Genomic DNA, 68,007 nt, shown 5'->3' with positions numbered 1-68,007 from the left:
CGCACGGGGGCACTGATGGATTTTGAGAAGCAGTTCTAGGGAAATACTTTTTTTTTTTTCACCAGTAAGCAAGCAAACCCCACTTTTTCCTTGCTTTCCGCAGTGCCCCCCCCTAACCGGCACAAATGAAAACATGCAAGCTGACATCGATACCCAGGGTGGAAAACACTGGCCCAGACTGTTCAGTGTCTGCCTGTGCAGCAGATTGATGCAGTGCCGGGTACGGCCAACGTAACCAAACTGACTTAGTTTAATCGATGCTCAGACCGAGCAGAATGTAGCTTTCAGTTTTTACGTGGACTGGTTGAGGCTTTGCAACCCTGTGGTGCCCCGGCGTGAGTGAGAGGGGTAGAGGTGTGACCTGACCTTTGCAGAAGTGCTGGGATATGCCCCTCCAGCCCTCACAGCACCCCTCCCCCCACCCCCCACCCCTCCCAGTCCTTAGAGTTACAGAAACAGCCCCACGACAGCAGGATAGCAGGCAAATCCAGGGTCTCCCTCTGTGATTCAGGAAAATGCAGTCAGGAGAGGCCAATTGCACTGGCACCCAGGGCCTGGTGCTGCAGGCAGGCACATTGTACAGCTGCATTCATAAACCTATTAAGCTCCATTTAAAAACCAATTAGAGCTTCTCCAGCTTCCTTCAGCTCTGCTGGCTGCTCTCAGGGGTAGGCGGTGATGGAACTACAAGGGAGCGGAGCCTAAGCAGTGTGTCTGCTGGGAACACAGGCACAGAAATAGCACGCCTGACATGCCTACCATCACACGACAGCTTCAAACATGAGTGAGGAGCTCCCTTCTGAGCACACCTCCTCTCCATGCTGTGCCACGCATGGTGCCTTGCTGGAGGAAAACCAGGTAGATGCAGCAGTTTTCCCCCTCTCAGTGCTATCCTGAAGATTACATTGGGGAGCTGCCTTGCTCATTCATTATCCCCACCGAGGGCTCAGGTGACAGCTGGGTTGTACCTGCTGCCTTCTTCCATTGCCCTCAGCGGTACCTCTGTGATCCCAGTGCAGTCCAGCTGTGCCCTCAGCACCACCTGCTGTAACAGAGGGTGTTTCCTGGAAAACAATGGGACAATTGGTACAAAACCACCTGTAACTGAAGACAGGCACTAGGGAAGATGGCTGTAGTAGTGCTAGCTAGAGAGAATAGCAGATTACTCCCCAATTAACCAGGAATCTGGCTTCTTACTCTGATACGCTGCTCAATCTATACAAGCAGATGGTATTAGTGGATTTCATATAAATGGTCAAGGTCTAGGGTTTGCAGCATTTGTTTTCCTTCTAGAAAATGTTATTTTGAACAAATTTCATTTTGAGCAAACTTGCACAGTTTTAGCTTGGCAGCTGTGGTTATGAAAAGGCTGCTGTTGTTCCCAGGTATCTTTAGAGCAACAATTGTTTATGGCTTTTCCTTCCCAAAGAACTTCTGTCCTCAGTTTAGCAAGACACAGCTATATCAGAGGTACATGGATACTCTCTGACGGCTTCCCTTCCTGATAGAGAAGGCGGTGTTCACCTTTTGCAGGACCAAACTTCTCCTGGGGTGCCCATAAACCTACCACCCAGTCACTGACCCCTGTTTCATCCATTACACGTGAAATGCCAGAATGAGAAACGCCAGTTCCTGGCACACAGTCTGCCTGTTCCCATTTTCTGCATTTTCTCCCCTGAACTCCTCAGAGCAGGCATCTACTCTTCACGTCCCTGCAAGATGTCAGAGCTTTGTGAATAACATAGTATTGTTAGTAGCTGCTTCTACCCATCCTCTCCATTGCACCGTACTGGTTTTAGGGCATGTATCCCTTGCTGGCATGAAAATGAGCATCCAGCCCTTACCACGCTATGAGTAAGCTGCACCTTCACACTCCCGCTCCAGTTTGTCCTTTGCAGCGCAACCCTCCTGACCAACGCTTTGCACACACATCCCGCAGTGCCTGGCAGACTGGCAGCAGCTAGGCTTGGAAAATAACTGTAAAATAATACTTTATGTTAAAAGACCTGTAACAGAAGCATGCAAAGGCACCCAGCAATGCTGATATTGAAAATCACACATTACCTAAGGGTGATGCAAGCAGCAGCAGTGGCTGTCGGGCATGTTCCCCACAGCCTGCCACGACCAGTCTTCAGGCTTACAGTGCAGCAACCAGCAGGCAACAGGGCCCAGTGTCCCTCTGGGCCAGCTGCCACCCCAGACCAGCTCCAGAGACATGTGGCAGCTCTGGGGGAGGATGCTGAGACTGTTCTGGGCAAAGGACAACTCCTCCCGCACCGCTCCAGCTAGAGCCAAGCAGCTCCGTATGTGCCAGACAAGAACCATTCCCTATCCTCAACACAGCAGCTCTGGATGTTCTCAGCATAGCTGTATAAATATTATTATTTTTTTAATCCTAATGAGTTTTGGCTTTGATACCTCATGGCGGAGACTTCCACGGGCTGAGAGTAGCCGGTTATTAAACAAATCCTGAATGAGGAACTACAATATTTACAAGGCTGATACTAGCAGTAGAATTTCCTCCCTTGCATATTTTGCTGGGATTTTCCCTCCATTATTAAAAAAAACAAAACAAAGATGCCATTCAAACCATAACACTGACATTCTAAACATGCTTTTTCCTTTTAAAGCACTTTTCCCCTGAGGAACTTACTTATGCCTCTTAATCCTTACTATTGCTTTCCTACAGGTAGCAAACAAAGTGGCCACGTAGGTCGAGAGTTTCAAACCAGATCCATGCCAGAAGACTGATCAATGCCAAATGCCAGGAGTTCTGATTTCCTCTGCCACCTCTGTTCAGATGGGAGCACCAGAGCTTCTCGCTAGGGAGGAGAGCAGCCTGGCCCGAGAAACAGTCTTATTTCTGTCTGAAATAACCACAGCAAAGTCAACATGAGAGAGAGAACCTGATTTTAATGCAAAAAGTAGCAGGTAATGAAAAACGAGCACAGATGTTATTTTGCAGAGCGTGGTCACAGAAAGACCCAGGGTAATTGCATGGATAGTTTACACACAGCTTTGACAGTTTTTTGCCATTGCACTTCTCTGTGGCTCTGGGCAATAAGGGGGGATAGCATACAGTTTGTAAGTAGCAGGCATGGAAAAATTACATGTCAACACATCTTTCAGATCAGCAGACTGGCTTCCAGCTGAAGCAGGAGCTGTCATGATCTGAAATTGGGCTGCTCAGCTATTGCTTGGGTAAAGTCTGGAGGAGAGAGAAAATAGGGAAAAGACATAAGCTGTTTCTCATAGAGAACCATATTTTTAAAGTATTTAACAGCATAAAACACAAACCAGCAAAAATATTTTACCAGGCAGGGAAAAAACACAGGCTTCCTAGATCTGTGAACTCTGCCTTCACCTAGGTCAGTGAAACTCTGCCAAATACTAGGGGTGCCTGTCCCAACCACTTCACAAAACAAGCCACCGCGCTGTTAATAGAAGCCTGGTTAATCCCATAGGTGCGGGCTCTTTGGTTTCACGGGCTATTATCCCTTTTAGGTCTGCACCAGCTGCCCACAGGGTAACACTGTCATGAAAGAAGGATCAGAAGAGCCAGTTCAAATGCTCTGTGGGGCAGGTTAGCCAGCGGTAGCGTGCTTGGCTGCAGAAGTCCTCCAGAACTGCCTGATACTATTATCCAGAGCTCTGGGAAATTTGGTTGTGGCCAGCACGGGCTGTAACCTGCCAAGGAAGCCCCGTAACCCCTCTGCGAGCAGCTCTGAGCACAAATCCTGTTACTTGTGCAAACCAAACATTTTTCTTGGAGCAACTTGAAGCTTTTTAGTATTACAGCTCTGAGTGGCTGTGCCTCCAAGCACCCACCGCAGCATAGTCTACAGCAACATCAGCAGCTCCTCTGAGCCTTATCGAAGGTCCACCCTTGCCATCCACCTTTCTAAAAGATGGAAAGAGAGATGTAGCTCCTCGGGCTGTGTGCTGCAGGTTTGGGCCCAGGAGCAGGGAGAGACACCTGCTGCTGAGTGCCTTCTGGCTGCTGCAGCTCTGAGTCCTGCACTGGGCACCCAGCAAGGCTGGTGCTTCACCACGTGGTGCAAACACAGCTCAGCTCCCAGCTTAAAAACTGTTACCATAGGCAAAGAACAAGGTCCTTACTGGTGTCTGTCCTTTACTCCCCTTTCTTTTCTTCCTGGCTTCCACTCCTTAAGGTTGCGCAGCATTGCTGACAGGTCAAGGGGGTCCTAAGCAAGGGAACAGATCTTAAACCCAGCACTAGCAGGGTGCTTGTCAAGGCATTGCTCACTGCAGCACATTTGCAAGCTGTCTACTCAGTCTAAGAAAAATCCGAGTTTACATGCCAGCCAAGACAGAGGCAGGAGAATTGGAAGAGATTCCCTGCCTGCTTTCTTTTTATCTCCGGCTTGAGCAGCTCTAGCGACCAGCAGCCGGCTGACAAGCCTGGGTTGCTGCCTGGCTGCCACCCATCCCATAGCTGAGGTGAGGAACCAGCTCTCAGCTGTGCAGCAATCCATGGGCAGTGCAGGGGACTCCGCTCTCTGCTGCACACTTGAGCGTTTTCCATGATGGAGGTGAGCATGGCCCCTTATGAGCAGCAAAGCATGGGCACTGGTGGAGGTGGCTGTGTGCTGGCAGCAGTGCTCACCCCGCACTGCCCCACCACAACCCTTCTTCCCAAGTGGCCAGTGAGTGGGGTGTAAATCGAGATTTCAGCTGCTCCCTGAAAATCCACATGTATTTGCTTGCCATCTCCAACCTAGGGCTCTTCTAAAGGCTTGGGGCCACCGCAGGAGCCTGCAGCCACCTCTCCTTCTCCATGCTCAAAGGGGATAGTTCAAAGAAACCCAGTCTGGAAATGTCTGGGCTCTGAATGTCTGTCAGAACTAACTTGTGTTATTTCTGAAGTTCCCCTGAAAGAAAGGATAAGCAGGGATCAAGGCAGTTCTGCATGCGGAGGGATCTCACTTCGATAAAAATAGTCATCGAGGCAGAACTGGATCATGCTCCAAGTGGCAGATCCCAACATGTTCACTTGCAACGTGCAAGACATTAAGTTTGTGGTCTCATCCACCTGTAGGATGCCACCTCCATGAGCCAAGGCAGGAGGCAGTCTGTGTGCACCCATCTGGGGAGAGGCAGACAGTGGAGAAGCATCTGAGCCCACATACTTTCCTCCAACCTTACCTCAAGCTCATAATGCTGCACAAAGCTGTTCTCCCCTTACACTCCCTTCCCTCTGGAGCTCCGGGACAGCAATCCAGCCACTGGTCAGGTTTACTTTTGCTGTTGTTCCTGTTCATATTCCTTTTTCAATCCCAGGCACATCTTCCTCTCTTCTTGCCCCTGGACCACAGCACAGCACCCACAAGAGGCTGGTACAGCATTTGCCACAGGCACGGGGTTATAAATCTCCTGCATGGGCTGGCCACCGCCGAGTGCCAGTATGACACTGGGAGAACACAATTCTTTTTCTGAGAAATGGAGGTGCCTGTGCTGTAACCTGCTCCCCATCTCACAGCAGTAAGGGAGCGCTGCTGAAATGATGAGCTCCGAAAGATCAGTGCTTCAGACGATCGCAGCGTCAACCTCTAGATGATGGGGACAGAATCTGTTCCTACAGCTTCGGGCTGTTTTTTTTCAGCAAGCCTCACTGTCCCCCACGTACAAACCTGGCACCTGCCTGTCATGTGGCCCAGTGCTGGTCCTGAATCTAACACCAGCCCATACAGTGGCAGGTCTCAGTTTCCTGAGCAGTAAACTGATGGGCAATAATAAATGCATTGGGGAAATTAATTTAATGCTTGAAAAAACTTCACAGAATTTGCAATGAGAGGGCTAAGGAACAAGCGCAGCTCATATGCATATTCCTGAATCTGATTTTAAACGCCAGAAATTAGTGACAGCTCAGTGTTGACTCCTGGCTGATTTCACTGTTAGTCTGTGAAATCTTTGTAGCCTCATCTCTTTGTTCCTTTCCCCAGAAACAGGGGGTCTTCAACACAGAATAAACATCATCCCAATGTAAGCTCCATTTACAGACCTCAGTGGCATGGCTGTGTGCTTTGAGATCATCCGCTGAAGATTGCCACAGCCATCTACCTTTTCTCCAAAGTAGCTCCAGCACCAGTTCAGAAAAGCCTGGGTATTAAAAGCTCTTCCCCCGCACACCTAGAAAAGCATCCCCAAAGGACTTCCCGGCTCCAGCTGAGGATGAGATGTAGAGGAGGAGGATGCAATGGGGGGGGGGAGGGGTGCAGGAGGAAGGCTCTGCAGGGAGCTCCCCAAGAGGGGTTTCCTTGCCCTCAGTGGTACCCAGCAGTGTGCAAGAGTCCCGGCCTCTCGACGGGGCAGTGCCGTGCCCTGCCAAGGTTCAGTCCCAAATAAAGCCAGTTGCATCAGGAGCTTGGCTCTGAACAGGGACAGGTTCAGCTGCTGAGCCGAGCTTCTAAATTGCTTCCAAAATTGCACACAGGCAGCAGAAAGAAACTGGGAAACGGTGTTTGGGAAGGGGAAGGCAGGCTTAGGAACCACCAGCAGTAGGCTGCGGTTGCTTCCCTCTCTGCTGGCACCTTGGCTTGTCCTCACTTTTACCGGTCCAGGAAGAGCACTGGCTTGGAGGATGAGCAGCCGGGCCCCATCCTCCCTGCCTCTCACCCAGAAGCCACAGCCTTCACTGCCTCTTTAAGTCAGGGTAGGGGGGACCTCGTGGGGAGCCTTCCTATGGGGAATGTGATGGGAGCATGCAGTCCAGACTCAGGGAACAGCATCCCTAATATGGTCTCAGCTGCGCTGACTGGCTGGGGGCTCCCAGGGGAGGAATAGAGCCCCCTATAAAAGCACCCAGGTCCTCCCACAAAGGCAAACCTCCCCGGGCTTTAGGAGAGCTAGAGAGAGGCTTGCTTGATATGGGAATTCTGTCTGCCTTTTGGAGATTATCCAAGCTTTCTTGGGTTTCACACAGTGCAAGGTGGTGGCCTGGGCTGTGCGTGACCCGGTGGATGCCAACAGAGAAAGCCCCTTTTCAAGTAGCACGTGGCTCCTGCCAGCATCACTCTGCAGAAGAAACCTGCTGGCACTCCCCTGCCATGGGTACCTCCCTGCCATGGGCACCCTGCCTTGCTCCCTGCTCCTGGCCACTGCAGCGGCAGCACACACCTCCAAGGGTGCAGACCAGTGCCACCACAGCAGCCCCCACCTTGTTGCTCCCCTCCGTGGCAGGACCCGCAGCAGCTCTGCTTTGGTTTTCCTTCTTCTATATCTGCCCAAGTGCCCATTCGTCTGCTACACCGATCACCTCATGCCATCCGCATCCTAAACAGCCTCCTTGGCTCCCAGAGCTGCATGTGGGAACCCCCACCCTGCAGTGCCAGCTACGGCTGGACCCTGCCCGTGCCAGTGCCGCAGTGTGCCCAGCACACACCGTTTCTCCCCTGCCTTACCGGTGGCAGGGAGGTAGCAGCCCCGGGGAACCAACCCTGGCAGCTCTGATGAGTCTGGGGAAGGCACCAGGCCCAGGATGGATCACCTGTGAGCTGGGGTGACTGGTGCACCCAGGTTCAGCCCCAGCTTTTCCCTATAGCGTGCACATGGCAGACGCTTGGAGGAATGCATGTGCTAGGTACCTGCTGGGATGTCGATCCCAAAAGTAGCACCAGTACCCCCCACATGGCCAACATGAACAAGTGGCAGAAAGGATGGTGCTCTTCTAACAAGTCTTCCCTGCTCCGGCTCATTAAAAAAAAAAAAAAAAAAAAAAAAAAAAGGAAGAAAAAAGAAAGAAGGAAAACACTGCTCCTTCAGAGAGCACCACAAACGTGTGGGCAGTCATGCTGTGGTGCCCGCTTAGAACAGGGCGGTGGGGGCTGAATGCAGCCCCGTGGAAACAGCGCCCGGGAGGGGGGCTAGCGCAGGCAGCCACCGCTGTGACAAACACAGAAAAGGGCCTTGAACAGAATGTCACTGTCATGAAGGCATTCTCTCAGGTCTCACAGAAGAGCTAGGATGGAAATGCATTAAAAGCATCTGCGGCAGGGGGGTGGGGTGGGAGGAGAGAGAGGTCTATTTTTAACCCCTTGGAAGTCTGCAGATGTGCGAAGCCCATGTGTGTGGGTCTCTGCAGCTAGCGAGAGGCGTGCGCTCAGCCGTTCTGCTATCCGACTGGGAAAGCCAGTGTAGTCAGGGTTCATTTAGCCCCCCGTGAGGAGGAAGATTAAAGTCTTACCGTGCCCCTTCGGCTCGGTAGCAACCCCAGCCAGCAGCCTGCGCACACGCCTACATGCTGAGCACAACCAAGTGGAAACCAGCTTCGCAGTTTTCTTTTTGGAAAAAGCCACATGGGGTCTGGGTTTGTAACCTCGGCATCACCAGGCTCTGCCGGTGGGAGGGATGTGGCAGCAGTGCTGCTGCAAGGCCAGGCATCCTGGGGAGGGTGAGACACGTGCCAGTGACCCACCGGTAGCCGTGACCAGCAGGACAGCACTGTGGCAGAGGCTCAGCCCATCTGCCAGCACCACTGCGAAGCTGGCGGGCTGGACACCAGCCATCCTGGACTGTGATCTGCCATTGCCCTGCGCCCCACCGCCCCTTCTGCATGGGCGGCAGGCAACATGCACCTGCCAACCCAGGCCTCCTCCGTTTCTGTAATTAAACCACCAGCCTACCTTGGTGGTGGGGTAGGGGGTTTCCGCAGCCCCTCATGCTGTCCAGCACTTTGTAGAATCTCCCATCATGCCTTAAGGGCTTCCTCGTTGCTTCCTGGGAGAAAAGCTAGCTGTTCATCAAAACACAGTACTGATTTACAGTGCAGAACAGCAAACACTGCGGCCATTTCCCCAGGTCTCTCCGGATTAAAATTTTAATACATTTGTCTCCAGGCACCTCTTTGTCTGCTCTAGTGCTCTCCATCCTAAAATACCCCAGCAAAGCAAGCCTCCTCACAAGGACAGTCACCAAAATGGCCAGCCGCTCTCCAACAGCAGCTACAGACCTTGTGCTGTCCTTAGAAAAAGGATACCTCAAATCTGCCGTCACATGGCTTGGCCCTGGGATTTTGGTTCTCAGAGGACAGGGAGCAAAGCGCAACCCATGCCCAGCAGAAGAAGCCCCAACTTGAAACACTGCATCTCCCCCAGGCACCAGAATTTATCACGAGAATGGTTTTGACAAATGGATACCCTTGAAAAAAACCTGTGCACCACTTGTGACAGCTTCCCTAGAGAGTGCTGACATCTGTGTATATTGTTTATAATGAATTATCTACTCGGCACAGGAAACCTGCTGGCTCTGGAGAGCGGTGTTAGGTGACTTTCATCTCCCCAGCTTGCTCGTGTGAATCCAGCCTGAGCCGCCAGTGAACCAGACCTCTCCCTGCACAGCCCACCGTGGTGCCCTGAGCCCTCAGTGGCACCAAGGCAGCTGGGGCTGGGACCCCCTTCTCCCCGCCACCCCACGCAAAATGAGCCATTGGTCTCCAGAAACACTGCTGTACGTGTCAGCTAGGCTGCAGGTGGAGCGTTGCGTGCCGGTTTCCCCTCTGAGGGGGCCAAGGGCGCTGTGGGGTGCTGGTTTCAGGACAGCAAAGGAGCTGGCTGTGCAGCTTGCAGACTCCTGCCCCAGCACTGACACTCACTCGCTGCCCCGACAAGAAAGAAATGATTCCTGCTGCACCCGCTGCTCACCCTGGATCAGGGGTGATGGACAACGTGAGGGAATTTGAGGGATACGGAACTAAAAAAGCTGTGCTGAGCCGAGCTCATCAGAAAAGCTCAGTACCAGTTTGTGCCTGCTGAGAGGCAACAGGAGAGTTATCGACGAGCAAACCTGAGCTCTGCATTTTGGTAGCAGTGACTGATGAGGCAGATGGCTTTACTCCTGAGGGAGAGGAGACTGGGAGGTTGGGATGCTGGGTTGTGCTCCTGGCACTCCCACAACGTTGTGGGCATCCCTGCTGTCCCCACGCTCCGGCTTGCCCACCCGTGCAAAGGCAGAGCAGCATCTTCCTGTGGCTGTGAAATGCCAACTAATTTATTGCTGTACCACTGTCCGAACAGCCCTGCGTGACAGCTTTGGTACACTGTCCCCATGCTGCTCAGGCTGACCGCCTGCCCCGAGACCTCTGCGGAGGGAGGGGCTCAGCAAAGTCAAATAAATGCTATGGCATCCCAGCCTTGCGGAGCTGGGCAGGAAAGAAATTGCTTGCCTATGCCGTCCTTCAGAGTCAGACAATTTCCACCAGAAAGCGGTTAGGAGGCACACAGAAAGAGGCAAGCAGGAGCAAAACCAGTACCTTCAGTCACTGAAGTCTCAGAAATGGGCACCTCTGCAACCCCACCGATTAGCTTTCCAAGGAATATTATGAACGTGCTGGACATGCCTACCTCGATATTCATAATTTTACAGCTATCCCCTAAGGCTCCAAGGAAGACAGAGAAGTAGATCTCCTGTAGAAATAGCCCTCCATCCCTCCTCTATCAAACTTCATCGAGAGGAGCAAGGCCACATGAACCGGAGATTCTCCCTGGACGTTGCTCAGGGGACAAGCCTGGCCAAGAGATACAAGTAGAAAGAGGCTTCATTAAATACAGTAAATAATGAGCAATCTAACTTCCCAAGATACAGCAGCTGTGCCGGCACAGGGCTCCATGGCCAGCAGAGGCAGAAGGACACCGTGCCTGGCTACTTCAGCGTCACCAGACAGTGAAATAGAAAGGCCTCAGCCGATCTGGTTTCTTGAAGCGGACTTCTGATTACCTGGGGGTTTGCACAGTCATTCTAGACACCTTTGCCTGTCCCATTGAGCCTGAATACTGATTTACATGTAAGGAACTTTGTGTATGTCTGTGTATGCCACCAAACTGTGTTTTATGAAAGATCTTTGGGGCTACGGGCTGCTCCTGAAGCACCACCGACTGCACCACCCCGCCTTTGGTGAAGGCAGACATGACCCTTCGGCCCCAAGGTAGCTCCAAAGATGAGGATGAACGCGTGTCCCAGTCATTTGCAGACGACCACCACAGAAAAACGGCTGACAGGGAAAAAGATGATCATGCATTCACCCAAACCACCCTTTAAAACCACTTTACATGTCTTTGTCCCTCTTTGCCTGTTGTCTGTGGGGAGGAGATGGGCAAAACAGGTCAGGACTCTTCCTTCTGCCTTTGGTGGCACTGCTGCTGGGCTCCCCAGTACAATTTCCACCGTGTACCCCATGTCCCTTTGCCTCCTCACCCCTGCCCTCCGCCTGCTCGATGGGGAGCTGTGCACCGCTCTGCACGAGTCACAGATCTGGGCATTTGAAGGAAACACCAAGCAGGACTCCCTGCGTGACCCAGCAGCTGTGCACGAGGGGTCTGGCTGGGTCCTTGTTGAGGTGGGGGGGGCCCATCTCTGCCCCACTCAAGGCAGTAGCAGCGGGGGCACAAGGAGCTTTTTCCTCCTTGTTGCAGGGAGCAACACAAGGGCAGAGACCATGTGCCGGAGGTGGAAACCGATGCAGTGTCCGGGAGGGCTTCGGCAGCCCAGCATCTGGTAACACCCCCTTTTCCCTGGCTTCAGCTGGAGCCCGGGGAAGGAGGACGCAGCTCTAGAGATGTGTCTGCTTGCCCTCCTGCGTGTCTAATCCCTGTCAGCACCGAGGCACCCCATGGCGGGCAGCCGGTCGGTGGGCAGCGACCCGGAAAGAGCTCTCGTGTGTGGCGTGGCCCTGGGCAGATGCCAGCGGGGACCCCCACTGAGACTCTGCTCCTCACCACCAGCAGGGGTATGGACCGGCTCCAGCAGCTCCACGGCCTCCCTCCAGGCACTGTGCGTGGGGAGCGAACCGCCAGCGTGACTGCAGGTGGGTTGGTGGGCATGCTTCCCTGGGGAAACCTCACCCTGCTCCTCCACGCGGCCCAAAACACAGCTCGGCTCAGGCAAGCCCTCGCTCTGCTCACCGTTCCCCACCCTGTGCCCAGCAGACTGAAGTTGACCGCTGCCTCCCGGACTTTTTCACGGTGAAAAAGCCAAATGGCACATTAGCTCTGCTCTTCAGAAGGCGGCAGGCATGCGGAGATTTGCTGTGCCCTTTCTGACTTCCCTTACTCTTCTAAATTATTCCCTGCGTCCCATAATACGCCATCAGAATCCCCTCCGCAATTTGGAAGGCTTATTTAGCAAGTCAGATATAGCAAGGCATGACTTTATAAATAGAGTGGGGCATGGTTGGGGACTGTGCAACGTGACTCACAAGTCAAACTGGCAGTGAAGAACTTATCAGACATTTGCTTTAAATATTCATTTAGCAATACCAAACCCTGCTCACAGTTACACTTACCATATAAAAATATTGTTCCCATATGCAGTTAGTATATTTATGGTAATTTCTCCAAAATGACTCAGAAGCCACTTACCGCCTTGCTGGTCAGAGATAAACCAGGGTTGGAAAGGAAAATACCTCCTCGGAGCTTAAGCCTGCCCTCACTTCCAGCTCTGCAGCTCAGCACTCTTTCCCAGCACAAAGCTGATGGGAAGACGGTTATATCATAAAACATTTTCTCCGTAAATGCTTCTTTTTCCACCCATGTATCTTATTTGTCAAAGCCACTACTCCTACAGAATACCCGTGGTCTAGACTTGGGACTTACTGCTTTTCAGTTTTCTTCTAAACCCTCATTTTCTCAACTGGTCCTTAATTCAGACTGATTCTTCCATAGAAAATGGAGAAAATAGATAGGAATTATGAAATCAGCAGTAAAATCTGTACAGAACAGGCAATAAAGGCATACATCTTACGCGTTTCAGGAAAATAATTTTTTTTTTTAATCTTTTTCTTCCAGCTGATCATTTCATGGCCTTAAGCCATGCCAGGTTCTGGATATACAACAATAAAATTAATGATTTCCTCTTCCTACCTTCGGCTTCCTCATCTGATTGCTTTTATTGCTGTGGCTTTGTTTCTTAATCTGGGACCTGATCATGCAAGCACTTAAACACTAACCAAATCCGTTGTCCTCTCAGCGGCAAGAGGATTACTAGCATGAATCAAGTCCAGCACGTTTGCAAATCATTAAATCAAGGGTTGGTCTAACCCAGCAGAGGGCATCTGAGACTGGTTAAATGGGCTGAAACTTTGCTGCAGTGCTGAAACAGGCCAAATCTGACCTGCAGAAATAATAGAAATTAATACTCAGTGTAATGTCAGTACAAGACCCCTGGGAGCCTCCTCCACCATTCCTGCGCTGCAGATCATCCCAGATGCCTTCTCCTTACGTGGTCGCAGCTCCACGTCCACAGCTCCCATCCTGTCCTTGCCCAGACCCCCCTGCCCAGGCATGAGCCCTCCCCATGCCGTCTGCTGACCTTGCAATATTTTCCGTGTTATTCTTTGCTCTCCCCTTTTTATTTTTAAACAATGATGCACGTGCAGCAGGTGTGCTCCCCGGGCTGCCCGGAGTCCTGCTGCAGCCTTTGCCACGGGAAGCTGCAGCTGATGGAGACACCAAGCACCTCCAGTCCGGGCAGAGCTACACCTGGTTTCTGGATCCCAGTCAAGATGTGACAGGAGTTACGTCAGTTAATTCTCCACACAGGAACATAGGCAGCAGACACTAAGAAAAAATAAAGCAAAGTGTCAGCAGAGGTTAAGCACCTCAAGCATTAAATGACACCCTTTTTAACTTGGACTGTGGATTTTAGCACCAAGTTCCACTTAATGCCATATTTTCCTGCCTAAGCAGGTCAATCTTTATCAACCTGTTTGGCATTTAACCCCTCACACGTGAACGAGGGCGTTGTAACTCCTTGACCACGCAGCCCGGGGTGGGCTGGCTTCAGCGGGCTAACAAAAATAAAGGGAAGAGGGAGTAAATCTCAGAGTAGTAGGTCTGAAATCAATTGCCATGTTTTTTCCTAAAACATTTATCCCAAGAGAGATTTCTCATATTCTCTCCAAGTTGACCCGATTGAATACTGCAGTCGTCCTAAATTTGCCACTTTTGTTAGGTCTGAAGAACAATCTCATCCCACAGGGCTCTTGCAGGCCAAGCACGGAGGCATCACACCTAAAGCAGGGACAGAAGCTGCTGGTGTTTTGGGTTCTGGTGTGGACAGTTTGGGGGGAAAGCTGCAGGTCCGGGCTGCCAGCAAGTCAATGGACTCTCCAGAGGCACCACCGGAGATCTCTGGCATCGCTGGCAGCTACTGCAGCCTCCGGCTTGTGGCCACAGCTGGAAAAGGTTCAGATTTCAAGACTTTCTCTGGTATTTGTACCAGGAAACTGGGCTGCATGACTTTCAGAGCTAATTTTAGGATTGCAAGTATTTCACATTCCCCAAACACCTTCTATGACAACATCTCAAACCCCTTCATGAACATTAGCTATTCCTCCTTATCTTCCTTCGAGACAGAAAACAGAAAAGCTGCTTTGCTGGCAACAAACAGAACCACAAGTGTTGACTTGCTCATGATCGCAGAGGAAAGCCATGATGAGGTTGGTATGGGAAAGGAGAAAAGGGAAAGAAAACCAACCTCCCAATGTAAACTGCTCAGTTCCTGCAGTCACAGAGACACGGCATACCACCTGCAGCAGTGCTGCTGGGATCATGTAGGAGCACCACCATCACTGCTTCAAAATGGTTGTGGTTAGGGAGCTTTGGTAGCTCTCTGTTGGGTTTTTTTGGGGGGGGGATAAAGGTTTCCAGGACAAAAAAAAAAAAACTTTTGGAGGAAATATCCTGTTCTACAGCCTTTTGAAAATTGCCTCAATCCTCACACAACCACTCTGAATAACTCATGGCAAGAAAGCGGATGGCCTCAGCACCTGGACCACACTTCATTTTCAGCATGGGATGCTGTGCAGAGCACGCAGAGCTCCCTGCTGCACCCTTTGGCTGCACCCCACAAGCGATAGCCCAGTGACAGCGTTGTCCATCACCAGCACACTCAAACCAGTTTAGACCCTCATGTCTCTGTTATTGTAACCATTCTTTGTGATTATGGTTGCTAAAGGGAGTAAAAAAATTTTCTTACAGAAGCAGGTACAGCTGCTCTGGGAAATCTTGTTGCCTTCTTTTGGGTTGATCTGCTTCAGACCTCCCCCGACTTGTGTGGCCTCCCACCCCATCCCTCCCCTCCCTCTGCAGACAGGCATCTCCCTGCAGCCACAGGGAGGTTTGGGAAGGGCAGGACTGTCCTGTCATTGCCTGCTCCCCCAGCACGGCTGGCAGCGCTGTGGGTCCTGCACCGTGCCAGTGACCAGCCCTTCCTGCGCTCTCTGGGCATCCCCTTCCCAGTGCTGACCTGGCCAACGCAACACCAGCAGCCTCAGCTCAGCACCGGCCACCGCTACTGGCAATGTAAACTCATTTTAGTTCGCACTCAGATAGATCAGGTCTGTGTCTGAGGGACCAGTAGGTGTGAGATGGAAGGGCCACTGTCTCCCGTAACCAGAGCAGAGGTGCCTGTGGGAGCACCCTTGTCCCTGCCTGCGTGTGCCAGGCACCGGGGCAGCTCTTCCCCTGGGAAAAGGAAAGACCTGCATCCATAGGGAGGTCCATTACACCCCTGGACCTGAACCCCTACTCACAGCGCTCCTGCTTTGGTGAAAGAGGACAACCTAACGAGCAGAGCTATGAGGCACAACCTCCTTGGCAAACAAGGCAGGTCCACACACCTGGGTGAGCTGGGGTCAAGGCCTGATGCCTGTAGCCAGTGGCTTGAGGCTGCTCATCTCTGAGCACATTTGGGAGCCCCTCTATAAGGTAGTCCTCCCCCTTTTCCCTCCAGCAGTGAGGTTTCTCAGCTTTAAAGCCTTGTTTTCCCTGGAAGGGAGAGAAGCTGCTGGAAGCCAAGTAGCGAGGGCACGGAGGGGCAGGGAGAGCATGTTTAGAGGGTATTGCGGATGGGAGGGATGTGCCAAGGAAGAGCGCTGCTTCCAGGGATCTATATATATGCAGGTCCCCGAGGTGGGGTTACCGAGAGGCTCATTCCCAGGCTGCCTGCGGCACTCCCTGAACAGCGGCGGCCAGAGCTGCCTCTGCACCACACGCTTTATTTTCAGAGCATGGCCTTGGGCGGCTGATTCCAGATGGGGTTCGGCTGTGGTCCCTGCAGGCACAAGAGGACAAGTTGCCCAGGGTGGCTGCAGCGCTGGAGGTTTGCACGCTGCTGGCCCCAGTTCTGCACTGGGCACTGTAGCTTCAAGGCTGACAGGATGCCCTGGGGGAGGGGGAAGAGGAGACCCCCTGGGCAGTAAAAGGTTTCTCCATCATCTGCTCATCTCCGTAACACATAGCGCATGTCCCCAGCGGGAGCCAGCAGCGCTCCCGCTCCCGGCTTTCCTGGCTGCACAGCAATCATCAGAAGCTGCTTTATTTTTCAGGCCCTAAGCAACTGAAAAACAGAGCCTTTGCCAGCTGCAATTGCAATCGGTTCCCCAGGCTTCAAGCTGGACCCTTTTGGTCCCCTCAAAGGCTGTTCTCCCCCTGAGGGACTGAAGAGGATCCCCAAAGCTGCCAGCAGTTCCCAGGAAAGAGCGTGAGGCCGGGGGATGCTCCGAAGGGCCCTGTCGCTAAAGCTGGCCACCTTGCCCGGCGTCTGTCCACGTGGGAGCCCTCCACACCAGCACTGCCTGCAGTTACCCATCAGCTGATCAACAGGCTACAGTCACCCTCATGTGCTCCTTTCTACAGCCCCCAAAGGTGCACCATGGAAATCTATACATCTGAGCAGCTCTTTTAACCATTTTTTAAGGAAAAATACCTGTTCGGTTCAAAAAGAAAGAAAGAAACCCTAACAGGTAATGTCCCACTTGATTAATTTTTTTCTGTGGATTAATGAAAGAGAAACAGCAAAATTTATTTCTATAAAATAAAAGCACTGAAGTTTTGAAGGGCTGTGCTTTGAATGGCTTTGTTTTCCTGATTCACTTCCAAAAATAAAGGTTGCCACAGAATTTGTTGTTTAGGAGTTTCCTGTGAAAACTAATGGTAATTGTCAAGTGGCCTCTATTTTGTCATTTTACTAAATCACATTGAACAAATATTACTGGCCAAATGTCCATGGGAGATTCCCAGTCAGCCAGGTACACAGTGGTGCTGCACTGGTGTCGGCACGGAGGGGGTGTTCGGGGCCTCTCAGCAAAGCCAAACCCAGTCAAAGTGCTTTTTGTTTCTGTGGTTTTGGAGCCCAAGGGGAGAAATGTGTCAGGGTGCCAGCTCCCTTTCCCAAACGGGGAGCAGAGCCATGACATTCTGTGGGAGGTAGCCCATGCTGGACCACATTCTGCTCCCTGTGCAATGCAGATTATCACGTTAGCAAAATCTCTATTAAAATGAAATTATGAAGTACCTTTGGTGCCCTCATCTGTAGTAGCATAGGGATGTGGCGATGCAGAAGATCACGTGTTGTGACGGAAACGTAGGAACTAAGTAGAAAACCACCCACGAAGGGCTGGCTCTGCTACTAGCATCTAAGTGCCTGTGTCTTTCAATAAACTGCCATTTTGCCTTCCTCTCCATGAGAACCTGAGTGCTGATGGTCCCTCAGGTGCTGCGCTGAGGTTTGGACACGTCGTAAGCTGCTACACTCATCTTCTCCAGGATTCCCTTTGCTCTGCTCAGAGGCTCCCTCAAACCCGTCCCTCAGAATACAGGTTTTCCCTGTTACTTGGCTTCTTCAATAGTTTTGCTGACGGCACCTGCAGACCCTGAAGAAGCTGACACCAAAATCCAGTCATGACTGTGCCTCCCGAGCTCATTTAAGCAGCCCCACATATTTTTTGTCCCCTCGAGGATGCTTTCTTTCTCCATTTTTTCTATCCCTTGGTGATATTTGCATCCAGGGCAGCTCCTTGAGTTGCCTACTGGGTGTAGCTGTGGAGCCAGGCTTCGGTGGGCTGTCCTGCGCTGGTCCAGCCCCAGAGGATGCAGGCTGCGGAGCAAGCAGTGAGCTACAGCCCCAAAGGATGCTGCGGTGCAAGCCGGAGCCATTCTGCCATCGCTCTCCCTGCCACAGCACATGGGTGTCCTGCATCCCTATGTCTATTCTCTTTACTCCTCTGTGGTCATATTTATTCCTTTGCCTCTCTCAAAACAAAGGATGCTGGTCCTGGCAGTCCTTGCCTGCCACCAACAGCGCTGTTACAGGCACAGGGAGGATAACTACATTGTACAATGAAGACCAAACCCAGACTGCTATGCACAAGTGAAATATCCTGGAACAGCTTCCCAATGCTGGAGCTTGTGAGCCATGTGGAAATCCAGCTCGCCTGTTTCTAAAAAATATGCGTCTTCGATTGCTGAAAATCCTAAACTCAAATAAAAGGCTGGTTTCAGATTAAAAAACAGGTTTTGGTTTAAAATTAAACCCTGAATAGGTTTGATTTCGTAGGCTTAAAAATTTGTTGCACCTCAGTTCATCGCACAACAAAACCAACAAAGCAGTCATTTTTTTCAGCTGTAAAAATGCACTTTTTCACACTTAACAGGATGAAATCGGCACTAAGACTACCGAGAATACCTGATGCTGTAGAGCAGGACGAGACAAAATGCTGCTGTTAGCAGACAACGAGATGCCAGTGGCAGCACCAGCCTCCTTGTGCGAGGCAGTGTCCATGTAACGCCCGGGCTGCTGGAGGACTGCCCTCTGCCCACAGCTGCACTCAGGAGTGGTCCTGAACCCAAGTCTGGCACTGCAAAACCTAGGTCTTCATTCAGAGGGAGCAAGCATCCCCTGCTCCCACTGATTTTGATCAGGCTGGAGAGTGGGGGTGTCTGGCTTAACATCACTTTCCCCAAAAATCAGCCCCTTCTGTTGTGGGTTCAGACCCTAACTTTAATCACGCAGGTGGAAAAGCTGAATCTGTGCTGGTACCCACAGTGAGTGTTGTCTGATCCACGAGGCTGCTTTTCTATCTTTACTTTTATCTGTGCTTTTTAATTAAATAACAGAAGCAGGTCCTAAAATCCATCTCATAACACCACTTAAGCCACAATTGAACCTGAGATCAGGGGTCAAGTACTGAGGGCTTAACGTTATGAAGCCTCATTCAGATGAAACACGTGCCACTACCCAACAACTTGCACAAACAGCAAGTAAAAGCTCGTGTTTTGTTTTTAAGAAGCAACAGTGTTCCTGCTTTCTGGTCCAACCCCAGTCACTCAAAGAGGGATCTTGGCTCAGGAGCTCCTTCCTAGGGCTGCCTCAAGGCCTCCCTGCCCCCAGATACCAGGGAAGGATCAGGCCAGCTCTTCCCGAAGGCTCTTCCTTTGGGATGGGGCTAAAAAAAATTGTACTCACTTACAGGTCTCGCTTTAATGCAGGTAAACCCAGCCAAAATGTGAAGCAAGTGCACCCTCAGCATAGTCACAGCAGAGCAAAAAAGCTTCCTGGGCTGGAAGTTTAGCTGAAAATCGTCATCTTTTTTACCCAGCACTGCTCCCACAGCAAAGGGACACCCCAAAACTCAAGCGCTGCTTTCCTGCCAGCACCCTTTGCTCCAGGAGTCCTCCTCCAAAGGCTGCCGGCTCCTGCATGTGTGCCCTCCCCCAGGGAGATGTGCCAAGGCTAGCAAGGCTTTAGGGTGGCTCCTCAAGGGACCTAAGTACCTGGTGGGGGTGGGGGGACAGTAGAAGCAAAGGGGGGGCCCCAGAGCCCCCTGCCCCAGTAAGAGAGAAATGAGACAGGCAGGCAGGGGCAGCTTCCCCACTGCCCGCCCTGCTCTGCCTCCTCGTAGGCAACCGTGCAGGGGGAAGCCCCTGGGGTTTTCCTTCGGGTTCCCAGGGAGTCCCTCTGTGAAGGATCTGGCCCTGGGAGGGTGGAGAAGAGGGTTGTCCCTTTGCAGGCAGCCCCTCGTGTGTGACCACTGCAAAGGGCAAACGTGTCAGGCAGGGTGAGGAAGTGGCCCCGGCTGCCCTCAGCACACCAGGGACAGCATGGTGGCAGGAGGGTTTCCCATAAGCGGAGTGGAAAGCTCTTTATTTAACCTGCACATGCCACCTGCCCTCAGCCCCAGCCATGCCTCCATCCATCATGCCTTGGAGCTGCACAAGCATGCCAGGGCTACTTTTTTGGCAAGTGGAACCAAATAAAATCTTTTGCAAGCCAAGACTCCAGGTAACCCTTTCCCACCCTGGGTCTAGGGGGAAGCATGTTGCAGAGCAGCGGGCACCCACCTTGTAGCAGCATGATGCAAGGCACAGCCACCACCAGGCTGCTCTCAGCCCCGCTGGGCTCTCTGCAACCCAAGCAAGTCCCACAGAGCTGGCTCCTGTAGCTGGGGTCCCCTCCCCTCCACAGCCCTCCTCCCGCCTGGGGAGGTCCAGCCCCACCACCCCCTGCCCTCACCATTAGACGACACGCTACGTCAGCGAGTGATGGAAGAACCCCCACAAATGAAGACATGAACCACATGAGGGGTGTGACAGAATGACTGATGATTTAATGCTTCTTGAAGTTTTTTGTTTCCTTCCACAGGGCGTTGGTTTTAAAAACAAACAAAACGAGGTAAAATAAATTAATTTATGTACACTTTACATACACTGTGTCACGTGGAGCTTTGCAGCAACAGTAACCAGAAATCGTTACAAAATAGAAAGTTACATGGCTGTTGCAGGTCCTCGGCAACCTGCAACCTAGAAGGTTGTCATCCTGAGCGTGGCTGGCAAAGTGATCATGTAAACATGTTTAGAAGCATTTACGGTGGACAATGGATGGGCCAGCCTCATCGTATTCCTGCTTTGTGATCCACATCTGCTGGAAGGTGGACAGGGAGGCCAGGATAGAGCCACCGATCCAGACAGAGTACTTACGCTCAGGTGGGGCGATGATCTAGAAAAAGCCAAGAATACAGAGATCAGGAAACAAGCAACCGCTGTGGGTGGCCCGCACGGGGGCACGCACAGGTAACCCGCATGCTGTTTGCGGGAGGGCAAGAGAAGGCTGCTCCTGCGCCTGGGTCCTTCGTGGTCCAGCCTTACCTTGATCTTCATTGTGCTGGGGGCCAGGGCCGTGATCTCCTTTTGCATGCGGTCAGCAATACCTGGGTACATGGTGGTACCCCCAGACATGACATTGTTGGCGTACAGGTCCTTCCTGATGTCAATGTCGCACTTCATGATGCTGTTGTAGGTGGTCTCATGGATCCCTGCAGACTCCATACCTGGGGGCAGAGAAGGAGAGAAACGCAGGCACAAGTTCAGCGCAAAGCGAGAGCTCTACAGGAGGACTCTGGAGAAAAGGGAGAGCTGGTAGGGGAGGAGAGAGGGAGAGGGGGCACACGCACCAATGAAGGAAGGCTGGAAGAGTGTTTCTGGGCAGCGGAAACGTTCATTGCCGATGGTGATGACCTGCCCATCAGGCAGCTCGTAGCTCTTTTCAAGGGAGGAGGAAGAGGCAGCGGTGGCCATCTCGTTCTCAAAGTCCAGCGCCACGTAGCACAGCTTCTCCTTGATGTCACGGACAATCTCACGCTCAGCTGTTGGGGGGAAGCAAAGGCATCAGTGCTTGCAAAGGAGGAACAGTGAACGCTTGCATCTCCTCCACAGGTCCGCCAGGACTCTGTACCCCCAAGCACAGACAAGCTCCCGACAGGGAGGGAGCGCTCACAGGACTTGCAACGGGACATGAGGCTATGGCATCCCTGGAGCTGCAAGGGCTAGAAGCAACGGGGGATGTTTTACAGGAGGGAATAGTGCTTACCTGTGGTGACGAAGGAATAGCCACGCTCAGTCAAGATCTTCATCAGGTAGTCGGTGAGGTCCCGGCCGGCCAGATCCAAGCGCATGATGGCATGGGGCAGGGCGTACCCTTCATAGATGGGGACATTGTGTGTCACACCATCACCGGAGTCCAGCACGATACCTGAGGGAACAAAAAGCAGCCACCTGAGATGTAGCCCACAGAGGGTCCTGCCCTGGGGGGGCTGAGCACTTGCCAGCTGTAGGGGACCAGTGCCGGGCACCCTCGCTCGGGGAAGGGGGGCCGGCGGGACACTCGCACTCACCAGTGGTACGGCCAGAGGCGTACAGGGACAGCACAGCCTGGATGGCCACATACATGGCAGGGACGTTGAAGGTCTCAAACATGATCTGGGTCATCTTTTCACGGTTGGCTTTGGGGTTAAGGGGGGCCTCAGTGAGCAGGGTGGGGTGCTCCTCAGGGGCGACGCGCAGCTCGTTGTAGAAGGTGTGGTGCCAGATCTTCTCCATGTCGTCCCAGTTTGTGATGATGCCGTGTTCAATGGGGTACTTCAGGGTCAGGATGCCTCTCTTGCTCTGGGCTTCATCTCCTACGTAGGAGTCTTTCTGACCCATACCCACCATGACGCCCTGTGGGGGAGGAAAGGGGGGGGCTCGGCGACCTGTCCACGGGCGGCAGCGCGGGGCTCCCTGGCGGGCCGGGCGTCCTCCCTGCAGGCCGAGGGCTGGGAGGCGGTGGCGGGGCCCGGCGGGGGGCTCGGAGGGGGACGTCGCCATACCTGGTGGCGGGGGCGGCCCACGATGGAGGGGAACACGGCCCTGGGGGCATCATCCCCGGCGAAGCCGGCCTTCACCAGGCCGGAGCCGTTGTCGCACACGAGCGCGGTGGTCTCGTCCTCGTCGCACATGGCGTCGGCTGTCTGCGGGGCACAGGGTGCGGGCTGAGCCTGGCGGCCGGCGGCGGCCGCACACGGGGGCGGCGGGGCCGGGGCTTACCTGGGCTGGCTGCGGGCTCCGCGCGTCGGGCCGCTGGCAGAGAGGCCTCCCGCTCCTCGCCGGGCAGCTCGTGGGCCGCGCCGGCCGCCGGCCTTTTATCGCGGCGGGCGGCGGCCCCGGCCGGCCCCCAGGAATGCGGCCCCGGCCGTCGCCATATTTGGGCGTCGGGCCCGGCGCGGCCCCGGCCCGGCGCTGCCCAAAGAAGGCGCTGCTGGCGGCGGCCCAGGTGAGCCGGGCCCGGCCGTATAAGGCGCGTCTGCCGGGCCCCCCCGCCGCGGCCGAAATAATCCCGCGGCACCGCCGGGCCCGCTAAGGGCAGAGCAGGTGGGGGCCGGCGCGGCGGCGCCGCCGGGGCAGGGCGGGGGAGCGGGCCCGGGCCCGCCGGGGCGTGAGGGCGGAGCGGGCCGCGGCCCTGCCCGCGGCGGCGGGGGCCGGGGGAGGCCGGGGCAGGCCGGGCCTTCGGGGGCCGCGGAGGGGCCTTCCCCGCCGGTGAGGTGGGGACGGGGAGCTGCGGGGGCCGGCGAAGCGACGAGGCAGAGCCGGGTCTGCACATCGTGCCACGGTGGGTGCAAAAGCCACGGCGTTACGCGCCGAGCTAAGCCGCGCCATTCTTCCTTTGCGGTGGTTTACAAATGGAAAATAAATGCGTGGGGTAGCATCTGTCAGACAAACGCCTGCAGCGAAGCCTGGCGAAGCGTTAATCCTGGTGACCAGCTGATCCCAGAGCTCTGCCTGACGCGGCCGTGAATGCTGGTGCCGTCACCGAGTGGCGGCTGCGAGGCAGGAGCCCACCAGCCATCGCTGCGGCTCACCCTCTCCGACCAGAGTGTGGGCTCATGGGCAAGGCATCTCTGACGAGCTGAGGGTGCTATGCAAGGAGGAGGAACAGCTCATCTCCTTCAGCTATGGATACCAAAGCAGAGGGTCCACCTGGGACGCTTGGAAGACAGACGTTAGACATTCTGGTTACCGATAAAAAGAAGACGCAGTCACACGAGCAGCCCTGCCAATGAGCCGACGCAAATCAACCTTCAAGACCTGTGAGGGCACAACTGGCCCAAGGGTAAATCCTTTTAAAACTTAGGGAGTCGGGAGAGGAGGAAGAAGAAACAGTAAGCCAGAAGTACTCAAGCTGCAAGGAGTCTCCCGCAAGTGAAGGCATTTCTGCAGCTGATTTCCTCTGCTGCAAGGCAGAGCAGACGGGTCAACAGAGAAGCAGGCTTTTCTCCTCCTTCATTTGATTTCTGCATCTTCCAGCTTGGCAGCATTTCTCTTTACCTCTGGCAGCGCTCTATTTCATTCTCCTATAGATTTTCAGTTCTTGTCAAGTTATTGTATTGAAGTACGCGAGGGATAAAACATGCTATTCTCTCATACTGCTCTGCAACTTGTCATGTTATTCTTCAGTTCTGTCATCGACAACTGGTAGTACAAAAATCGGAAGCCTGAAAGCACTTAAAGGCATCACGGCCATTGAATCTATTTACAGAACTGTAATGCTCCATCACAGTTTCCAAAATACAGTCAGTTGTGTTGAATCAGAAATCAAGTAACGGAAAGCCCAACGTCACTGAAAGATAAACATTCTTAATCCTACAATGAAACCCGATGCAAGCATAAACCCCACTTCATCCCTTCTGTTTCCCTTAATTTTCTCTCCACCCCAATCTAGTTTACAACAAAATGCCCAATGGCAGTGTTAACATTCTTACAGTTCTGCATAAAAGATCATTTTCCATGGGTAGGTCAGATACTTAACTGGACTCTAAGTAAATTTGGCTTTGGTGCCAAGTCAGAAAACGTTTGAAGTTAGTTTCCAGAACAGAGCTGGGCACAAAGAAGATCACTATCCACAATGTGTAGCTTCTGAAATTGATCACAAATGACAACAGACAAGCTTTCCTGCTGCTCTGGTGACAACAGAAGATAGAAGCGTGGACATTCTGTACCGTGTATTTTCTGTTTCTGAGAAAACTATTTAAGAAGCAACATATACTTCCTTACTCAAAAGGAGTTACCCATACTCCTTAAGCCATTTTAACCAAAACAGGAATCTCTCTGTCCCAAGTTTGTATTTATTATGCTTGGAAACAACCTAGAGCTCTGGCATGACCTTTGATGTGCAGTGGTAAACGAAGGCATCTTCCCCATACAGTAATCTGAGACAGGAGTTCTGCACCAGAACAGCTTATTACATAATGAAATGGAGGGCAGAGAAGAGAAAGAGCCCCAGATCCCAGCCTCTTGAAGCTTTCCAACAGAATAGCGAACCAGCTCAACGTTCCTTATACAAGACCATTAAACTTCAGTTTAGACGTGGAAGTTATTTTAACGAGGCTTTATTTAACTGATCTCCTTGCCCATAGCCTTCTGTTTTGGCAATAGTCAAATGGAAAGCTGTTGCACAAATGCCAAACACCTCTCAACCCAGCAGCGGAATAAACATTAGTTGCGAAGCCTACATGGCTAATAAGTTTCCCGAGACCCTGGAGAACGCTTTTGCACCAACTGGACTAAACCCATCCCAGTGGGGAAGCCAGGCGCCTTGGAACAGATGGATAGCGAAAGATGAACAGGAACGCCTGCTTCTGGAGCAAGCTTTCTGGGGCTCACCCTGCTGCTCCTGACAGAATACAGTAGACAGTCTGGGAAGATATGAGATATCCCTGCAGTGTTTTATGGTGGATGACAGTCAATTAAAAGAGATTTCAAGCAAGATTTAACAGTCCAGTAAAAGTTCAGGTAGAACACATTTCAGCAGGGGGTGGCAATCATTTGTTTGATTATTCCCTTCCTCCTAAAACACCGAGTTTATCAATGATGTGAAATCACCTTTAAAGTGACATTTAAGCAAGCACGGGGAATTCTTCTAAGGCATTAAATGACCCACTCCTTTGAAGCTGCAGCTGGGAGTCATACCCGCTCCTTTGTCTCTCAGCCATGCAAGGCTGCAGAAGAGCAAAGTTCGCTTCTTCAAACAATCTTAGAAGATGACTGCTAGTGCATTTCTTTTCCATATTAGTTAGAACCTCTCTAGATAAATCTATTCTTCCAAACATGTTCAGACTCTCAGCCCAGCTTACTGTATTAGTACAGAGAGGAGGGGAAGCCACGGAAGGGGAGTTGTGCTTTTAAAACTAGAAACTGGATTCTCTTCAACCAATTTAACTTCTGACCTTCTCAGCTGTTGGATCAAGTTGTAGCAGCAGGCATGGAGCCAGACAAGTAAAACATAAGGGCATGCAAGTTGCTCTGCATTCACTCTGGCTGCCGAGCTACTTGCAAAAGAAAGGTGAAACACATCAGATTGAAGTAACTTTTATTTAAAGATGAAAATCTGCTGCCAGTCAGAATAATTAAAATTGAAAAGTTAAATGGATTTTTTTTATTCCTGTGTCAGAGGCAACTAACTGGGGCAGTTTTTTTTTTAAAAAAAAAAAAGAAGAAAATTTAGCATCAACCAGTAGAGAACAAGTCAACGCATAAGGAAGATCATGCTGGACCTCCCACACTTTCATAACTGCTTTCTAGGTTTCTTCTGAGCCTAGGTTCAAGCAGTTGCTGTGAATGACGGCATGGTGAGCTGTTAATCTCATTTTTACATGTATTCTAGAAATCAGGATATAGCTTAAATGAAAGTTAGATAAAATATTAACACGTTTTTAAAAAGTTTAATCTTACAGACATAAACTGAAAGAATGGTATATTTACTGGACCAGAAGACTCTGAGAACTGTGCTTTATTCCTTTCTGTCACAGAAATGCTAAGTGACGACTGAGAAGCCAGTTTGTGCCAGTAATCTTTAAAGCAAAAATTGAAATTACCTAGTTTCTACAGCAAAAAGTGTTGTACAAAGAGAGAGTAGGGTTATCTTACAGAATAATTATTTGTTTCTTGGGTAAGCTACATAGTCTCCCAGCATTAATGTTTTCACTATGTTTCTGAATTGAAGTCACATCCCCAACAAAGTGAGAACAAAAGTTTCCCCACCTTCTGCAGTGGGTCCCACATTTCACCCTGTGTGTCTGTGTATCTTTGAGCCTCAGGCAGGACTCATACTGATGAAGATATAAAATGAAACCACAAGTTTATGAAAGGCACAGAAAATGAAAACTTTATTCTTCTTTTGCCCGAAAACACAACTCTGCCTCTCCTGACTAAAGCGCCAATGTCTATAAATTTAAAACCAAGTATATTACTCATATTGATTTTATTACAAAGTTTTAGCAAAAAAACAAACAGAACATAAAAAAGTATCCATTAATTTAACAGGTCTTTAGAAAAAATATTTAAAAAAAATAGAGAGAATCATACTTGTCCCTGAACGTAGAGTTCATAGTTTGCCTTTAACACAAATTCGAAGTAAGCACTAGTTCTCAAGTTGCCAAGTTCATCTGCTTGCAGCAAGTCCTTCACCTCTGGTAAATATTCACTTAATTGAACTCCTGCAACACAAAACCTTTTATTACAGCACTGATAAAAGTACTTTGCATTAGCAGTTAAGATAATTTTTAAGTAAACATCTGTACCTGCCTCAGAGTTAAATTACTCTTTTGAATTGAGAAGATCTAATATTACTATATACATCAAGACATGCAATAACGCTTAAGTAGCCTGTAAAACTGAGTTAAAAAAAATAGTCCTACCCAAACAGGGCTTCTTCTTGAATTCATGATTAAACATAAAATCCTTAAGCCTAAAATTCAAGTATTTACTTTTTCTTTTTTCTTGGTGAAATGTTAAATGTAAGATCAGTCATCTGATAAATACGTCTATGATCAGTCACAACATTTCAGTCTCCGGTGTGAGAGTCTTACAAAAGGAAAGAAATTGACAGGACTGAACACAGAAAACCAGAACTGTTCTGAAGAACATAACTTCTGTATTTTTGACATGGAGCCTTCTCTGTTCTGGAAAACGTGCAGATGCAGTAATATTTAAAATGGACTTTGACTCTAAATTGTTTCCCTCCTCTCCCTCCCCCCTCCAGCTGTAACTTCGATGGCCATAACTTCCCATAGTCAGTTTTAACCCTGTGTGTGTGTGATTGTATTTTTGCTTTTGGAGTGGGAAGACAAAAGCAAAAAACAGTTTAAGCTAAAATAGATTAAGCTCCTCTGAGTGACAGTCAATTAGTTATTAATCCTGAATCTTACAGAAGATGTAAGTATTTAACTCCACAAGACATACTTTGCAGTAAGAAACTGCTAAAAATCTGATGGCTGCCCTACTGAGCAAGTAATCTGAGGGTACTAAGATTATAACCAAGAAATCTGCTCATCTCACCCCCCCTACATTTTACAGAGATAGAATTAGCTCCATATGATTATAATTATCTAGTGGAATGCATATGGAAGTTTTTATTACTCTGAGAATTTATGAACACTACTTCTTACATGTTAGTGTTCATCTTAAGCAAGTTTTGAAACAACTAAACATTTCAAGAAGTTCAATAATATTTAAGTTCACTTTACCTTCTTTCAATAGTTTTTGTAGTATTTTCACAAATATACTGTCTTTAGATGCTTCAATTGGATCATCTTTACCCTCTGAACCGGACCATCTGCAAACGAAAGAATAATTTGTGGAAAGAATTGCACAGATGAAATGAAAATTAACAAGAAACAATAAGCAGAATAATTTCATAAGTTATCAAAAGTGGCTAATACATGTTCACACAGAAGTGTTATCTGATCGGCTATAGCTCAAAGCAAACGGATTTTTTTCTATCTTCTGTTAGTTATTATTTATGCCGAGTAAAACTGTAATAAATTACACTACTGTAACGTAGTCTACTTAGAAGGACAACAGAAATGCTTCCTGTCTTCTAAACTGTAAAAGAAAAATTATGTCTTTGATAAAATAAAAAATATTATTTATCAAGACAAGACCTACCTATTCTCAGTAATTATATTTTACAATTGAGATGATGAAACTATAGATTTATTTTTTGGTAGAATGAAGCAAGAGCAGTGATTTTCTAACATATGAAAAAAATGAAACAAAACAAAAAAGCAAACACCAAGAAACAGAAGAAGGAGGAAGAAACTGTAGAATTTAAGTTGCTGGCCTGTAACAGCACACACAGGTACAAAACAAATACACGTTTCATCACAAATGAGACAACCTGAAGGCGAAGACTCGTGAATGCAAGTCTCATCTGCGATAAAAAAAATCCAAACAGGTTTTTCTTAGAGAAAGATTATTTAAAATGACAATTTATCATCTTTGCAGGGCTTTATATGTAGCAGTTTTAAGTCAACACCAACCTAATTTGTTTTGCTGTGGTTCTAACCTTTCAGTTGTTAAAATTTCCTGTTCTGTATGTTAAATGGCCAGACAAAAACCAGTTCTCCTACCACTCCCTAAACTAACGTGCACCTCCTCGGGCCAATGCAACAGATCTGGACCAGGCTCCCAGAAGATAGTACTGACAAATCCTCTGTACTTCACTGAAGCCCTGGATGTCACACAAACGCCCAAACGTCTAGGATTTCATCTTTAATTCTACTGGGAAGAATGTGAAGGAAGGGGGTAGAGGGATTTCCTCCTCTTGAGCACAGAGGAAGACAGTGAGAACCCTACCAGAACATCAGGAGCACGCCCAGCAAGGCTCTCCATTCTACCCGAAAACCTTTCCACCATCTGTAGCTATTGAGCCAGAAAACAGTCACCTTCCTTAAAAGTAGGTACTGTAACACATCAAATGCATATTTTTGCACACAGATGAAAGTTAACACTACCTCTTTTTGAAATAGTAATCAACCTCTTTGTGAGCCTTGCTGGACTGGAAACTCAACAGGGACATCAGGTTTTCTAAACGCACTATTCAGTAAAGTGATCTCAAATGGCATCTGGTTAGCTAGCAGGAGTGGGCAAAATCTTGTCAGCATTACATACGAATTGAATGGTTTAAGTATTATGTCCAGAACTCTGTTCTTGGCCCAGGGTAGGCAGGTCATAAACCAATCACTGGACTAGTCCTATGTAGGAATTGTGGATTCTTCCGTCTTGAAAATAATAGGCAGGGAAGAAAACACTTGGAATAGTGTGAACCTGTTTCTGCATATTATTTGCATCATATGTGACAATAACTTATTAGTCATGCAACTAGGAATTTATTTTCTGCAGACCACTGCCCTTTGGAATCTATCCTATGCATAAGCATGAATCCAAACGCTGCCTACTTCCTTTTTAAATCACAAACGGCACAGTGCATTTGGAATGTATTCTTTCCTCTTTTCTTCCTTAGGTCCTCTTGGAACATACATGGGAGCTAGAAAAGCTGGATAACTTCTGAAAATTAGAAAGGAAAAGGAGTATATGCCATTTGAGTTATGTGACCTGGGAGAGAAAAGTAGTACTGTTTAATGAGAAGATTCTTCAGATCAACTGGATTCAGATTGTATTTGGTGTTGCAATTCTGTAAAAGTGGCTCTCTTAAGCAGTATTTAAGGATTTGATCTCTTGCAGTCAAGAATGCAGCTTTAACTCAAAAAGGTCATGAACTTGTCAATGTGGTTCAGTGGCCAAAAATAAGTGAAATAAAAGTTGGCTGGAGTGACCTCTGCATGCATTGCTCTTAAAAAGCTTCTATTTGAAACGCTTCAAAGGAAAGAAAAAAAAAGTTTTGGCATCAGTCATTTCTTTTACCTTAGCAAAGAGTTCAAGAATGAGAGCCGCATGGGTACATTTCTGTCTCAGGTGCTGAGAATGCACAGTAGGTGGCCAGTGAGCTAAGCCAACAAAGTAATACCGATTTTTTTGGCTGGAGTTTCACTTTATAAATAAAAAGGCATATTCTGGACAGATACTTTATACTTTACTAACCTTATACTGCGAAATTCAACCTTTTCAGTGAGCTAGAGAATAGTATACTAAAATGTAATACTGGAAAAGCTATGTCACAAATACTCTCAGTAATTTATATTCATATTGGACTTACCCATCTCTCTGGAGAGCCTTACAGAGAATTTTAAGTTTAAGATCATTTACATCCACTTCCTCTTCCTTCAATTCACATAAGGAGAAAAGACAGGTAGGTTAAAATTTTAATTTATTTTTTTAAATTAAAAAAATAACACCTGCTGAAACACCAAAGACTATTAATTTCCATTTGAAAACATGGCTCAGACTTTCTACATCACCACACGACTGCTGAAGACCAACTACATCAATTTGAAAAAGGGTGTTTTAAAGGAAATTGAACAAATACGAATTTATAAAACACTGTATTCTAAGCAAGTTTTATTTTAACACACTAAATGGTGACTAAAGTCAAGGCTCTTTTTTCAGCGTGGCCAAGCTAACTAGCATGCATTAGGGTCCACATCAGGCTGTATGTTTTATGAATATATTAGTAAATCTCTTCAAAGAAACACATTTGCCTTGGAAAGGGCAATCTCTTCGCTGCACAGAAACGCTGAGGTAATTGGTGTCAGAGCCCCTTTTAAAATGTAATGTCAGAAAAAAGACCATATATTTTTTTCCACCTCTCAATATCCTGAAGCATCACACCTACTTTAAATTCCCCTCGTATGAGATAACAGAAACCATGAATACTTGAATTTAGAAGCCTGAAAGCAAGATGATGTGTCTTGACTTTACACTGCTTCTGCAAGAGAAAATCAGGGAAAACTAGGGAACAGCTAGTTTTTAAACTCTGGTCTTGACCACCATCTCTAATTTGTGCTGAATGTTCTACGTAAGTTGTTAGAGACTCAAATATCTGAGAAAAAAATAATTTTGAAATCTCATGGGTTTAGTGTGGTATTTATTTTATTTAGATGTAAAGGAATAATAAAGTTGTCTCAGTGTTCATGAATTGTCTTGACAAAATTTAAGAGGAAAACTAACTTGAGAGAACCAAATGAGTTTGCTCATTTATTTTACTGCAAAATATTGTAATTTGGACTATGTTGTAAAAACGAAGGGGGCGAGTTAGAAAAAAAGGCACTGAATTTTCTTTTTAAGCTACAGAGAAATAACTCAGAGTAACATGCTACTCTTAGTAGTAACACTCTCCCCTCAGTACACAAAATGTAATACAGTACTAAACACAGGACAAGCAAACATATTCATATATAAAGCAAAAAAATACTAGTTAACAACAGTAAAGTTATTCAAAAGAAAAATTGATACAAGAAATTCAATTAAAACCAATTTAAAATAAATTTTAAGAACAATTTAAATGTATTTATAATTATCAAACGAAAGTTATTGAAGACCAACAAAATGGCACAATGGTGTTTACAAAGCACTACTACAGAAAAGATTTTAACTTGGAGCCCTACCCAGACTACAGGGACTAGGATAATCAGTAAAGAGGTCTCATTTTCAATTGGTAAGGAATACTTTTGCTAAAAATAATACAACTTCAGGTTTTTAGGAAAGACTGTTGTTAATTCAGGTTTGATGCTCCTCAAAAGTTGATCTGTTTGTGGTTCCTGGAAAATTACTCTGACAAGATATTTGATCATGCAAGATGCAGTGAGAAAGCAGATAGCAAATCTGTGGTTCAATGCTCTTTACATGTTAAAAAGCTGGCACCTATCCCACATTATCTCATAACAATCAGAGAAACTGCCAATAGGGAAGATGTAAGAACTAAACTACTGAAAACAGATGATCTTTGTCCTGTTTGGAGAAAGCCTGTAAGGAAGGCAAGGCTCTAAAAAAGAAACTATAGACTATAAATGGGAAGTGAAGATGAGGAGTGTCATTTTTTTAAAATGATCTAAACCATATTTGGCATGAAGTCTCCAGTGAATTAAAAACAAACTGAAGAAAACGCATCAGGGTTTTTTTTAATTACCATACACTAAGCTAATACGTTAACCCACATGCACCATCCTAGCTTAAATAATAATAGATAAAAAAAATAAGACTCTGGGTTAGAAATCCTTAAAAAACTTTTCCTACCTCATCAATATATTCCAGAAGATCAAGTGCTTTCTTGAAGTCATACTCATTGGCCCTTCTGTTCTCATCACATATGTACATCTACGATATGAGAGAATAACGTAGAGAATTATTTTTAGCCTACAAACTAATGTAACTGATATCAAGGACAACTCATTGTGGGAAGACCACCATGTATTTTCCACTTACATGACCTTCTCACGAAAATATGTCTTGATTCAACTGCAAGTATTTTTATAGTAATGAATATACTTAAGGTTTTAAAGCAGCATTCCACCTACATGACAATGGTCCGTGGACAAATGATACTGGATATAAGGCTGCTAGGTTTCAAATTTAAATGCCATTTAAGGCTGTAACATTCCTGGACTATTGTAGCCAGAGCTCAGCTCCACAAATAAGCTCTAGGAATTATTTCGGTAATTAAGCTCAAAGCAGTAGTTAAGCACACGTTGGTTTTAAAAGGTAAAAGGCAGTACAAGTTTGCTATCGCTCTTTCATCCCCCCTCTGCAACAAAATTCTAAATTAGTACTTCAAAGGAAAATCAACATTAATGCTCCTTTTATTGACGCTTTTCAAATTTCATTCTCACATCACGAGCAGCAAATACGAACATTGGTTTGACGATAGAGAGAACTCAGAAGGAAAACTGTCACGATACCAGCACTTGCCAAGTCATGAGTGACACTTCTTACCCTTCTCTATCCCACACATAGAGTCACTTAAAAGATACAGGTAATAACTTCAGAATCTGCTATTAGCATTGTTCTAAGAAAATGAGAAGAATGTAAACAAGCATGCTATCAGCTTTTGATTTTCCACAGGATTACAGAAAAGTAAGGAGTTCCAAAACTGACACCCAGAAAGGGCCCCATTCGTTTTACAAGGTGTTGTTGTTACTAATGGTGTATTTTTTGTGTGTGTCACTGGATGGTAAAAATATGCTGACAACAGGCAGAAACCATAAGGCTACTGGTTCCTGGCTACCACCAGAAATGGGTGTGGGAAAAGGAGTCAGAGTTAGTAGCAATCCCAGTACTGGAGCAGTTCATGGTTTTGTTTCTCTATGGGTTGGGGTTTTGTTTGGTTTTGAAAAAGAAAAAAAGAAAGTAGAAAGACTTTGGGTGCCTCTTTGCAACAGGTGAACAAAAACCTTTTCCTGCAGAAGCCCCTTCCTTCTATACATTGCAGCATCTTTCTCCACTAAGGTGGATTTCTTTGTTCCTTCTGCCTTTTAAGTTCTGCCCCACTGAGAATGTAACAGAAGGTAAAAATTGTCTCATATCCAAAAACTGGCTTAGACCAGTAAATCAACTTCTGAAACTGATTTGATTTGTTTTTTCTTCTAGCAGCACTCTAAAGCACACATTCAACAAGAAGAAATTTGAACTAAAACCAGCATTCTGAAGTTTGGTGCGGGCGTAAACTAAGCAAAGATAAACCAAATCATGTATCTGATCTTTGGGTGCTTAGCAAGCCATATAAGGGATAAAGACTGCTGGGATCTTCTCCTTTATTTGATCACACAGAGGCAGAAAACATACTGGAACTTTACCTGTGTAACCAAGTAAACATGAAATACTTACATCAATGAGCTGAGATACAGACAACACTGGCATATCATTGAGGTTCAACTGTTTCTCTGCCAGTAACTGTTCAGGAAGGGTCTCCTGATGCAACAGAAAGCGTTCCTGTTCTGCTATTTCTGTATTTAAGGAAATGAATATGTCACGTTACTAAAATGTAATAATAAATTCTATGGCACAGTAATAACTGGCAAGTCACAATATTACTCAGGTCTACAAGTATTTGTTACGAAGCATTTATTTGGACACTCATCTCTATGTTCCTGAAGCACAGAAATACGTCCACTTCAATGTTGTCATCCTGGTGACCTAGTTCTTACTTTCCACTCAGGTTCCCAGCATAATGCAGACTGGTAACTCTTCTTTATTTCCTCAAACCCACAAAATGAATACATAGGATTGGAGGGAAGCTTTTGCACTGTGCAGGACAGTAAGCTGTCTGCAATTTTTAGGAGCTACCTTTTGGCTGAAGACCTGTGCCATGGATGTGCTCCACCTCATGAATTACTCATTTTTTGATTGTTTTATTTTCCAGTATGATCTGCCTCAGGGTCAGAAACTTATTAGGCTGAAACAATCAAAATGGAATAGTTTCAGCCGTACTGTGAACCCTGCCCTTCCTGCCCAGTTCCATCGCATGGTAGAAAAAGGAAACTAATTTTAAGGAGCATTTTATCAGTTTAAATGAATAAGCAAAATGTGGCAAAAATAATTATTTTCTTTATCAATAGGAAACTGATACACGAAGAGTGTAAATTTTAAAAGCTGTATCATATAAAAATGTGTAGCAGAGTAAAGTCCAGACCAAATTTTAAGAGTCCATTAGTCTACTGAAATACAGCTTTGGTTTCCTCAGTTTTCTACGGTTTTCCTATTTAAAGATGAGAGTCTTCACATCAACATAGGTTTGTTGGTTTTTTTCCAGAGCAGTAAGAAAAACAAATTTAAAATTTAAGATTTCATTAAAAGGTCTATAATTTAAAAGGCAGATAATGTAGTATTATTACAAGCTAAAACGAATTTGTAAAGGCTACTTAGTTATCATAATTATCCCCGGGCCTTCAGGATTCTTTTTTTAAGAACTGTATGTCATATACATGGATAAAGATGCAGATAAACAGAAGCAAGCTTGAGTAGTAACCTCTAGTAGTGTTTCCACACTTCCCCTGGCGGCCAGTATCAGCTTAACGATAACTCACAGCACCGTGTGCTGCACAAACAGCATCGGGAACAGGGTATTTTCCAAAGTGAAAGGAATGGCAGAGCAGTGGAATCTTTGCATTTGATAATGAAGCAGAACAGGTATTCCTGGTTTTCCTGTTAGCATCCTTTCAGTTACGAGTATAATGAAACACTGTCACTGTAACCTTTCCAGATACAGAAAGAGTAAGGTGCTGAGAAAGCGCTGCTTGATCACAAATGTATGTATTTCCAGGTACATTATTACAATACAACACAGTCACTGGATTGCCTTGTATAGCCTAAGAGTCTCAGGATTTGAGAAGAATTCCAAATTGAGAGCCATTCAATGAACAGGCTTTAAGAAATTAAATAATTTTTACCTTGCATCTGGAAATACAAAATGGAGCGTCATGAAAACACATTCACTGTGAATGGTTCACAAGTTTCAGCCACTTCAGAACTAATGACTTCTCAAGATACTGTGCAGCTTGTTATTTACACCAGTATTTTGTGTGTTATTAGAACAAGTGAAACGGTACACATTTCCCATGCTCATAGGCCTAACTCGGAGGTGAAACCGAATACTGAGGTTACTGCCTCATTCTGTCTTACTTATCCTTCCTGCAATGAGCATGATCACCAGTCCATTCATCCTTACCACACTGAGTTAGAGCCCTCGATTATCAATCTGCAAAATTAACGTGATTCTAATCCAATAACTTCATTAGTCTACTCTTCACTTTGCTCTGGTTTTATTTCTAACCTTCTATTTTTTCTTGAAGTATGTCTTCCGAGAAGTCAGACGCCAGTGCAGCTAATTTGCTCAAGCCAAGAAGTGTTTTCTTCTTTGCAAAATACCGTGTCTCCATATTTGCTAAAGTCTGCAATGTTCTGTGAGCCTGAAATTAATGAAGACGTTAGAAATCAGTTTTATAAGTTAGCACCAGAAGGTTAGCTGATAAGGATTTGCTCTTAAGTCTCATAGCTGTTTATCATTTGTAATACTATAATCCTTATTTTAAGAAGTCATACAACTTGCACATTAAAACTCTGCACTACACCCTTCAGAAAGGGACACAGGTCTCTACTGCAATTATATCAAAAAATCTTTTCAGTACTAACCAGGGAAAAACTATCTTATGATTAAAGGACAAATTGCGACTTCACATATTATACCTCTAGGATCTTCTTCAAGGCTGTGGCAGAAAAGCCAGACAAATATGATTTGACAGAACAATTTTGCATGTAGATTGATTTACTTGTTCATTCAGGAATTTGAAAAAACAAAATTACAAACTGCTAAAGTAACCAAATATATAGGCAAGATTTTGTCTATCCAACAATGGAACAGCACGTTTCTGAGCACTTACTCAGAAATAAACCGAACTACTTGTCCATTTTAGAATCCTTGCCCCCTCTTCATAGCGTTATCCCAAACCTGTGTTCTTCGCTTGGTGTGCAAGAGCCGAGTCCAGATACTTGTTTAATGCATGTCTGCACAGAGGTGGGTGCTAGGTAGTTATCCACAAAGCTAGCGTACACCTTAACACGTGGTAAAACACTTTATACACTTTGAAGAATTGTTTACAATTAAGTTTAGTCACACTTCATTCTCACCGGTTCCTACAGCCTCGTCTCCATTTAAAGGTACAGCATCCTTTTTTTTTCACATGCATATCCAGTGGGAAGACGGCTTTGTTAGCATGGAGCTTTCTTTAATCGAGAGTGGATTGTGATTTTCTGTTTAGTCTCGTTAACCATTTGGTTCTCCTTGAGCTTATTTTATGCCCCAGCCTGACATATTTATGGTGTCTATTCCTTCTCCCAAGGCCATGTTTAGTTAACTGTAAGGATTAACTAACATCCTCCGTTTTTCAAGTTCTTGTTTTTCACTATTCACATTTTTTCCCTCTTTTTATTTTTTTAAAGTAAATAATTCTTGTATCAATAGTGCTTTGCTATAACAGGAAAAATCTCAGCTGACACCAATGGAATATTACAATATTCTCAGGGTGAGTTTTTTTGTTTTATTTTGTTTGGGATTTTGTTTTTGGTTTGGTTTTGGGTGGGTTGGTTTGTTTGGGGTTTTTTTAAGGGCATATAGTATTATCAGCCTATAATTTGCAGTAGAATAAACATTGCCATGCTCTGCACACAGTTAAATAATGTGCACGTGGATTGAAAGAAGCTATTTTTGTTTAGAAACAGTTTATTTCTAATGTGAAATACATTCACAAGTCTAGCAGAAGGAAGGAAAGACTGACCAGCAGGAAGCAGGGAGAGAATAACTGGGCAGCCTACAAGGCAACAATGGATCAAGTTTAAAAACAATGTCACATAAATCTATCCACATACACATTTGCTACTTTAAAAAAAGGTGTTGATTACTTTAATCTCTTACATGCATAGTTTAAAAGTTCTGTGGGTTTTTTTTTTTCTTTTGTGATACCTCCAAATTTCTTTGCTTCAAAGTCTTGAAAGACAAGCTTCAGTTTTTCCTTTGCTGGATAATCTGATAATGCTACTGATATTCACTGTAAGCCCCCAATTCCATCAAAGTAGTGATCACACAGCCAAACAAAACTTCCTTGATAAAACGTATCAGTCACCAACCAGGGATGAAAAGCAGCCCTAACTTCCATTACATGGTGCAGATGCTGCCTGGAGGGAAGATTCTGGTACTCCATTAATAATCTGTGTCATCTCTCCCCTAACTCATTTAGATAACTGGTCTTTTGATGATGAAGAGTCATAACTAGATAATTTGCCTACCTGAATATATACTTGACCTTTTTAATATGTGCTATTTCAGCTTGGTTGTATTTAAGAAATCCTACCTTTTGCAGATCCTGACTGTTGATTTCATGTAACCAGCTCAGATGCTCATGAGCTTGCAAGAAACTGGCCAGCTGCCCGTGCTGAGCAATAGGCTGAGATAACAGCTTCCCTCGCTTTCCTTTTTCTAGATACCACCGAAACAGGAAGTCTGAGAAATTCTGAAGATAACAGGAATACAAACACATTTTAAAAGTCACATTTAAATATCTTTTTTCTTCTAAGGCAAAATGCTTCATAGAACACAGTTGGTAAGAACATGGTAAGAACCTGCTTAACAAAACAAGAACACACACACACAAAAATACGATGTTGATGAAAAAGAGTCCTGATAGAAACAGCGTTTAAAGAATTTATGAGCTACTCTGCAACAGATGTTGATACACAGGGCACCCTTCAATGGGAGTGAACCTTCAATGGCAGTGAAGGAAGCGCCAGATACAAATTCTTCATGTTAACACATAAGAATGGAAACAGATTATCACATAAATCACAATTCTACTTCAGTTTTTTACCTGTTCCTTTGCCCCTCTCAGAACTCTGTGCTTACTGTTTCCTTTCACATGTAAGTTTACTTCTGCTGCCACTATTTTTGAAACATTCCCTCCTATCTCCAAGTGAACCTACAACTTCTCTCAGTCATCGTTAAAAAGTGGCCTTTTTTTAAAAAAAAAAAACCCACACTATTTTATCCTCAGAAACTTCAATGTGAAATAACTAATCAGGATTTATGTTTGAGAAAGTCTTTTCAGAGTAATTTTAGAACTATGCTAAATCTTAATTACATTAACAATTTAAAAAAATTAAATTTGAAGAGGCCATCAGTCTGATACTCTATCCATTACACTTGATCTATTCAGCTCTACATTTGCCACAGTGACTTCTCTTCAGAAAGTCTTTTTTTCCTTTAAAACAAAGGACTCCAAGAGAAAAGAAATAGAGAATGCATCCCCTTCTTTGGAAGTGTGAGTATTTAAGCCTCAATATTAAAAATGTTCACTATAATTTCTGTCCATTACTGATATTTTTGCTTTTTCTTACTGTAACAACCTTTCTGTACCCTCTTTATAGTGTAGACTGCAGGATTTCTCTTTCTATGGTTCATGTGGAAAGCTAAACAAATTGATCTCACCAACTCTCCAATTAGGAAAATTTTGTCCCAGTCTCCCTCACTTCAAGTAGTCTCTACTGCCTTTTCCTTAAACTTCCCAGTTTTTCAGCGCACCTTGAAGTTTTTACACCAGATCTTAACAAACACTGGAAAAAATGTCCAACAAGTACTCAGCAGGACAATAAAATAAGACTACAGCAACACCCATACATTCCTACTGTTAACTACTTCTCTACTTACATGTTTAACAATGGCACCTTCTCTTTTGGAAATTATGATTATATTTATTATTACATTAGTTTAATAAAACAATAGTACACTGACCACAGCACCTCAGTGAATAAGTCACAAAATGCTGAAAGACCTTAAGAGTGAGACAAAACCCAAAGTTCCATGAAAAGCCGCTGCCCATACAGTTAGCACCCATATTTCTGCTGACTTGCTTTACAGCCTCAGGGTAAAATACTCCACCGAGTTCTGCACAGTGAACATTGACTTCAATTTTCCACATTTCCCCTGTATGTATATGTAAATACAGATACATAAAACCCCAAAACAAAACAAAATCCCAAAGTAATAATAGCTTCCGCAACATCTCAGGTGCAAACTTATTATAAAACACTATCTAAAGGAAATAAAGAAAGAGTTACCTGATCTGCAAACTGGCTCATGTAACGTTGCAATCTGGCCTGGTTGTCTGTTTGCTCACACATCTGCACCAGGATATCAAAGTCACAGTACCTCTCTGCTAAAGCAGCTGCCATCTGATACTGCCCCAGGGAAACTAAGTAACCAAGAAAAAAAAGTTACATCAAACAAGCTCATCTTTGACCGTAAGAAGGTGACCAAGGACGGAGATCAGAAAAAATAAAACGTTTCAAATGTTCGGGTCATGGAGATTACTTATATACAGCAAGAGAGACATTAACCGACTGCGCACACACCCTGTGCACGTACAAGCTCACATACCTACTATCTCTGTCCCCCACTACAAGAGGGAAGAAGAGAAGTTTAGAATACTAAATGGCCTGTAAATATCCTATTTTCACTGAAAGTTAGCATCATCTGCTATTTATGCTGGAGGGCAGGGGGGAAAATTCAACCCCTGACTTAGTATCTGTACTAAAAGCCACTTAATGACACAAAGTGAAAAAGCAGAAGGCAAATGCTTTTGATATAAAACAAAACATGTAAAGAGAATGGGTTTTTACTAAAAATATATTAAACTCTTTCTTTTTGGTTCAGTTAATCCGTGACAGTTAGAATACTCAATTTTGTTTGTAAGGAAATATGAGCTTTAGATTTAACATAATGATATAAAATGTATTTACAAACTAGCAGAGCCCACAAACGTCAGTAAAACTGAGAATGACAGTTTAAAGAGATTTTTCTTAATGGTTAAGAATGTTAGGAGGCAGTGATTAGATTATTCTATCTATACTAGTTATTTTCAGTCTAAAAAATTTAAATTTTATTAAGTAACTAAAACGTATTTACTCCAAGTTACTTCCACTTAAGGGGACTTTACTGTCAATTACTCATTGAAGACTGGACCACATGTGACATGTTAAACAACAGGTTTGACTATTAAACAGTCCAGATTCAAAAAGTAACTTTTTCCTGATACACACTAAGAAAGCTTTCAGGCATATAAGTTTGTCAACTTGCAACAATATAAACGTTCAGGAATCCATTTATAGACTATTTTCAGCCAAGTAGCACAAGATAAATTCCTGCCAGAAAAATGTAACAAGCAGAAGAAAAACATTGAAGCAGCAATGTGTCTTCTTAGCGGCATGGAAGCAGTCATGGATGCGATTCTCTATCTGTTTTTACTTTGAAAGTATCTCATTAAATCATAAAACCAATCATTTATACTCTGAAGGCAAACATGTAGAACAAATAGAATTCACACACAGATGCCATTTACTCGATCAGATACGTGTAATTTCCTCATCAAATGGAACATCTAGCCCTTGCATTAAGGAAAACAGACTACTTACGGAGAGGAGACAAGAGTTCTGATCTTTTCTGCACATACTCCATTTCCAGACTGCTGTATCGCTCTTGATCAGCAGGACGGTCCACAGATTTCAGCTGAGAAACATAGCCATCTAGAAAACAATCCAGCAGTGCCACCAACTGTTCAGCCACAATGCTGCGGAGGTTGCTGTCCACCTGGGGATACACCATCTTCAGAATGATTCCATGCTGACGTATTACCGTTGCACGAAGGACACTAGATGCTTGGGAAAACAATACAGTGAACATTAAAACAATAATCCTATCGTGACAGGAACCTATGCTGATGTATAACGTTACTACATATAATTAAAAAAATTAGAAGAAAGCAAGTAAATATTTTAATTTTAAAAATCAAAGCAATACTATTAAAAAACAAGCAAACAAAAACCCCGAAACCCAAACACATACTCCCATCCACCTTTACATATTTAATTTGGCCAAAATGTAGTTAACTGAAAGGACCAGAAACAAAACCATCCCCCGAACTACACAGATGTACACAGTCAACTATCAATATCAGCTGTTTTTCAGAAGAAAAGAATCACTTGCACAATCTGTAAGCAAAGTAGAGAATATACAAAAGGAAAAAGGCAACTTATGTTAACCTGATTGAAATACTTGGATGTAGTCATCAAGATGATTTAAGACACCAAAACAGCTTGCATGGGTCCTGCTTTTCAAAAGATTTTTATCTTGGGAGTACGAAACAAGTGTGGCCTTTGTGGCCATAAAGGCCACAAGAAGCTTAAACACCAGCTGGAAAGTGCTTGCTTCTGCAAACGTTTGTTCTGATAGTTTTTCACGTTATTAAATCATCAAAGCAGAACACACTTAAAGAAGCAGAGAATCATCAGTCCTTTTAAAACATTCATAGATCGATCATATTTTATGATTCATTTTAATGTTATGTACCCAATAGGTCTGCTAACCAGAACCAGTGCATACAAAAAAAAATAATCTGCAATGCCAGTTGTAAAGATTTATCATCAATACTGGACAAAATCAGTGTTCATTGATTAATTCCATTTCACTCCCCAAATGAAGCTTTTAGCTTCTCCTATTCCTACTGACAAACCTTGTAGCAGCTTTTAACAGGAATTTTAACATTCAGATGGAAATTCACGTGTTCTGAAACTCATGAAAAGTACTTTTTGTTTAGGACAGATAATTAATAAAGTAGTAATAATAAGTTCTCACCTGTCCATGGAATATATTCAGGTTCTCTTTCTGGAAGCTCTCCTGTTTTATATAAAGAGGCTCTAGACTGACGATACTGACAGGCAGCTTGCAGCACGTCCTATTTAAAGGCAAGGATGTAAGTATTTTAAAGTCCACTTGCATACACACAGACCGTAAAAGATGTTGTCTTTCCTAATTCTGAAATGTTCTTTTAATATCCCCCCTTCTTTCTACACCACTTTCCCTGTTGTATAGAAGAGCATACACTGACTGAGCAAGAAACCTCAGTGGTCAAGAACAGGTTTTTCACAACTGCCAACAATGCAGCAACTTCTCAAACTCTCTTCAGCAGTGGCTCAGGAAGAAAAGGAACATCCCTAATTCTGCACAAGACCACCTCTTCCTTCCTAATGTGTTTGGACATGTGAAAATTGCATTCACTTTTCTTCTCATGTCAGTAACTCAGATCTGCTGCATTCAACATGTTCAGTGCTCTTTGGTATTTACCTTCCCCTCCACAAACATCTTAGTTAATGCAGTTCTCTACCTTAATGATGTTGTTCACATTGACAACTATCTGGGCCCACTCAATTGATTCGATAGGCGTATCTTTCAGGATTTGTTCCTCTTCTTCTAGTAAGCATTCAAAGATGGAATCTATCTGGGACACCTTCAAGATACAAAGAAAAACTGCACTGAACACAAACATATCCACTACCAGCTGATACCTGAAAACCAAGTTATGAGCTGTACAGAAAAACAAATATTAGTATAAACCCACATCAACAGCCAAAAATATTAAAAGATATCGACTCAAACGGATAATGAAATCACCAGCTTGTATTTCATACAATACTCAGAATACTATTGCTTTCTTTCTGGATGGAGAAAAAAAAAAAAAAAAAAAAAAAAAAAAAGAATCCTCTTTTCTTGAAGGCAACTCCGTAAAGTTTCATTAAGGATATTCCTCCATCTTCTGAAACAATTGGTCAGTAGAATCTTCATTAGAAAAAGTATAGTGGATAACATATTTGCTTTAAAATAGCTGACAATTGTTTATTTTTCTCCATTAGCAACTACTGTCCTCTACAGGAAAAAACTTCCTAAGAATATGTTTTGTGTACAGCTCTTCTCAAAAAGGAAGAAAGAAAGACTGGGTGCTTGACTGGAAAGCGGCACAAACTGAGAACTAGCTTAGATTTACTAATGTTCGAAAAACCAAAAAATTATGAGACTGAATTGATAAAATTCCATCCAGGACAGCTCAAAGCAGTTCCCCTATCTGGAAAGTTTCATACTCTTCAGTTCACCCCTTAAAAGTGCCAATTTAGCACACATCTTCTGATGGGCCAGAGAATTTCACTTGTCTTTTTCATTGCTTATCCATGTTGGTTAGTTGGAAACCGTAACAGCTTTACTTCTGCTACATGAGATTTCTCAGAATTCACGTTCCAGCTGCAGACATAAAGAAATATGTACACTAAAGAGTGGAAAATACTACCATACCACCCCTATTTAAAGGGAAATTCTGTAAAGTCAAATTATTTTCAAAGAATATATTAAAGCATTGCAACTTTTACTATATGTGAGGCTACACAATAATTCAGAAATAACGGGTTTCTTACCTCTCGAAAGAACACATCTGCAGGGGTAAGACTCGGTGGAATATCACACTCCCTTTTGTTTAACGCGATGAGTATAGCAGCATTCACCAGATCAGGCAGCCTGGAGTGGTGATTCTTGAGCACAATAGCTGCTGCTAGTTTCTCTGCGTGCTCACAGAGCAACAATCGAGTTGCCATCGGCACCCCTCGGACTGGAAAACTGCCCAGGCGTTCAAATACACCAACCTTTTACAAAAAAAAAACAAAAAAACCAAAACAGAACATCACCACATGTACTGTAAACACTGTTCTAGAAGAATTACTTGAAGGCAATATAATCTACGGTGTATGCTGATACCAAAGGAACAGTAGAATTTTACCTGATGAAGAAACTCAATGAAGAAGGAATGTGCTTTTGTCTTATCCTCTAGCTGATGAAGAAGAATGAGAGATGTGTTGCTGAAACCTGCTGCTTCTAAAAACAGAAATATCTTAGATCAGAGCCCTTGATAACTTTATTTCTGGGTAACCAATTTTTTGCCGCCGAGGTAAACATATTTCTATAAATTTCTGCAGTGTTCCTGCACTGGTACTTTTGTAAAATATATGTACACACATTTATATATTGCTTACCAACTATTTTTAATGTGGGTTTTGAACTCTTCCATATCTGAAGTAAAGCATTTAGAAGAAATCGAGTATCTTTAGTTCAGTACAACTATTCTGAAGTGGTCAATTATTTTGCTGCTAAAATAGCAGCTCACCAGCTTATTCAAGTCGTAGTAAGATTCAGATTCAAATTTTTATCTTCATTGTGGACTAGCTATTGCTAAATCTATTATACTCTAGACCACAGCTACTACAGAATAAGGCATTAACACACATTCAGACCTAATTGATTCTGCGCTGTCTGCACAAAACTGGTTGCCCAGCATGGCCCTATTTTTCGTCTTTCTCAAACGAGCTTGCATCTGAAAAACCAGCCAACATTTCTGTCCAGGCAACCGGGACCTTAAAGGTGTCAGTAAGGATGGTGGAAGCTTCCTCATGAAGCACACGATTGGGAAAAACCAGCATGGATTCGCCAAGGGCAAATCATGCTTGACAAACTTGACTGCCTTCTGTGACAAAGTAACCTGCTCAGTTGATGTGGGGCAAGCAACGGACATTGTCTACCTGGATTTCTCCAAGGCTTTTGATATGGTTTCTCACAGCCTCCTCCTAGAGAAACTGATGCTTTGTGATCTAAAAAGTGGCCCGAGTGGGGAGCTGGCCGACAGGCTGCACTCAGAGGGTGGTGGCAAATAGCTTCTTTTCAAACTGGCAACCTGATAGAAGTGGGGTCCCCCAGGGATCAGTATTGGGCCCAACACTTCAATATCTTCATAAGTGATCTGGATGATGGGATCAAGTGTGCCCTGATGAAGTTTGCCAATAATGCCAAACTGAGTGGGGAAGTGGATGCTTCGGAAGGGAGAGCTACCCTGCAGGAAGACCTGGATGGCCTGGAAGAACAGGCTAATAAAAACCTCATGAAGTTCAACAAGGACAAGGGTAAGGTCTTGCACCTGGGAAAACATAATCCAGGAGCGCAGCACAGCCTGGGATCCACCTGTCTGGGGAGCAGCTCTGTGGGCAGGGACCTGGGGGTCCTGGTGGACAGCAAGCTCAATATGAGCAAGCAGTGCGCTGCTGCGGCAAAGCAAGCCGTCAGGACGCTGGGCTGCAGCACCAAGGGCATCACCAGCAGAGAGAAAGAAGCCACTATCCCACTCTACTCGGCACTCGTCAGCCACACCTGGAATACTGTGTTCAGTTTTGGTCCCCGCTATACAAAACAGATGTGGACAGGCTGCACCGAGTCCAGAGAAGAGCCACAAAGATGGCCAAAGGCCTGGGAAGCCTGCCGTGAGAGGAAAGGCTGACAGAACGGGGTTCGTTCAGCCTTGAGAAAAGGCGGCTCAGGGGAGCCCTTATCCCCGTGTTCCAGTATTTAAAGGGTGGCTACAAAGAAGATGGAGACCCCCTTCTCACAAGGAGTCCCATGGAAAAGACGAGGGGTAATGGGTACAAGTCTTCCTGGGGAGATTCCAATTGGACACAAGAGGAAAACTTTTCACAATGAGAGCAATCAGCCTTTGGAATGAATCTCCCCAGGGAAGCGGTGGATTCCCCAACATTGGACACTTCTAAGATCTGGCTGGACGGGGTGCTGGGCCATCTTGTCTAGACCGTGCTTTTGCCAAGAAAGGTTGGACCAGGTGATCCTTGAGGTCCCTTCCAACCTGGTATTCTATGATTTCATGGGTATTCTCAAAAGTATTTCACCTCAGCAGAGTTCTCCAGAGCCCAAGTTATCTTCCTATTCCAGAATTTTTGTATATTCTGTGCACTTTAAACCAAAAGACTACCAAGACACAAAAACTCAGAACTATCACTATGAGCAAAATTAGCAAGACTATTTCCAAGAAGCTATCAATTTTCACTTCTTGCTTTCGCCAAGAACAAATGCAGATAAGCTGCTGAATTAAAAATAAAGTTGATTCAGAAAATACTAAGGATCTGAATTTTCACTTCTTGCTTTAGCCAAGAACAAATGCAGATAAGCTGCCAAATTAAAAATAAAGTTGATTCAGAAAATACTAAGGATCTGATGCCTGACAGTTTCTAACTGTCTGCCACGCAGAAACAGCAGCAGAAAGCATCATCCAACTATTTATTACATGAACTTTCAAATTAAGTCTCTGCTCAGTAACTAGCAACTGCTGCCTAGAGGTCCTGGATACAGTTTCAAATTAACACTGCTCGTAAGAGACAGGGAAGCATGGACAAAAGTTTCTTGCTGAAAACATGTCTGCTTTAATCCTTTACATACAAGTACTCCAAAATAAATGTCTCTAGTCCTTTTTTAGGCAGACATAAATAACAATGCCCCACCAGGATCCAAGTCTACCAAGAAGCTGTGCAGCTGCTGACAAAGAGCTAAGCATGAGCAAATAAATTCTTTCTCTTAACATATCTATTTGTGGAAAATAATTGAGAACTATCCAAGGAATCATGGAAACACCAAAGTGACACCATCTGTTCCTTGCACAATGTACCCTTCTCAGAAGTATGTTTTCCTTGCTGTTAGTGTTCACTATATGAAGTCAAGAATAACTGCAGTAGACTGCAAGTTTATCTGGTAGTCTCGTAAGATGCTCCTTTTAGCCTTTCTCAAAATGTATCTAGTGGTGGTGAAGGACGGGGACACCTATGCCTTCCTTGCAAGCTTAAATTATAATTTTATCTAGAGTAATACAGACAGTTTTTCACAAAAAAAACCCAAAACAAAACAAAACTTTACAAACAACACGTTATGTTTACCTTCAGGTACAGATTCAGCCCATCTTGGATCAGAGGCAGGGTAATCATCCATTAAGTCCACACTGATCTGAGTCACTGCCCTATCCAGTTCAGCATCAGGATCCAGATCTGCATTACTTGGGAAGAGCTCAACTACCATGCTTTGTGCATTGACTATATCTTTCCTGTATAAAAGAAACACAAAGTTTACGAAATAAAAACAATAGATAGGATTATAGGAAGAAGAACCACTCAATTAATAGGATTTTCTGATATGCTTTTTGTGAAGTGCTTCAGATTATAAACATCAAGCATTGTTTGGACTCTCTTTAAACTAATTATGGATAAAAGGTATCCCAATTCATTTAAAGCAAGAAGACTGCACAATTTATAAAACAAAAAAAAGCACAAGCCAGGAAGTGTTTCAAGTCACTATTTATTTTATTACCCCTATCATCATTATTATTATTATTCAAAAGAAAAGATCCATCATATAGAACTAAGTCTGGATGCCTCTGCCAAGTCACCAAATTTCTATTGCTTGCTTTAAAATCCTCTCAAGAAATGTAATCGCTCCCATAAATGGTAACAAAGTGAAAATTTTCAGGGAAATGCTTCAGCAAATATAATGTATTATTCTTATTTGCTATAACTTCAAAGAATCCTGTTCTATTCAGGTCAGTAAGTAAATGAGCAAGAAGCATCCAAATACTCAAAGCTCCAAGGTATGAAGTTATACTAAAGAATTCTATTTAAGAAGCATGCAATATTCACAAAAAGCACTGATTTGACTTTGTGACTAAAAAGTTACAGTATTCTGACTGAGAATGGATACTGTGATTCCAATATATTATCTGATTTTGGAAATACTTGTATTTTTCATGAAGCTTTCAGTCTGAATATTTACATGACCAAGATGTCTTGAAATAAAAACCAACAGTGCACCCAGAAATTGCACAAAGGTTTACTAATGCAAAGAATACTTTTAAAAACTGGAATATACCGAATCTCGTATTAAACAAGAAAGTCTTCATCTTTACTACTCTGCAGGACATGTGTTTCTAAGGGATTTATATAGGACTTTCTTACCTCCTTCAACCCATTAGTCACTACATCAAAAAGGGTCCACTCTATCTTTCCCCAGAACACCCCATCCCCTGTACAGATCACCAGGTCTGTAAAGCTGACTGTGCTCACTGCACAGCCGGTGGACTTTGGATTTCCACTGGCTACGCAACCTTCCATTATTTGCTCTGCATCAACTGCTTGTCCATCTGGACAGGCCATTGCTGCATCTGTTCTGTGGAAGACTGCTCCAGTCATTTTAGCATACCATTTCCTGGAAAAAATCTGAATCAATACTAAACACACCAAATTATTAGTTTCTTCTAGTTTCATAAATATAACCCAACTTTTAATGAAAATAACATTAAGCTTCCATACTTTTTCACATTTTTTCCTTACTACCTCCTACTTTCATCTGACCCTGTTTCCAACCCCCTTGTCCACATCCTCTGTGATACCAACTTCCACACGTTATTTGCGCTGTCAGGCCTTAGCTATTCCAGTCACCTCGGGAGTACAGCCATCTTCAGCAGCAGTTCTGTTTACTGACCTGTCCGCTTCTGAATACATACAGATTTTCTTTCTAAATCCTGTGCATGTTTACAGATCTTCTCTTGATATCCTTTACTGTATGTGCCTAATACCCTTTACAATCTTCTGTCTCACACGCAGCTCTATGTCAAAAGCACTCCTGCTTCCTGCTACCTTAAATCTGTTCTTTCCAAGCTTTAACTCATTAAGGAGATTAGTCCTAAGAGGGTTTGTGGCTTGATTTTTTAATAAATATACATGAAAAACAACCCCCTCTAAATATAATTAATGTAGGCTTAGATTATCTCCTCTTCCTCCTTTGTTTACATCATCCATCTCAACATCAAACCTTCCAGAGGCATTGCACGCCTCCTAAAGTCAAGTTACTTGAATCAGGAGTTTGATGAACAATGTATTTTTCCACTCCCATTCCCCCATATCAGTCAATCTAAAAAAGAAAGCATCCTTCCACAAAATCTGCCACGCTAGTTATCTTCATGGCCGCATAAACAGTAATTAAACATATTTGAAAGTATTACTGAAAACAGCTATGCAAATAAAAATGAGGAAAAGAATGCTTCTTAACAACAAAACACTACTTACTAAAGAATAAAGACAAAATAACAAAGTTCAAATTTGTTCCACTGGCAGTAATGTAACCATATTTACAGAATTTAAACAGAATTTACACAGAATAAGCGAAGAGTCATTGAGATTATAGAAGTCCACTCCTTTCTAGCACTTCTTCACTAGCCCAAGACATATCTAATGCTCTCCTAATATTTGCATATGTCATTAAAATAGCTTTAATTAAAACAGCACAAGAGTATCTTTACCAAGACAACCTCTTCCTCAAATATCAGTGTGCCTTCAAGAAGGGCAAACAAACAAATCCTCAAAAATAAAGTGCAATTTCTACCTGCAGAACTGCAGAAAAGCAGCTTTCAGTAATTTAGTCTTATCTTCTTGAGCTATAATTTCCAGCTTGCTGGTTGCGTCAAACACAGGACTCTGAAAATGCGAAGTAAAAAGTTCAGCTGACAAATACCAGCTTTCATTATGAAATGAGAACCATTTTCCTAAGTAGCAAGAACATAGATTTAAAACAAAAATACCACCTGGAAGCTGTTGTGTTTATTAAGTCAAACATAAGCCCATAAGATTCATTACAGTGAAAGTCTCACAGTCGTTTGACCCCAAGCATTTTAATAAAACTGACACAATCTGCAAAGGAACTTATGCCAACTTATTTCACTAAAGTTTTTATGATAATTATTTTAACATTCAAACCCGACATTTTTGACAGAATTTAAAAGGTATTCGTGAGGACTACCACAAAAACAATCAGAGTGCAGACAAATCTAACTAGATAGTAGTTTAATGAGAAAAATACAGTTCCACCTGAGTATCACCAGAAAGGTCTTCCACTAGAATGCCAGTTAATAATAACTGATTTTAAAGGTGATTTAATTGGAATAAGGATTGAAACTCACTATTACCCCATTGAAATATTGTCTAATTTATATTGTAACAACTTTTCTATTCTTTCCTTCTACTCCAGGGACATCTTAGCAATAAATTCCACATACTTTTTAAACAAAATATGTTTGGTGTAAGTAAGAGCTTAATAAACGCACACCGTACAAAGTATTAACAAAAATACTTTCACATACTTCTAATGAGATTATATTAAAATATATAATAGGGCAGAAACAATATTCAGCCACTATATAGCCCTTCTCAGCCTAGCCTCCAAGCTTTTCACAGCTGATTAAAAAGTGTCTCATATACATAGGAACAGACACAAAAGACTGAAAAAACCATCCTGATCAAAAACAAAGTCTGGGTGTCTGCAGTAGTGTTACATCAGGCCTAGTGATACATAGTAATACACCTATGTGGAAAAAAAAAATTCATAGAAATCTCAACTTCAAAAAAAAGAAAAACAAAAAAGTTACTCAAACTAGCAGATGCTGCAAGATTTTTTAGATTTTGAAACCTGCCTTCATTACAAGTCTTTGAGTCGCTATTTAAAAAAATAAACAACCACTTTTAAAATTCAAACAAGCCAGGATTTCCACAGTGAAAATTCAAAACTGCCAGAAAAACATTTTACTTCTACTGTCAGTTTTCAACCAGTAAAGCAAACAACGATTACCTCACTTCTTGGTCCAGCAACAGAAGAGGACAGGGAATCTTCAAGGTCTTCAGGAAGCACAGAAATGTTTTCCCTGGACAAGATGGTGATAAGTCCACTTTTTTTGGCAAAGAAGATGGGAAGGCTAGTACAGGAACCTGCTCCTAAAATGCTGTCTCCTAAGATGAGGAGAAAAAAGCAAAAAGCACATAAATGCCACTTTAAGAACAAACGTGAACAGTTTTGGACAATTATTAAATTGTCATGAACCTATGAACAGTAACTGACAACTGCACCTGACTTACAGAAACTGTGGATACTATTTTACTATTTGCTACTCAAGATGCAGATTTCCAGTTTAAAAAGAAAAGAAAAGAAAAAAATGGGTGTGTGTGTGGAATCAAGGTTCCAGTGGTTCAAATTCTACCTAATGACCAATGTGCGCATCCTCCTTGAGAACACTTCTGAAGGTCAAGGATGACATACTTGAGAGATATCTGACACAGGCACCTAGTATGAATTTTAGGCTGAGCCTCAACACAAAGTTAACTTCAAGAAAAAAGAAAAGTCCACAGTGAATGCTGGAGTGGGAAAAAAAAAAAAAAAGGCAAAGTCTCCTTCAAAACACCACCCCCATGCTTTCATACATCAAGAGCAGGGATCTACTCCATCTTCATTTGAAACATTGTAGAGTAAGTAAAAATACTGGACGTCACATCAGTGGTTTCTCTATACATTCATGAGAAACTCCCAATTTGAAAGACTTAAAGAGAAAAAGGAGCGTAAATACGATTATCTCTGAGAACTCTAAATACTGTAAAAACATTCAATTAGAAGTATCAACAAAATGTGATTTATTTTTATTTCCTGCCTGTTACCTTGTATGCCAAATACGATTTTCTCCTGTGGTAAAGAAATTCTTCCAGTTCCAGTGGAACAAGCAAATACTTCATCTTCCTTATAAAGGTAAGCAGCATGGCTAAAGTAATCTGGGACTACCAGACAGCACAACACCTCCTCTTCTGACTGAAAGCGTTACACATGAACATTATCACATATATAATCAAAACTTGAAACAAACATTTCAAAGGCTGATTTGAGTTGCTTGAATTTGTTTTAATTTTTAACAAGAAAACATGGATATAACTTCATAAGCATTTTTAATTTGCCCTGAAACTTAAGATCCTGGGGTTTTTTTCTTCCATATATATTAAATTCTTTCTAATTTCACATGGAGAGGTAAGTAAACAGATCGATTATTCTACAGTTTTCACACTCTCCTTCCATCTTAAGATTCAATTTTAAGATACTATTACAGGCAGCAGGGAAAGAGAGAAGAGTCAAATAAGTTTACCAAAGAAAGTTAATGCCCAAATTTCTGCTTCCAGAAGAGATAGCACGAACAAGGTACACCAAGGACAACCAATGTGTCCTCCCCTCCCAGCGAGCCAGTTGTCCAGCAAGGACCAAAATACACGTCTTATAATTCCTTGTCCTGCTACAAGAGTCTCAACAGAGTCTGATATCTGTTCTAAATGGGTTGCATGAGTTAAGAGTTACACCATAGAATTACACTGTAGGAACTTTCACAGACAGGACAAAAACTAAAAGGTATCAGTAATAATTAGATATTTAGAGTTCTATTCATGAGTCTTTTTTACCTTACACTTTAAAACGTAAAGCATGATCTTTACATACAGTTACTATTAAAAGATGTTAGTATGCACTTTCTTCAGAATACTACGAACACATATTCCAAGAACAACCTTAAGACAGAGAACCTGATTTTCCTTTAGACAAGAATCTGACAGCTGATTTGTGTCCAGAATATTCAGGATTATTCTGAAACATGGTGCTTCCTTCACTCTGTTTCAGACCCTTCATTTGCATACCTGAAAAGACGGATTATACTGTGTGACTTCCACAACAACGTCATCAGACATGTGGTAGCCTTTATCTTCTACTGTTATCAGGGTATAGTAGACAAGACATGGACGATCTCCAGGATGCCATGCTGCAGCAAGTATCACCAGTCCATCACTATCAGATATTTGAGATTATTGAGATACGATTATTACATATTTTACTTGCTCAAAATCTACCACTCACAAAAACACATACCTAAGTACAATCACAAATAAATATTTTCCAATATTAGTTATTTTTGTTTGTTTTTTTTAAAGAAAGGCTATACTATTTCTTCTTTCAAGCTGTTTTATTAACAGTATTCGTACTGCAGTACAAAACTGAACCCAGACAGTTGTGATTTTATATAAATTGAATACAGAGATACTGAATTCTCTGCATTTACTGGAGCAAGTTACAATTGCTTACTTGCTGTCTTTGTAATATAAAGACAAATAACCAAACCTGATAAAATGACACTAAAAAAGTGAAAGGAATTATTCTTAAAGAATTTGTAATGCTACAGATAATGATAGCATGAAGAATAGGATAACCCAGTTGTCTAATACAACATGCTTATTTTATCAACAGTGGCACTCAAGTAAAATTAAATTACTATTACTTACATAAAGTATTTGCAAGAAAACAGAACACATTTACCTCATTGACGTTAAGTCTTACCAGATTCAAGTGTACTTCCTTACCAATTCTGCTGCAAATCCATGTATTGTATATTTACTCCTCCTTTAATATCTTCATAGTTACTCTCAGAACCCTGAAACAGAATACAACTGACTTATAACTGTATACAAATAGGCCATTAAACAAACAAACACACAAAGCCTTTCCAGGCGAGCTCGCTCTTACCCAAATCGCATCTGTAATATGTTCTTTCAGGATCCTGTTGATATCCCAGCTGAGAATATAACGTTCTGATGAATCATCAACCTCCCATTTGTTTAGATTTGAACTTGTTAGCATGTAAAAGCTTGATCTTTCTTTATCCCAAAGAACACTAGAAATCTGCATTAAAAAAAAAAAAAAGTAGAAAGGTTAAAGCACAGCCTTAATATTTGAATACAACAATCTACAACACACTCAGTCCACAAAAAAATCATTCCCTTGGGCAACCTACACAAGTTACATTACAAGAAGAGAGTTTTATAATAATTTCCAAGAGAAGTCTCACTTTATAGATATAACATCTACAATAAATGATTCTCATACTTTCTTCCAGTTTCTGTGGAGTTCAATGACAAAGCTCAAGCCAATCCCCAACCCTTGACAACCCTAATTTAGGAAAGTAAAAGTAGAGGTTACTGTTAGTTTCTTCAAGCAGTAATGAGGCCATCACTAGAATGAGGCAGGACTTTGAATCACTGCATATTTTCCTTTTATTTGGATCTAAAGAGCAAGTCAGCATTCTCCTTTACAAAGCATACAGATTTATTTGGTTTCTTTCTCTCACATTTCAAAGAAATATAAGTAACATAAATGAGTTGAGTCTTGCCTTTTTTTGTCATTATATATCAGCACAGTCTTTTCTTTTTCCTTAAACACTGAAGCTAGAAATAACAGAAAGAAACTAAAGCAGATTACTATATGAATATTTTTCAAGCTTACCACAGCATCATTTCCAGGAGACAATATACCCAGAAGAGAAGAAACCTTTCTACCAATTCCAGAAAACATGCCCTGACCCTGTGGCAGGGCATGCTGATGAATCTTGCCAGAACTATCTGGTATCAATCGAACTAGCTGGCCTCTGGAAGATGATAAAATGAAGCTTCCTCCCTAACAAAAAGAAAAAGCAGCTATGTTAAAAAAATAAAAATCACATCGCTGAAGCAAGTCTATTGTCAGATAAAATTCTTTATGTCATTTCATAGAAGTAAATGTTAAACAAGAACAAGACACAAGGCAGCCATAGTACCTGAGCACTAGCAAAAATAAAAAAGAAAGCATTTATCACATAAAAGGATTGCTCATAAACAAATTTTCCACATTATTATCTATGCTTGAGTCAGTGCAGCATACAGCTATCAGTATACTTTTTCTAATTTAAAACCATATTTTTGAAAAATATGAAAATATATTGTATCAATTTCTACAGGCACTACTACATTTAACATTCTTATGTTGAATTAAAAATTAAGTAACATTCAGCTTCCATGTGTGCATTTAAAACTTGATGTGCTATTAAACACACTAACTCATTTTTCCTTCAAGTAGCACCCTATCCTACAGGACACTAATCTAAACAAACTGCATAATAAATCTTCCATCCAGTTACGTCAAAAAAAAAGTCAAAATCTGACTGGTACTTAGCACTGACAGACTCATTTTCTTGGCATTGCATGACATTTTTATCCATGAAACTCCGTTTCAGTTTAACAAGAGAACTAATATATGATGTAATGCTTGGAATCTGATGAAAAACAACATTACATTTGCACTAGGAAAATGTGAAGAGTCTTGTGCATTATGTACAATGTGCACTCTGTTGTAGGTGCTTATATACCTCTTTTAGGAAGCAGAGACTGAAAGTGCATCTTTTGCCTGTCCTAACAGCTGCATCCACATCAGCACTTCAATTAGCATCAGCAGTCTAAGTGACCTTTTTTGAGTCCCCGCATACTACATGCTGGATCATATCACAGAGCACTCTCAGTGTACCAGCTGTACACCCTTTGAAAGAAACTAAATTGAAAGATAGGCTCTGACCGTAGCAGATGTTCATGTCATGCAGCTAGGCTGAACTAGTTTAAAATAACAACCCTCACTCCAAAATAACCTGTGTAGATCGTGGTAATCTTTTTACTTTACAGATTCTCAACTATTGCCTTTCACTACTTGCTAACTTAGAAACAGCCTTCATTCCCCTACCACCAAGGCATAAAACGAAAAAGGTGCCTTCAATTCAAAACCGACCAAAGTTTGTATGTTACAGGGAAAGAACAAAGCCTGTAGATGTACAACAATTTTCCAGAAAATTAATGTTAAGGGCCTGGAGGTTGCTGAACGAATGAACTGTTTACCTGTACAAGCAGTGTTCACAGAACAACATTAAAAAGAAAATTTAAAAAATCTTGGCATAAATTTTCATCATCATACCATACAAAAATTATGTTAAAGGTGAGATCTGCCCAGTGACAGGATGACTCATTAAGTACAGTTGTCATATACATAATAACACAGCTTTAGAACACTAATAAGAGGATGCTGCTCAAAAAAAAAAAAGTTCCTCTATCTCTAAATTCACATGGACACCAGTGTTTCAACTACAGGTGTGATAAGACCTTGCTTCCCTCATCTCGATGTCTGAAACTTGCGCACAATTCAGTTCTAGGAGGGCAGATACATATTAGTGTTTCTTAACACTCTTGAGAAATCCATCATTAAGATTGCTGTCTTCTGATGAGTTTTACAAATGTTCGTGACATGCTGATGTCCTAAAATAGTATTTATAATACAGGACATGAACAGTAGATGTTGAAGAAGTCATGAGAAAAGATGTAATTTAATTTATAATAACTGGTTTTGAAGATAACACATACCGTAACACATTAGATTTTTGGATATATTCCATTTTGAGAGTTTTCCCCCTATAGGCACATCAACAGCAGAAAATGGAATTTCTAAGAATAATTCATAATATACTTGTTCATTACCCTCACGCAGAAGTTTCTCCAATTCAGTCGCTAGTGAGCTATACCACAAGACATTGAGTGTGTGGTTTGCAGATTCAGATGAAGTAGTTCTCTGTGATAGCAGGTTTTCTACTACTGGAAGTAATCACAGTAGTAATACTGACATGCCTGAAGTACCAAACCGGTCCTGTTAACCTTGTGGTTGAATTCTACATGCTTCCCCGACTTTAATGTTACTATTTATGGCTATTTTGTTGATCATCACAGTCATCAATAATCTCTGAAATTACTCCCCAAGAATGTTTGGCAGTTTGCTTTGCAATATTTATTGGAGATTTAGGACTGATAGTGTGGAGCATTCTTTTTTATTTTTAAATTAGGAATTAAAGCAGTATTTTAATATAAATCATACTGTACTGTACCTTTACTGATGTTAGGAAACTGCACAGAGAGCCTCCAAAGTCTGTAAAAGTCTCCACATAGGAACCTTCATGTGCAAGATTGGGCCAGTAGCGCACAGTTCCTTCACTGGTAGCAACCATTATTGCCAGAGACTTGAAATGAGAAAAAAATTAACAGATGAGAAAATAATTAACAGAGCATGAAACATCATAATAATTAGACTGCAGCTTTAACTGAAATGTGTTGTTTTACGTACCAAGATTGTGCATGACAAATGCACAAATAAATAGTAAATAAATATGGATGCACACTGACAAATCTGGAACTGAATTGCAAAATTATTCTGTAGCATAACACAGTATGTGCAGGGAATATTATACTCTCTTATTTTGCTAACCATAGTATTTTCTACTGGATCTTGATTCCGATAATTCAGGGTCTGCTATTGAAATGAAACAAAACTTACAGTGGAAACACAGAGAAAAGCCTGTAGAGAACTCCAGATCCCGAGTTATAAGCTACTATGGAAGACTTAAAATGTAGACTATAATTAAACAAAAACTGCTCTAGTGTCATTAAGTATCAAGTCACACAGTGGTTCTTCTCTTCACAGAGACATAAGCCGACAGTGTGCTGGCATTAAGGGCTTCTGACTCAGGAAACCACCCAAATACCAAATCCAAAGCATGTAGCAAGAGACTGTGTTCGAGTACAGATTCAGACAGAAAGCATTATACCCAATATACTGGTTGTTGAAAAAAAGTATCAGAATAATAGAACTGTATCTGAAAATTATTATTGAGCTCCTTAGAGTTTTCTGATTTTTGACTAGACAGACCTTCACAAAGGAAAGCAGTTGGCTAATGAACATTGTAACAATTTAAATGCCCCCCCAGAATCTGTTGTCCTTTGGGATTCCTGCCCACTATTTAATAATTTTCATTTTAGAGAAATATTTTCTACGACTAATATTTCTATATCACTCTATAAAATCATAGTACACATATGTAACTCACAAGCTGAAGAACGATGAAATTAAATAATTAACAATCATGGTTTAGGTGTATTACTTCCTCTTAAACTTCTTTGTGTATGATTGTCATAAAGCATTTAAAGTTTTATGAGCCAATCACAAGATATTAAGATTGCCTTCCATCATCTGGAAGCGTAACAACAAGTCAAAAGAAAAGATCCTATTACATATTCTGTGCTGCTTCTTCCTTCCAAAGACAATTTCTTATCCAGTTTTGTTAGAGCACCACATACATTAACTGAAAACTACACCCAAGCTGAAAATAAGAACCCTTTTTCTCACGAATGACAGTAACAGACACATTAACACACTTTCAAAAAACTTAACTGATCTTCAACCCTCATCCTCTAGCACAGTATGTTACAAGAAGGCACTTAGGAAAGTAATCAGTCAAGACAGATTAAATCACCTGTCCTCCCAGTGCCAGCTTCCTCATAAAGACCAGCCAAGGGAGGGTGCTGGTGTTTGCTTCTCATCCCTGTGCGCTCAAAATTAAATTACTGCTGAGCAACTTTTTCAGCCAGAATGCATTTAAATTGCACTTGCTTAGACTGAATATTTGATTGCCCTAGTGTTTGCTGACACAGTACTTCTTAATTTACTGTATGCTTGTTTGGTTATGAAAACATGCCAAATAATTCATATGAAAACTATTATTTAATCTGATTCTATAACATGTAAACAGTGTAATCTGAAAAGACAGCAGAATTTTTTTTATTTCAAACATACTTATTGCGAACTATCAGTCCTGACCTTTTGAATACATAGTACACCACCAAATGCAGTTTTCAAAGAAGTACTTGATAAAATAGGATGTATTCAGAGTTACTCAAAGTATTTTAAACACTAAAATTTAAATGTTTATCACCTGCAGAGAAGATGCTTCACCCGAAGAACTGAGACAAGATATAGCTGCTAAATTAGAACTCCACTGGAAGTCACTGGGTGGCAGCTGTAGTTCCTTGCACAGAGATAACTGTAAGAAAGAATGAGATGCCATAATAAATATAAGACTGGAAGAACATACTCCTCTGTGACAAAGTCTATAGACTTTCTGACTCTGCTAAAAATTAATTTTCAACTAGTCCAGACACTGTGTAAGAGAACCAAAAGAATGTCAACAAGACATTTTCAGCAAAGTTGTTACAACCAGCAAACAGCTAAAAAACACCTACTTGTTAATTTTCAAACATCACTGTTATTTCTGAGTGTTTCTCACAACACTGCAATCTTGAATTATTTCTTTCAGAGGTGCAATTATCTGACCATTCCTTAATTCAATATACTAACAAGGCAGCAAAATAAAACTAATCTTTAAGTGTTTGAGAAAGCTCACTATGTACTAAAGAGAGGGGACACGCTCCCTCCCTCCCTCCCTCCTCCACGTGCCACCAAAGTTAAACAATCAGAAAAATGACAATCTCTTGAAAAATCTCTGCGAGTACTAGAACACATATACCTGACACTCCACTGTTAAGTGCAGAATCTGTATAATTAACATATATTGCACTGAAGATACTGATTTTGTAACTACAGGTTTCCTCCAACCATACTTGCTATTCACTGAAATGATGGTGAAAGAAATGCTGCCCAGAGCTAAAAAAAAAAATAAAATATTGACATAAGAAACCTAGATGAAATATATTCAGCATAGCTGAAACTAACCCCTTTTTTTCTGACAAGTTGAAAATCAGTCCCAGAATAATCTAAACCAATCTGTAACAAAACAACTAGTTTTTAGCTATCAAAATAAGCTTTATGAAGACTAACTAACATAACAAACACACCTGTTAAAATGCTGTGGAAAAATTACTTTGGCAGGGAATTAGAAAAAACTGGGACCTAATAGAAGCACAGTATTACAGGAAGCTTTTTAGGGTAAAATACAGTTATCATTTTCAGGATGGCTGTTGACATGCGCGAAATCTACTTTACCATGGCTCCTTAAACGATGCCCCCTACCATCTTAGCATACGCTGACAGAAGTAATGGAGGATGGAGCCAAGAAACTGAAGCCAGGCTGTGTTGTACTCCCTGCAGTAACGGGAACTTAATGGTGCCACACAGCTGATAAAATGAGATGTCCACTGCCGAGCCAACAATTGTGGCAAAATTGCTTTCCTCAGATGAGATGATCTCATTGTAATACTAATGCACACCTCCATCCCAAAGCTACCCACCCCCAAGGTACTACCACACCTCACTGGGCATGTGATAACAACCAGTAACAAAAATAGATGCGGCTAGAGTCACTCAAGCTCCACCTTTCTGCATCTTGAGCTTTCAGTTACCTTAGCTACTGGAGACTGACCAATCTTCCAAATAATCAGCCTCTCTTTATGGACTAGCCAGGCCCATCCACTGTCATCCACTTGAACGCTTAGCTGGTCATCAGCTACATAAAAAGTAATTTTTTTAAAGCATTCAGATTTTTAAACACTGCAGAATAATCTTACATAAACTTTCATTCTCATAATTTTCTACTAAATTAAATTTCATGTTAGAATTTCCATGTATTTGAGCAAGATACCAAATTACTAGTTTACAAATTCATTTGATAAACGCTCAACTTTTGAGAGAGAAAAGCAAGACAATCCTAGAAGCTATTTCCATCAATTTACAGCAGATTACAATAGCTTCATAAATTGCTCAGCAATTTTTAAGATTATTTTTAAGATACACATTTTTTTGTTTCATTTATATCTACTATAAAAAGAAAAGTTATGCACAGGGAAAAATTGCTTAGGACACCTATTTCTTGAACTTAGGAAAAGGTTTGTATCGCTGGCACTTTTAGAAATTACCACAAACGGGGATTAAAAATAAAGTAAAAAATAAAAGAGAGCATCCACTCTAGGACACAACAGAATCAAAACAAATGAAAAAGGTGAGGGAGGACCAATAAGGAAGTTACTAAAAAAATATTATTGGCTTTCTTTATAACCTTGGATTTTACAATATATTGGTTAGGCCAGCACCTGAAGGATATTTACATGCATCCATACCCACACAGGTGTTACTACAATTATAGCTACATAGTTAACCAAGCTGGACTAAAACCAAGGTACATATATTTCAGCTTCCACTGTAAAAGGCAGTATTCAAATGGCATCAACAATGTGTTAACACTTCTCTCACCTTTCAATCATCATCAGAAAAATAACAGATAAAATCAATTCTTACCATCAGCCTTCTTCAGGGCTTCCATAACCTTAACAGGCAGAGAGGATCCAAACCCCTTAACATCATAGTTAATAGTCTCACTTGCTGACGGATGCTGGATAACTCTGGTAGGAGTTGCACTTAAACAAGACAAAAAGTTATAGTTCAGTTTTTTATTGTTTCCTCATCAGTTTCAACAGACATTTACTTCATCAGTATCTGTTTAGAAATAGATGTGATGAAACACTTTATGCAAAATACACATGCTCCCTCTTGGAGTACCATCTAAAGCAGTAATTTGGTGGCCTGCTTGCAAGCTGTTAGCTGTCATCAAATTCCTCTATTTTTTTTAAGAACTGATTTTGAATATGCATTCCTTCACCAGCAAGAAAATCACCATTCAGCTTCTCTACATTCCGGTTATCTACAGAATAAAGCTCTTCACAATGCCAGGAGAAGCTCACCAGAAGTTATTCCCTGACTGCAGGGTCTATTTTCATCCCTAGTTCCGACACTGCTGGGCTGTACATGCTGTGCAACACTGAACACCTGTGGCAGCTTGTATCTGCTAGCACTTCTACTGCTCTTGTTTTACTGTGGAGGCTGCAGCTCTTACCCGTTTCAGTCTTGATTTGTTTCACAATATATAATTTGTAAAAGCTGCCTTGCATCTTTCCCAGCCTTCTCTCTCTGGAACAGCATAGGTCTGTCTTGTCTTTTGAACATGATTAAATGGGTAAATTTCTCTGCTTTTGGGAACTTCCCAGTGTGAAATGCCAGAAGTTGATGGTAACACTGCTATTAGACAGCCTGACACTGGGTTGGAAAAATGCCATATTAAACAGACCTGAAGTAGAAGTTCTCCAAAACTGAACCAAGGCAATCTTGTTTATCTCAACAACAAACAGCTCCTCCTGAGAAAAGAGATTCTAAATCCCTGAAACTGATCTGGGGCTCTTGTTAAATCTCAGTTTTGATTCATATGGAAGGGAGAAGGGGGAAAGGTGGCAGGGGGAGGAGAAGAATGCCTAAACTTTGACTATTTTATCTTGTTTTTAAATACAGAGGTTCTTACTATTTTCGTATTTTTCCTATACCAGGGATACACCTGAGGAGCCCTCAAATTCAAATGCTAATAAGAGATATTTATAATACTGAACGTGCAGTATTGTATATTTAAAGTTTTAATGTAAAATGCTACTTTTAAAGAACCTTAGAACTATTCAGCTATAAACGTTTTCAGTCAGAATTTGTTATCGTGAGAAGAGTATATCAAATATCCTACAAAGAATCTGAGAACACCTGAGAAACCACACACTAATGAAGTCTTGCTACTTCTGTAGGCAACTAAATGAGCAAAAAACAAGTAAACATGGACTAGTAACTCTCATACTTTTTTTTTTTTTCTTTCTTTCCTCTTCATACAGAAAAGTCATGCCCAACAGTTCTATCAGAATTTTCGGGAAAAAATGTCAGAGAATACAATCTAGGCAATATTAAGTACTTAAGATTTCCTAAAGTCTTTCAAAAAGATCCCTTATCAAAGATTCCTAAAGAAATCAAGCTAGGAGATACGGGGGAAAGTCTCACTGTAGACCAGACTCTGTATAAATGAAAGCAATAAGCAAAAATAATAGATGAATGAAGGGCTAATTTATACACTGCAGGGAAGTTTCCATTCTATCAATCTGTACAGGTGTTGAAAAGCTTCAGCACAGCTGTAAAATAAACCAACTACCAGAGTGACAATGTCTTGACAGTACAGTACCATTTAAGACAGTCAAACAGCAAAAAGAATATCTGAGTGACCAGATACAGAATAAAAGGCACAACAGGAAACATCATGACAACTCCACATACAGCTTCTTCAGTACTAGGATGACCTGGCATGCACACATCTCGAAGGGATACCGCAGAAAAGTTACTGAAAAGCGATTTGAGGATGATCAGGGATATTGAGTATCTTACAATTCCATCAGAACATCAAATGGTAAAACGGCACGTGTGAAACAGCCATGTTGTAACCTACAATGTTAGCTTATGTAAACCTAACATTTTAGAGCATGTAACAATGAGGCAGGGTTTGCAAAGAGAGATGAAATATTTTGTTGAACCTTCTTGTATAGACAGTTGAAAGCAAGAGCTTTCCGGCTGAGCCCTGCCATTAGGCTCATTTAGAAGTATGCCTCCATCCACTTACTGATGCACAGGACCAATATAATCTAATTGCCAACTATTACACATGGCCAAACGACACCATTTCCCCTTCTTTTACACTGTAAGGTCGTATGATTTTACCTAATGAAAAGCCTCTGTGTCTGCATTTGGGTTTGGGGTTTGTTTGTAAGGATCAAGGAAGGGATTCAGATGGCAAGCACTTGGATTACTTGGCTTTTTTTCTTTAATTATGATACTTTTCATTTTTTTAATCAACAGCCCAACTTCCTATTAGCGCTCTCAACAGTTACTGCTACTTTAGCCAGCAGAGCGCAGGTCTGTTCGGCCCTCAGCCATCGTAACCCGCCTGCGTCCCCCCCGGGCTCCCTCCTCACAGCACAGCCCCGAGCCCCCCGAACCGGGAGGCCGGTGACAGAACCGCAGCTCACCCCCGCCACGCTCCTGCGGCCAGAGGTAGCGCCGGCTCCGCCGCGGCGGGGGGGCGGCAGCGGGAGGCCCCGGCGGCGGGAGCTGCCGCCCCTTCCCCTCAGCGGGCCGGGAGGCGGCGGCGCTGCGGGCAGCGGAAGGCGCGGGGTTTATTCCAGACACGGAAAGGAGGCGAGAGGGGAAGACCGAGGCAGCCGGGAGCCGGCCGGAGGCGGCAGCCCGGCGGGAAAAGGCGGGTGGCGCCCCCTCGCCTCGCCCCGCCCCCAGCGGAGGCACTCACCGGGCCGAGAGGGAGCCGCTCCTCCACGCCACCGGGGAAAACAGCACCGGGGAGCTGGCTGCCGCCGCGATAGCCAAGTTCTTCCTGCCGCCCGGGCGGGAGAGGGGGCTGGGGACGGCGCTGCCGAGGTTCCTGCGGGCAGAGCCGCCGGGGGTCCGCGGGGAGGCGGGAGCCGAAGGGAACATGGCTGGGGCGAGCGGCGCAGCCCCGAGCCTGCGTTCCCGCCGGGCGCCGGCTGACTACGTCACGGCGGGGCGGGGTGCGGCAGCCCCTGCGGGGGGGCGGGGGCGGCCCCGCGGTGGCTGGGGGCTCAGGTGCGGCCGGGCGGCGGGAAAGCGGCCTGCCGGGGCGCCCGGCTTCTCACAGGCCCAGCGCTAACGCGGAGGCGTCCCCGCCGGTACCTTGGCGGCCCCCGGCTCTCGCTGCGCCTCAGAAGTGGGTTGTACTTCCCCGGAGGGGGAGAACAGAGCGGCTTCGGGCCCGCCGTGCCCGTCGGAGGGTGGCCGAGCTGCCGTGGGCTCGGAGCCCCAGCGGCCGCTGCCCTCCCTCGGCACCTGAGGCTGCCAGCTGCATCGGGCCGCCTCGGCCCCTCGTTCTTGCTGAACAAGGCGGAATATGCTCGGTCCATCAGGACGCTCCCGGAGGGATTCACAAGGCTGGGTTTGGGCTCGATTTGGGAACCATTTTTCACTGAATTCAGTACAGGTCTAGGACTAACCAGCTCAAGCAGAGAAAGGTGGCTGGATGTGCCAGAAAAACCTGCTGTTGAAAGATGCCTGCAAACCGCTGTCTGGCATCTTTGGAAAGGCATGTTTTCCACTAATAGTTGCCTGATCTTTAACATAGTGCTGTAACTTCTGTTTGTCTCCACATTTCTAATAGAAACTAAAAAAAAAAAACCCACAAAAAAAATATTCCATGCAAATCTTGGTATGTTTCACATCTCTGGTAGATAACAATCATGAACTACAGCTATTCAATGATAGAGAATCAGACTTCAGTCTTACGGGGGAACTAAATTTTCTTACTGAAAGAAAACACTCTATTGGTTTGTACTAAAAAGCTTTCAGAAGGTACCATCCACTTGTGGAAGAAGTTAAATTGTATATTATCAATGAAGCTAATAAGATAAAATTAACTAAGAATAAAGTATTCAAAATTTTCCCATCATTTTCCAAAAATACCTTCTTTGATTAAAAAGAGCTATGGCTGTTAAGCTTTCTATGTGCAACGCAGATGAGAAACTTGAGACGGTTCATCTGGCAGTACTGAAGTACGAGGCACCTGTCTGTTTCAGTGCTTTGCCTTTTAACTTCACTCCATCTGCTTTTGCTTTCATTTTATGGGAAAAGCAAAATATGAACATTTAGTGGAACTTCACTATACTGCTACATTAAGGTAATGCCCTTCTATATAGTCACCTCTATTAGACTCCATGCAGCGATGCTGGATCATGTTAGTGTTGTTTCATCAAGAAAAACAAAACAAACCGGAAAATACACACACAAAGAAGCAAATGGGGAAAACCTGAGTAAAATTCAAGCTGCCATCTCCGTTTCCCAATATCCATGAACAGTGACATTCAAATTAATTTAAAAACTGAAAGGTCCTCTTAACGTCTCATTCTACAATATTTAAGCTGATGCAGTGCAAACAGTCAGTTTTTGCCAAATTAATACTGTATACACTTTGCTACACTTCCTCAGGGAATTACTTCGCTTCCTTTTGCTCTCCCAGCCTTGTGCTAAGAGATCCATCTTAAGAAGAGAGGACACAACTCAACCTTTACATTTCATTTTCAATACAGAAATAGTTTATGCTGACACCAGTTAGAGACTTCACCAGTTCTTGAGCTGGGACTCACGTAGTGTTTGTTTTTCACATAAAAAGCTGAATGTCCAGCAAGCAATTCTGACAATGGTGACCTAGTGGGGGCTTGAACTAGGAGAATGGAAATAGTGGACTTATACTAGAGCCACAACTTCAAAATACATGGAATTGCTAATCTCTTTACTTCTTGTGTTTGTTTTTTTTTATTTATTGATTGATGGATTGAAAAACAGTGCAGAAAATACTGCTTGGGTAGACTAGCTGCAGATAGCTGCCTACCTACTTAGGAAGAAAATTAGTTTGAAAGGATAGCAGCAAACCCCATCATCTGCAGAGCAAACAAATTTCTCATGAATTGGTTAACTGAATATGCCTTATGGGACTATGTGGATGTTTAAACAAAGATGTGTATAGAAGTTCAGGGCCATTTTCTTCTTCATAAGATACCTAATGCCTTGCTCATCAGAATACAGTCTCCTCACAGGTCAGAGTATTAATGTCTTGGATCACTGCATCATGAGTTTAAGACCCCTTAAGCAACTGGAAACAATCCTCCCCATTCAAGAGAGCTGAAAATGTCAAGCAGTGGAAATGTGGAGACAGAATTGGTGGAGATCACAAAGGCAGGATATTCTCCTCTGTTACCCCCCTAACTGAAATCCACTCCCTTTTTCAAAGGTTAAAGTACTGACAGAAAAGAGGCTCTCTGTATCAGAAGATCAGAGCAAAAAGTTGCATTAACTACTTGAAACCCAAGCTGAAAGAACTTGAACTCTTTCAGAGATACCATTCACTTGCAGCGATGATGCTGTGATCAGTACTCTTATTTAAACATTAAATAGTTTAGTAAGTAGTTGAAGTAATAAAATTACTCAAGACCCTTTATTTTCAGTGTCTGACCTCTCAGGAAAACATTCATGCTGTCAAGAATCAGAAAACTAATTGGGAATATGGTAAAAGGATTAAGTGTACATTGAGAGGTGACCCTTCATTATCTTTCCAAATACTCAGTCCTAACTCATACATTCAGTTTAGCAAGGTAGTCTTGAAAGCAATTACATACAGTATTTTAAGCCCCAAAAGGCATGACTGAGTAGCAAGAGTTAAGGAAAGAAATAGTTCTGGCCTCTGAGGCAAGGGTGAAAAAGACAGTATTAATAAAAGACTTCAAAATAATATCCACAGATACCAACCAAAATATGGCAACTAGTCATAGAAACTGCAAAATGTTTATATTATGTATTTGATATACATGTCTGCATGTCAAATTAATTGGATTTATTTTTGAGTGTCTGGGAAATCATCTTTACTACTTTTCTACACAGAGAAGATATGTTTAGGCCAAAGCTGAACACTGTGTGCAGCACAGAAGAGAGATGGTCTTATATAATGTGCTGCACCAGGGCTAAAGGGACACTTTGAAACTTCTACCAATTCTGAGTAGGGTCTGGACTTTCCTTCATGAAACATTGGGTAAGTTTAATTTAACTTAAATTTTATTTGCCTGCAATTAAAAGCATTTCCAAGTACCTTTTGGCCTTTGGAATACACTAGGAGTAGCACAGCTGTGTTTTGAGCTGTTAATACCATCCCTCATGGAACCGAACCTCCTCCTGCTAACAGCAGCTTAAATAAAACAAACAGGAGATGTACAGTATTACTAAAAAACCGAAGGGGCAATGATGGAAAATACAGTCAGTGAGCATAATAACGTGTGGTTTGCACTCACAGTCAGTCACTCTCGCGTTTTTTCTACATTGTGTGGCCCCTTTCTGTCCTATGGGCCATGCTACACGAGGCAGCAGCACAAAACAGTGATCCTTAGTGGGAGATGCCTGTCATGATTGTTAGAAATACACCAACAGTTTCCACCTTAGGCAGGAAGGTCTTCAACACTTGTAACAAAAAGAATGCAATACTTCAATATTTCTCTTTCTCACACCTTTTTCCTCATTAAGCTCCTAGGG

At 43.3% G+C, this 68,007-nt stretch overlaps 2 protein-coding genes across 3 annotated transcripts; both read right to left on the bottom strand.

Moving 5' to 3' along the window:
• Positions 1 to 20,371: 20,371 nt before the first annotated feature.
• On the bottom strand, positions 20,372 to 22,972 carry ACTA1 (actin alpha 1, skeletal muscle). The gene is made up of 7 exons (XM_056344769.1): positions 22,653 to 22,972; positions 22,436 to 22,576; positions 21,962 to 22,286; positions 21,658 to 21,819; positions 21,242 to 21,433; positions 20,937 to 21,118; positions 20,372 to 20,787 (listed from the first exon to the last, which is right to left on the bottom strand). The coding sequence occupies exons 2-7, from the start codon at positions 22,562 to 22,564 to the stop codon at positions 20,644 to 20,646; spliced, it is 1,134 nt and encodes a 377-aa protein (XP_056200744.1). The 5' UTR covers positions 22,565 to 22,576; positions 22,653 to 22,972; the 3' UTR covers positions 20,372 to 20,643.
• Positions 22,973 to 26,739: 3,767 nt separating this feature from the next.
• Positions 26,740 to 64,455, bottom strand: NUP133 (nucleoporin 133). 2 transcript variants are annotated; one of them, XM_056344766.1, is made up of 27 exons: positions 64,211 to 64,337; positions 63,187 to 63,250; positions 61,348 to 61,466; positions 60,456 to 60,559; positions 59,033 to 59,140; positions 57,152 to 57,283; positions 54,703 to 54,873; positions 53,947 to 54,102; positions 53,784 to 53,854; positions 53,067 to 53,214; positions 52,053 to 52,200; positions 51,196 to 51,353; positions 49,957 to 50,048; positions 47,463 to 47,626; positions 44,477 to 44,571; positions 44,118 to 44,342; positions 43,040 to 43,162; positions 42,511 to 42,610; positions 41,292 to 41,534; positions 39,939 to 40,072; positions 38,180 to 38,338; positions 36,106 to 36,241; positions 34,161 to 34,279; positions 32,574 to 32,654; positions 30,598 to 30,662; positions 28,127 to 28,215; positions 26,740 to 27,097 (listed from the first exon to the last, which is right to left on the bottom strand). In XM_056344766.1, exons 2-27 carry the CDS (start codon positions 63,222 to 63,224, stop codon positions 26,961 to 26,963), a joined length of 3,315 nt encoding a protein of 1,104 aa, XP_056200741.1. In that variant the 5' UTR covers positions 63,225 to 63,250; positions 64,211 to 64,337; the 3' UTR covers positions 26,740 to 26,960. The 2 variants fall into 2 exon arrangements, with proteins under 2 accessions (XP_056200741.1, XP_056200740.1); XM_056344765.1 differs by lacking the exon at positions 63,187 to 63,250 and having other exon boundaries at positions 64,211 to 64,455.
• Positions 64,456 to 68,007: the final 3,552 nt, after the last annotated feature.

The sequence above is a fragment of the Falco biarmicus genome, chromosome 6, assembly GCF_023638135.1.
Source record: "Falco biarmicus isolate bFalBia1 chromosome 6, bFalBia1.pri, whole genome shotgun sequence".
Lineage (NCBI taxonomy): Eukaryota > Metazoa > Chordata > Aves > Falconiformes > Falconidae > Falco > Falco biarmicus.
Note: the sequence above shows the minus strand (reverse complement) of the source record. Positions and strands in the feature narration are given on the sequence as shown.

Bases quoted from the DNA above. Each gene is read 5' to 3' on its own strand.
- ACTA1 (XM_056344769.1), bottom strand. From the start codon at position 22,564: ATGTGCGACGAGGACGAGACCACCGCGCTCGTGTGCGACAACGGCTCC. The intron at 22,287-22,435 runs GTATGGCGACGT...CCTCCCCCACAG, and splicing joins TGGGCCGCCCCCGCCACCAG to GGCGTCATGGTGGGTATGGG. The intron at 21,119-21,241 runs GTGCGTGTGCCC...CTCTGCCCCCAG, and splicing joins CTTCCAGCCTTCCTTCATTG to GTATGGAGTCTGCAGGGATC.
- NUP133 (XM_056344765.1), bottom strand. From the start codon at position 64,395: ATGTTCCCTTCGGCTCCCGCCTCCCCGCGGACCCCCGGCGGCTCTGCC. The intron at 36,242-38,179 runs GTAGGATTTCTT...CATTAATTTCAG, and splicing joins ACAGTCAGGATCTGCAAAAG to GCTCACAGAACATTGCAGAC. The intron at 27,098-28,126 runs GTAAAGTGAACT...TTTGTGTTGCAG, and splicing joins ACAAAAACTATTGAAAGAAG to GAGTTCAATTAAGTGAATAT.